Below are 72,089 nucleotides of genomic sequence, written 5' to 3'. Positions count from 1 at the left end.
CCACAACCAAAAATCAATTCTGACCTCCACCACTTAGTTATAATTTTGAACTTATTGACTGAATATGCTGCTGCTTTAAAAATTGCACAAACACTATACATATAACAGTAAAAACTACAGAAAGTAACCACAGATAAATATAAAGCTATCATAAAAATAACTCATGGTTATATCACCATTCTTAATTACACAACCATTCTTAACATGAGAAAGGGAGAGATTGATTTAAAGGTGCTTTTTAAAATATAGTTTTTTGTAAAAATATAAGAATGACAATAAAAATATAAATATTTTTTGGAAAAAAAATATTTTTTGAAATCGTAATTTACTTAATTTATTTGTTATCAGAATTTTCTCATTATCTTAGCTATGTTTTAAGACTATCTGCATATGATCTCATCAGATGACTTGATGAAATGAATGTAGTCACTTGATAACATATGTTACATTGCTTTCAATTTTTACTATTCCAAATAATGATTAAACAATTTTTAATATATTTGTACATATCATTTCTTTAGGATAATTCTTAGAAATGAAAGTACTACTTCAAAGCCTATAAATATTATTAAGGATTTTTATATATGTATTGCCTAACTTACCTTAAGAACAATTGCACTTATAATATTTTCTTGAAATAAAGTATTATTGTTCACTCCAACCAGTATTTTATCTGTGTGCACATATTTTACAGTTCTGATAATACAAAACATGACAATATTTTAAACATTTTCCTATTTTGTAAACTATTTTACAGTTTCTTATTAGTTAGTCTTTCCCATACTGTTGTATTTTTAGAGTTGGTGTTGCTCTAGAACATAAAGATACATTTCTTTTTTGGTATCAATAATAATTATAAAATGTCTTCTTTCACAGTAGAATTAAAAATAATTATATTATAAGACAATTTATTAATCCATTCATTCTATTTTCAGTGTTTCACACTGTTCTAAAGATTACTTGGTCTAGTAGGTTATCAATGTTATTTATGGATTTGTTTATGTTTGATTTTTTCTGATTATTGATCATATATTCTTACTTCTTTGCCTGCCTAGTAATTTTTGATTGTATGCTCTACATTTTGAACATTGCATTATTAGTTTCTGGATTGTGTTGTATTTCTTTAACTAGTATTATATAGTTTGTTTTGATATGCAATTGAGTTACAAGCATACCTCGCTTTACTGTGCTTTGCTTTATTGCACTTCACAGATATTGCATTTTTTACAAATCAGAGGTTTGTGGCACCCCTGCATTGTCAGATGACGGTTAGCATTTTTTATCAATAAAGCATTTTTAAATTAAGGTATGCACAGTTTTTCTTAGACATAATGCTATTGCACATTCAATAGACTACAGTATAATCTAAACACAACTATTATATGCACTGGGAAGCCAAAAAATTCTTGTGACTCACTTTATTAGGTGGTCTGGAACCAAACCCACAATATCTCTGAGGTATGCCTGTATTTGGAATCAGATCCTTTCAAGAGATGTTTTTCTACTTGGTTAAGGTAAAACCAGAGCACTCTTTAGTCAGGTGATAATTTATCTCCTTATATAAGGTGATATCCTTTTGAGAACTCTATCAGATATCCTGTATATTATATGATCTTTCAACTCTGGCTGGAGGGAACAAAAATTATACCCATCCCTGTATGAACTCAAGAAATTATTTGGTCTATTACTTTCTGGTGTTTTTTTTTTCTTTTTCTTCCAGCCTTGGCTAGTCACTTCTCAATCATGCATAATTAATAGTCAGTTTGAGACTTAGGGTGACAACTCTTCGGATCTCTAATGCATTCTCCCTCTCTCAATTCTCTCTCAAGTTCCCTCTCGCTTTCACTCTATCTATGCTCTGTGCATGTGTGTACGCGTGGCTCCCTTTACTCTAGTAGTCTGTCCCACAAATTATGGGCAACTTAGTCTATCCAAAGTGTAATCTATTTTTTTTCTCCATTCACTGAGACTTCTGAGGTTAGTTTGGCTTTCTGCTCTCTCTGTTGTTGCCTGGAAACTACCTCCAGAAAGTAAGCTGTTGCAATTATAGAGTTTATCTCATTTGTTTTCCATGTCTCAGGGTAACAGCAGTTATCCACTACCTGAAAACCATTGTTTCATATAGTTTTCTCATTTCCAATAGTTTAAAGTGGGAGGGTAAATCCAATTCCTGTTAATTATCATGGTCTGAAGTGAAAGTCTATATACTTTCTCCCCCCACCCCGCACTCTCTCTCTCTCTCTATATATACACACACACACACACACATAATACATATGTATATACATACATATTATATATAATAATATGTATTTACTTTCATAATTCCACTGAGAGATTATAAAATATCATGTGGTACTAAACTTGTTTCCAAGAGATATGGATGTGTTTATGGTTTGATTTTCATTCTTTGATTTTGTCTACTTATATAATCCAATAACATACCTATTACAGAGCAATGACATCAATCTTTATTACACTGAAGCAGGATTTTTGCTAATTTACCTTACTATACCTCTTGCTTTGATCTTTAGCAGAGGTAAAGCTAGAGAATCATTACTATCTGCTAAAATTACTAGATTTGGTTGATAGGACCATATTGGATCACAATCCTAATCATGCCACTTAACTAACTCTGGGATCTTAGGGAATCTGCATAACTCCTCTGAGCCTCAGTTTCTTCAGTTATAAAATGAGGGTGAAATACAAATACTCATTTTGAAATATTCACTTTGAAATCATGAATGAATTACACAAAATATAGTGTCTGGCATATAGATGACACAAAAATATATGAGACATAAAATCTGTGTGCTATAGAAAAGGATAGGAAAAAATAACATATAATAACAGTATGAAAAAGAGAAAATAACAGAATTTATATGTGAGAGGGCACTAATCATAAGTCCCTTCTTGGAAAATTTACTTGACCTTTATAAACCTCATTTTTCTTATTTTTATAATGAACTGGTTTAAGTTGTGCTTAATACCACATTTTAATAAACTAAGCTAACCAGTCACATATAAACCTCAAATTTTTGCTGTTTTTTACTTTTTTTCTAATTTTTTTTTTTTTATTAAGCACCAGCCAGGAATAGATTTTTGTGATCACTTGTTATCATAAAAAAGCCTATTGTATTATTGTATCTTTTATTTTAGAGAAAATAATTTCCTTTCTTTTTGGGTATTACCATGTAAAGATTCTATTAGTCAGCTTCATTTTGTCTCATAAATCATCTGTGAGGCATTTTTTGTGCTTATTTACCTCTGTAAATTTCCCTGAGCGGGGGTGCCCTTACTAGAACACTAGTCAATAAATTTCCCCCAATATTTCCAGCTTGGAAGCAAAGAGATCCTGGAGACTGGCTCTCTAACAGTTCAAAATAGAAATTAGTGAGGATGTATAAATTTATCTGAAGTTAATTTTTTTTTTTCACAGTGCTTAACCAGAGGAAATTGTAAAGTCACATGGGAGGCAGGGAAAAAACTATTAAAAACAAAGACTACTTACATTTTCGTTAAATCAAAATGTGGACACTACTTATGCAATGTGTATTGTTTTCTGATGATGTCTGTATGCTATTGAGAGGTAAAAGCTGATAATGAAACTGCTCACATATAAAACAAACCAAAAATGAGAAAAAAATCCTTTTATTTCAATACTCTTCACCATTCTGCAATTATTTTGTCACTCAGGAGACCATCCCCTGTCTTCCCTCAATTCTGCTATGTAACATACACTTGCCCTGTGTTCAATTTCCTCTCCACTAGCCTGGCCATGCAGGAGATAAGAATACTGATTTTAGGAGCAGGCAGAGGGAGGAGTGGTACTAGTCTTGCCTGTAGAGGCTGGAGCAATCCAAGAGTCAGTTACTAAAGTCAAACTGAAACCAAATACACCTGGGCCATTATGCATCATTTCAAAAGTGCTAGAGAGGACTGAGTTCTAGGTCCAAGGTGACATGTTAACAACTCAGGATAACCTAAAAAAGTTGGAATAAAGGTGAAAAAAAAATAATCCTGAGTACTAGGACAATTATCACAGATACTTTTAGCAAGCACTTTCAGTTTTTTAAATAAGTTGAATTTTAATAAAATGTTACCATTCCTTTTATTTCATCTGATATAATTCTAGTAAAAAAATTATATATTGGCATGCTGCAGCAGTGCAGACCAGCGGGAGCCCGGTCTGGTGCATCTTTGTGGGACAGTGTGTCTGGTGCTCGCCACCGCTGCCCACCCTGCCTGGGATGCGAGCATCCTCACCAGTGCAGGAAGCCAGAGGAGAAGCCGGAGCTTCTGTTTGGCTTTGACTAAAAAATAATTTAGCCTATATGTACTGCTTTAACCACTGGAAGAATGACAGATGACACAGATGTGCTTCGAGATGTGTGGTTTAGATGAATTCCAATTTGCTTCACCCTTTATCAGGATGAGATAAATGAACGGGAGGCAGAACCATATTATGCATTATCCAACTGGTTTGCTATTTGATCTTCTTGCATCAAGTTCAGCTCTTCCTTGGAACATCACAGTACATTTTAAGTCGTGTGGCTGACAGGGTCTTGGTGCTCCGGCTGGGTGTCAGGCCTGAGCCTTTGAGGTGGGAGAACCGAGTTCAGGACATTGGATCTCCAGACCTCCTGGCCCCTTGTAATATCAATTGGTGAGAGCTCTCCAGAGATCTCCATCTCAATGCTAAGACCCAGCTCCACTCAATGGCAAGCAAGCTCCAGTGCTGAAGCAACTAGCAAGACAGGAACACAATCTTACCCATTAGCAGAGAGGAAGCTGGAAATCATAATAATTTCACAGAGACCCCAAAACACACCACTGGACGTGGTCCTGTCCACCAGAAAGACAAGATCCAGCCACATTCACCAGAACACAGGCACCAGTCCCCTCCACCAAGAATCCTACACAACCCATTGAACCAACCTTACCCACTGTGGGCAGACACCGAAAACAATGGGAACTACGAACCTGCAGCCTGCGAAAAGGAGACCCCAAACACAGTAAGTTAAGCAAAATGAGAAGACAGAGAAATACACAACAGATGAAGGAGCAAGGTAAAAAACCACCAGACCAAACAAATGAAGAGGAAATAAGCAGCATAACTGAAAAAGAATTCAGAGTAATGATAGTAAAGATGATCCAAAATCTTGGAAATAGACTGGAGAAAATAAAAGACATATTTAACAAGGACCTAGAAGAACTAAAGAGCAAACAAACAACAATGAAGAACACAATAAATGAAATTAAAAATTCTCTAGAAGGAATCAATAGCAGAATAACTGAGGCAGAAGAACGGATAAGTGACCAGGAAGATAAATAGTGGAAATAACTACGGCAGAGAAGACTAAAGAAAAAAGAATGAAAAGAATTGAGGACACTCTCAGAGACCTCTGGGAAAACACTAAACACAACAGCATGTGAATTATAGGAGTCCCAGAAGAAGAAGAGAAAGAGGAAGGGACTGAGAAAATATTTTAAGAGATTATAGTTGAAAACTTCCCTAATATGGGAAAGGAAATAGTTAAGTCCAGGAAGCACAGAGAGTCCCATAGAGGATAAATGCAAGGAGAAACACGCCAAGACACATATTAATCACACTATCAAAAATTAAATACAAAGAAAAAGTATTAAGTCAGCATGGGAAAAGCAACAACTAACATACAAGGGAATTCCCATAAGGTTAAGAGCTGATCTTTCAGCAGAAACTCTGCAAGCCAGAAGGGAGTGGAAGGATATATTTAAAGTGAAAGGGAAAAACCTACAACCAAGATTACTCTACCCAGAAAGGATCTCACTCAGATTAGAGAGAGAAATTAAAACCTTCAAGGACAAGCAAAAGTTAAGAGAATACAGCACCACCAAACCAGCTTTACAACAAATGCTAAAGGAACTTCTCTAGGCAGGAAACACAAGAGAAGGAAAAGACCTAAAATAACAAACCCAAAACAATTAAGCAAATGGTAATAGGAACATACATATCGATAACTACCTAAAAGGTAAATGGATTAAATGCTCCAACCCAAAGACATAATCTGGCTGAATGGACACAAAAACAAGACCCATATATATGCTGTCTACAAGAGACCCAGTTCAGACCTAGGGACACATACAGACTGAAAGTGAGGGGATGGAAAAAGATATTCCATGCAAATGGAAATCAAAATAAAGCTGGAGTATCAAATCTCATATCAAACAAAATAGACATTAAAATAAAGACTATTACAAGAGACAAAGAAGGACACTACATAATGATCAAGGGATCAATCCAAGAAGATATTACAAGTGTAAATATTTATGCACCCAACATAGAAGCACCTCAATATATAAGGCAAATGATAACAGCCATAAAAGGGGAAATTGACAGTAACACAATAATAGTACGGTACTTTAACACCCCACTTTCACCAATGGAACGATAATCCAAAATGAAAATAAATAAGGAAACACAAGCATTAAATGATACATTAACAAGATGAACTTAATTGATATTTATAGGACATTCCATCCGAAAACAAAAGAATATACTTTCTTCTCAAGGGCTCATGGAACATTCTCCAGGATAGATCATATCTTGGGTCACAAATCAAGCCTTGGTAAATTTAAGAAAATTGAAATTGTATCAAGTATCTTTTCCGACCAGAAAGCTAAAAGACTAGGTATCAATTACAGGAAAAAAAATGGAAAAACTACAAACCCATGGAGCTAAACAGTACGATACTAAATAACCCAGAGATCACTGAAGAAATCAAAGAGGAAATCAAAACTTACCTAGAAACAAATGACAATGAACACAAGGGGACCAAAAACCTATGGGATGCAGCAAAAGCAGTTCTAAGAGGGAAGTTTATAGCAATACAATCCTAACTCAAGAAACAAGAAACATCTCAGATAAACAACCTAATATTACACCTAAAACAATCAGAGAAAGAAGAACAAAAGAACATCCCCAAAAGTTAGCAGAAGGAAAGAAATCATAAAGATGAGATAAGAAATAAATGAAAAAGAAATGAAGGAAATGATAGCAAACATCAGTAAAACTAAAAGCCGGTTCATTGAGAAGATAAACAAAATTGATAAACCATTAGCCACACTCATCAAGAAAAAAAGGGAAAAGACTCAAATCAATAGAATTAAAAATGAAAAAGGAGAATTAACAACTGACACTGCAGAAATACAAAGGATCATGAGAGATTACTACAAGCAACTATATGCCAATAAAATGGACAACCTGGCAGAAATGGACAAATTCTTAGAAAAGCACAACCTTCTGAGATTGAACCAGGAAGAAATGGAAAACATAAACAGACCAATCACAAGCACTGAAATTGAAACTGTGATTAAAAATCTTCCAACAGGGCTTCCCTGGTGGCGCAGTGGTTGAGAATCTGCCTGCTAATGCAGGGGACACGGGTTCGAGCCCTGGTCTGGGAAGATCCCACGTGCCACGGAGCAGCTGGGCCCGTGAGCCACAATTGCTGAGCCTGCGCGTCTGGAGCCTGTGCCCCGCGACGGGAGGGGCCGCGATAGAGAAAGGCCCGCGCACCGCGATGAAGAGCGGTCCCCGCACCGCGATGAAGAGTGGCCCCCGCTTGCCGCAACTGGAGAAAGCCCTCGCACGAACCGAGGACCCAACACAGCCAAAAATAATAAATAAATAAATAAATAAATAAATAAATAAGAAAATCCTTTAAAAAAAAAAAAAAAATCTTCCAACAAATGAGGGCTTCCCTGGTGGCGCAGTGGTTGAGAATCTGCCTGCTAATGCAGGGGACACGGGTTCGAGCCCTGGTCTGGGAGGATCCCACATGCCACGGAGCAGCTGGGCCCGTGAGCCACAATTGCTGAGCCTGCGCGTCTGGAGCCTGTGCCCCACAACGGGAGGGGCCGCGATAGAGAAAGGCCCGCGCACCGCGATGAAGAGCGGTCCCCGCACCGCGATGAAGAGTGGCCCCCGCTTGCCGCAACTGGAGAAAGCCCTCGCACGAACCGAAGACCCAATACAGACAAAAATAATAAATAAATAAATAAATAAATAAAAAAGAAAATCCTTTAAAAATCTTCCAACAAACGAAACCCTAGGACCAGATGGCTTCACAGGTGAATTCTGTCAAACATTTAGAGAAGAGCTAACACCTATCCTTCTCAAACTCTTAGAGAAGAGCTAACACCTATCCTTCTCAAACTCTTCTAAAATATAGCAGGGGGAGGAACACTCCCAAACTCATTCTACAAGGTCACCACCACCCTGACACCAAAACCAGAAAGAGATGTCACAAAAAAAGAAAACTACAGGCCAATAACATTGATGAACATAGATGCAAAAATCCTCAACAAAATACCGGCAAAAACAATCCAGCAGCACATTAAAAGGATCATGCACCGTGATCAAGTGGGGTTTATCCCATGAGTGCAAGGATTCTTCATTATGTGCAAATCAATCAACGTGATACACCATATTAACAAATTGAAGGATAAAAACCATATGATCATCCCAATAGATGCAGAAAAAGCTTTTGACAAAATTCAAAACCCATTAATGATAAAAAACTTCCAGAAAGTAGGCATAGAAGGAACTTACCTCAACAAAATAAAGGCCATATACGACAAACCCACAGCCAACATTGTTCTCAATGGTGAAAAACTGAATCCATTACCACTAAGATTACGAACAAGATAACATTGCCCACTCTCACCACTATTATTCAACATAGTTTTGGAAGTTTTAGCCACAGCAATCAGAGAAGAATAAGAAATAAAAGGAATCCAAATGGGAAAAGAAGAAGTAAAACTGTCACTGTTTGCAGATGACATGATACTATACATAAAGAATCCTAGAGATCTACCAGAAAACTTATAGAGCTAATCAATGAATTTGCTAAAATAGTAGGATACAAAATTAATGGACAGAAATCTCTTGCATTCCTCCACACTAATGATGAAAAATCTGAAAGAGAAATTAATGCAACACTCCCATTTTACAATGCAACAAAAAGAATAAAATACCTAGGAATAAACCTACCTAGGGGACCAAAGCCCTGGATGCAGAAAACTATCAGACACTGATGAAAGAAATTCAAGACAATACAAACAGATGGAGAGATATAACATGTTTTTGGATTGGAAGAATCAACATTGTGAAAATGACTATACTACCAAAAGCAGTCTACAGATTCAATGCAATCCCTATCAAACTACCAATGGCAATTTCAACAGAACTAGAACAAAAAATTTCACAATTTGTATGGAAACACAAAAGACCCAGAATAGCCAAAGCAAAATTCAGAAAGAAAAACAGAGCTGGGGGAATCAGACTCCCTGACTTCAGACTATACTACAAAGCTACAGTAATCAAGACAGTATGGTACTGGCAGAAAAACAGAAATATAGATCAATAGAACAGGATAGAAAGCACAGAGATAACACCATGCACATATGGTTCCCTTATCCTTGATAAAGGAGGCAAGAATATACAATGGAGAAAAGACAGCCTCTTCAATAAGTGGTGCTGGGAAAACTGGACAGCTATACATAAAAGAATGAATTTAGAAAATTCCCTAACACCATACACAAAAATAAACTCAAAATGGATTAAAGACCTAAATGTAAGGCCAGACATTATAAAATTCTTAGAGGAAAACATAGGCAGAACACTCTATGACATAAATCATAGCAAGATCCTTTTTGACCCACCTCCTAGAGAAATGGAAATAAAAACAAAAATTAACAAATGGCACCTAATGAAACTTAAAAGCTTTTGCACAGCAAAGGAAACCATAAACAAGATGAAAAGACAACCCTCAAAATATTTGCAAACGAAACAACTGACAAAGGATTAATGTCCAATATATACAAACAGCTCATGCAGCTCAATATCAAAAAACAAACAACCCAATCCAAAAATGGGTAGAAGACCTAAATAGACATTTCTCCAAAGAAGATATACCAATTGCCAACAAACATATGAAAGGATGCTCAACATCACTAATCATTAGAGAAGTGCAAATCAAAACTACAATGAGGTATCACCTCATACCAGTAAGAATAGCCATCATCAAAAAATCTACAAACAATAAATTCTGGAGAGGGCATGGAGAAAAGGGAACACCATTGCAGTGTTGGTGGGAATGTAAATTGATACACCCACTATGGAGAACAGTATGGAGGTTCCTTAAAAAACTAAAAATAGAACTACCATAGGACCCAGCAATCCCACTACTGGGCATATACCCTGAGAAAACCATAATTCAAAAAGAGTCATGTATCACAATGTTCATTGCAGCTCTATTTACAATAGCCAGGACATGGAAGCAACCTAAGTGTCCACTGACAGATGAATGGATAAAGAAGATGTGGCACATGTATACAATGGAATATTACTCAGCCATAAAAAGAAACGAAGTTGAGTTATTCATAGTGAGGCAGATGGACCTAGAGTCTGTCATACAGAGTTAAGTAAGTCAGAGAAAAACAAATACCGTATGCTAACACATATATATGTAATCTAAAAAAAAGAAAAAAATGGTTCTGAAGAACCTAGGGGCAGGACAGGAATAAAGACGCAGACGTACAGAATGGACTTGAGGACATGGGGAGGGGGAAGGGTAAGCTGGGACAAAGTGAGAGAGTGGCATGGACATATATACACTACCAAATGTAAAATACACAGCTAGTGGTAAGCAGTCGCATAGCACAAAGAGATCAGCTCGGTTCTTTGTGACCACCTAGAGGGGGGAATAGGGAGGGTGGGAGGGAAACGCAAGAGGGAGGGGATATGGGGATATATGTACATGTATAGCTGACTTATTTTGTTACACAGCAGAAACTAACATACCATTGTAAAGCAATTATACTACAGTAAAGATGTTTAAAAAAATTTTAAGGCAGTATTTTTATGTGGAAATATATAATTCTTTGCAATTTCACCCTTTTCAGTGTCTACATAGGACAAATTGAATTAGAAATGTGAAAAGATTTCTCCTGTCATCTCCATTATCCAGAATATATGTTAATGAAATTAAATCACATGCAAACACTTACAAATCAATAATAGAGGGAAAATACTCAGTGACAGAGAAATAACCCAGCTGAGAAATATACAAAGGATCTGAATGGACATTTCTTGAAAGAAGATTTACAAATGGCCAATAAGCATATGTAAACAATATTATTAGTCTTTAGGAAAATGCAAATCAAAAGCACAATAGGATACCACTTAATCCCCACTGGGATGGCTATAATAATAATAATAAAGACAAGTGATCACAACCATTGGTGAGGATGTGGAGAAATTTGTATCTTTTATACACTGTTGTTGGGAATGTAAAAAGGCACAGCCACTTATGGAAACAGTCTGTTCCTCAAAAAGTTAAAATGAGAGTAATCACATGACCCAGCAACTCCACTCCTAGGTTTATGATCTGGACAGCCTTAAGTTTCCCTTCAGCTTGACTAAAATTTAGGCAGGTTTCTTCCTGACTATAGCCCACTGACCTCCATTTTCTTAGAGCATTTACTTTAGAAAATGTTTAACTGCACAATTTTTCTCTGTTCTTTTGCAATGCAAACCTTCTACCAGCCCTAACCAGTTTTAGAATTCAGTAATATCTTTCTGAAAGATGTGGGAGCCATTCCTGTGAAATGTAATAATCTAAGAAGGTAGTTGCCCCTATATCCCAGTCCCTGTGGGACTGAAAGAGCTTTACTTTCTTTTTTTTTTTAATTTAAAATTTTATTTATTTATTTATTGATGGATAGTTGATGTACCATATGATGTAAGTTACAGGTATACAATATAGTACTTCACAATTTTTTGATTAAACTCCATTTATAGCTACTATAAAATACTGGCTATATTCCCTGTGTTGTACAATATATCCTTGTAGCTTATTTTATTTATTTTATTTTCTATTTATTTATTTTTTGAATTTTACTTTATCTTTTTATACAGCAGGATCTTATTAGTCATCCATTTTATACACATCAGGGTATACATGTCAATCCCAATCTCCCAATTCATCACACCACCCCCCCCCAAGTGCCGCCACTTTCCCTCCTTGCTGTGCATAGGTTTGTTCTCTACATCTGAGTCTCAATTTCTTCCCTGCAAACCAGTTCATCTGTACCATTTTTCTAGGTTCCAAATATATGCGTTAATATATGATATTTGTTTTTCTCTTTCTGACTTACTTCACTCTGTATGACAGTCTCTAGATTCATTCATGTCTCTACAAATGACCCAGTTTCGTTCCATTTTATGGCTGAGTAATATTCCATGTACCACATCTTCTTTATCCATGCGTCTGTCGATGGGCATTTAGGTTGCTTCCATGACCTGGCTATTGTAAACAGTGCTGCAGTGAACACTGGGGTGCGTGTGTCTTTTTGAATTATGGTTTTCTATGGGTATATGCCCAGCAGTGGGATTGCTGGGTCATATTGTAATTCTATTTTTAGTTTTTTAAGGAACTTCCATACTGTTCTCCATAGTGGCTGTATCAATTTACATTCCCACCAACAGTGAAAGAAGGTTCCCTTTTCTCCACATCCTCTCCAGCATTTGTTGTTTGAAGATTTTCTGATGATGCCCGTACTAACTGGTGTGAGGTGATACCTCATTGTAGTTTTGATTTGCATTTCTCTAATAATTAGTGATGTTGAGCAGCTTGTCATGTGCTTCTTGGCTATCTGTATGTCTTCTTTGGAGAAATGTCTATTTAGGTCTTCTGTCCATTTTTGGATTGGGTTTTTTTTTTTTTTTTTAATATTGAGCTGCATGAGCTGTTTATATATTTTGGAGATTAATCCTTTGCCCGTTGATTTGTTTGCAAATACTTTCTCCCATTCTGAGGGTTGTCTTTTCGTCTTGTTTGTAGTTTCCTTTGCTTTGAAAAGCTTTTAAGTTTCATTAATTCACATCTGTTTATTTTTGTTTTTATTTCCATTACTCGAGGAGGTGGATCAAAAAAGATCTTGCTGTGATTTATGTCAAGGAGTGTTCTTCCTATGTTTTCCTCTAAGAGTTTTATAGTGCCGGTCTTACATTTGGGTCTCTAATCCATTTTGAGTTTATTTTTGTGTATGGTGTTAGGGAGTGTTCTAATTTCATTCTTCTACATGTAGCTGTCCAGTTTTCCCACCAGCACTTATTGAAGAGACTGTCTTTTATCCATTGTATATCCTTGCCTCCTTTGTCATAGATTAGTTGAGGCATAGGTGTGTGGGGTTATCTCTGGGCTTTCTATCCTGTTCTATTGATCTATATTTCTGTTTTTGTGCCAGTACCATATTGTCTTGATTACTGTAGCTCTATAGTATAGTCTGAAGTCAGGTAGTCTGATTCCTCCAGGTCCGTTTTTTTCCCTCAAGACTGCTTTGGCTACTTGGGGTCTTTTGTGTCTCCATAAAAATTTTAAGACTTTTTGTTCTAGTTCTGTAAAAAATGTCATTGGTAATTTGATAGGGATTGCACTGAATCTGTAGATTGCTTTGGGTAGTATAGTCATTTTCACAATGTTGATTCTTCCAACCCAAGAACATGGTATATCTCTCCATCTGTTGGTATCATCTTTAATTTCTTTCAACAGTGTCTTATAGTTTTCTGCATACAGGTCTTTTGTCTCCCTAGGTAGGCTTATTCCTAGGTGTTTTATTCTTTTTGTTGTAATGGTAAATGGGAGTGTTTCCTTCATTTCTCTTTCAGATTTTTCATCATTAGTGTATAGGAATGCAAGAGATTTCTGTGCATTAATTTTGTATCCTGCAACTTGAGCAAATTCATTGATTAGCTCTAGTAGTTTTCTCGTGGCATCTTTAGGATTCTCTATGTATAGTATCATGTCATCTGCAAATAGTGACAGTTTTACTTCTTCTTTTTCAATTTGTATTCCGTTTATTTCTATTTCTTCTCTGATTGCCATGGCTAGGACTTCCAAAACTATGTTGAATAATAGTGGTGAGTGTGGAAATCCTTGTCTTCTTCCTGATCTTAGAGGAAATACTTTCAGTTTTTCACCATTGAGAATGATGTTTGCTGTGTTTTGCAGTATATGGCCTTTATTATGTTGAGGTAGGTTCCCTCTATGCCCTCTTTCTGGAGGGTTTTTATCATAAATGGGTGTTGAATTTTCTTGAAAGCTTTTTCTGCATCTATTGAGATGATCATATGGTTTTTATTCTTCAATTTGTTAATATGGTGTATCATATTGATTGATTTGCATATATTAAAGAATCCTTGCATCCTTGGGATAAATCCCACTTGATCATGGTGTATGATCCTTTTAATGTGTTGTTGGATTCTGTTTGCTAGTATTTTGTTGAGGACTTTTGCATCTATATTCATCAGGTATATTGGTCTGCAATTTTCTTTTTTTGTAGTATCTTTGTCTGGTTTTGGTATCAGGGTGATGGTGGCCTCATAGAATGAGTTTGGGAGTGTTCCTTCCTCTGCAATTTTGTGGAAGAGTTTGCGAAGGATGGGTGTTACCTCTTCTCTAAATGTTTGATAGAATTCACCTGTGAAGCCATCTGGTCCTGGACTTTTGTTTGTTGGAAGCCTTTTAATCACAGTTTCAATTTCATTACTTGTGATTGGTCTGTTCATATTTTCTATTTCTTCCTGGTTCAGTGTTGGAAGGTAATACCTTTCTAAGAATTTGTCCGTTTCTTCCAGGTTGTCCATTTTATTGGCATAGAGTTGCTTGTAGTAGTCTCTTAGCATGTTTTGTATCCTGTGGTGTCTGTTGTTAACTTCTCCTTTTTTATTTCTAATTTTATTGATTTGGGTCCTCTCCCTCTTTTTCTTGATGAGTCTAGCTAATAGTTTACCAATTTTGTTTATCTTCTCAAAGAACCAGCTTTTAGTTTTATTGATTTTTGCTATTGTTTTGTTTCTATTTCATTTATTTCTGCTCTGATCTTATGATTCCCTTCCTTCTGCTAACTTTGGGTTTTGTTTGTTTTTCTTTCTCTAGTTCCTTTAGGTGTAAGGTTAGATTATTTATTTATTTTTCTTGTTTCTTGAGGTAGGCTTGTATAGCTATAAACTTCCTTCTTAGAACTACTTTTGCTGCATCCCATAGGTTTTGGATGGTCGTGTTTTCATTGTCATTTGTCTCTACGTTTTTTTGATTTCCTCTTTGATTTCTTCAGTGATCTCTTGGTTATTTAGTAACATATTGTTTAGCTTCCATGTGTTTGTGTTTTTTACGTTTTCTTTCCCTGTAATTGATTTCTAATCTCATAGCATTGTGGTCAGAAAAGATGCTTGAAATGATTTCAATTTTCTTAAATTTACTGAGGCTTGATTTGTGACCCAAGATGTGGTCTATCCTGGAGAATGTTCCGTGCGCACTTGAGAAGAAAGTGTAATCTGCTGTTTTTGGATGGAATGTCCTATAAATATCAATTAAATCTATCTGGTCTATTGTGTCATTTAAAGCTTGTGTTTCCATATTAATTTTCTGTTTGCATGATCTGTCTATTGGTGTAAGTGAGGTGTTAAAGTCCTCCACTATTACTGTGTTACTGTCGATTTCCTCTTTTATAGCTGTTAGCAGTTGCAAAATGCATTGAGGTGCTCCTATGTTGCGTGCATATATATTTATAATTGTTATATCTTCTTCTTGGATTGATCCATTGATCATTATGTAGTGTCTTTCCTTGTCTCTTGTAACAATCTTTATTTTAAAGTCTATTTTATCTGATATGAGTATTGCTACTCCAGCTTTCTTTTGATTTCCATTTGCATGGAATATCTTTTTCTATCCCCTCACGTCAGTCTGTATGTGTCCCTCCGTCTGAAGTGGGTCTCTTGTAGACAGCATATATATGGGTCTTATTTTTGTATCCATTCAGCAAGCCTGTGTCTTTTGGTTGGAGCATTTAATCCATTAACGTTTAAGGTAATTATCGATATGTATGTTCCTATGACCATTTTCTTAATTGTTTTGGGTTTGTTTTTGTAGGTCCTTTTCTTCTCTTGTGTTTCCCAGTTAGAGAAGTTCCTTTAGCATTTGTTGTAGAGCTGGTTTGGTGGTGGTGAATTCTCTTAGGTTTTGCTTGTCTGTAAAGCTTTTGATTTTTCCTTTGAATCTGAATGAGATCCTTGCTGGGTACAGTAATCTTGGTTGTAGGTTCTTTCCTGTAATCACTTTAAGTATATCATGCCACTCCCTTCTGGCTTGTAGAGTTTTTGCTGAGAAATCAGCTGTTAACCTTATGGGAGTTCTCTTGTATGCTATTTGTCATTTCTCCCTTGCTGCTTTCAATAATTTTTCTTTGTCTTTAATTTTTTCCAATTTGATTACTATGTGTCTTGGCATATTTCTCATTGGGTTTATCCTGTATGGGACTCTCTACGCTTACTGGACTTGGGTGGCTATTTCCTTTGTCATGTTAGGGAAGTTTTCGGCTATAGTCTGTTCAAATAGTTTCTCTGGTCCTTTCTTTTTTTCTTCTTGTTCTGGGACCCCTATAATGAGAATATTGTTGTGTTTAATGTTGTTTCAGAGGTCTCTTAGGCTGTCTTCATTTCTTTTCATTCTTTTAGCTTTATTCTGTTCTGTGGCAGTGAATTCCACAATTTTGTCTTCCCAGTCACTTATCTGTTCTTCTGACTCAGTTATTCTGCTATTGATTCCTTCTAGTATAGTTTTCATTTCAGTTATTGTATTGTTCATCTCTGTTTGTTTGTTCTTTAATTCTTCTAGGTCTTTGTTAAACATTTCTTGCATCTTCTCGATCATTGCCTACATTCTTTTTCCCAGGTCCTGGATCATCTTCACTATCATTATTCTGAATTCTTTTTCTGGAAGGTTGCCTATCTCCACTTCATTTAGTTGTCTTTCTGGGGTTTTATCTTGTTCCTTCATCTGGTACATAGCCCTCTGCCTTTTCATCTTGTTTATCTTTCTGTGTTTTTTTTTTTTTTTCCCACAGGCTGCAGGATTGTAGTTCTTCTTGCTCCTACTGTCTGCCCTCTGGTGGATGAGGCTATCTAAGAGGCGTGTGCAAGTTTCCTGATGGGTGGGCCTGTTGGTGGGTAAAGCTGGCTGTTGCTTTGGTGGGCAGAGCTCAGTGAAACTTTAATCTGCTTGTCTGCTGATGGGTGGGGCTGGGTTCCCTCCCTGTTGGTTGTTTGGCCTGAGGCAACCTAACACTGGAGCCTACCCCAGCTCTTTGGTGGGTCTAATGGCGGACTCTGGGAGGGGTCATGCCAAGGACTACTTCCCAGAACTTCTGCTACCAGTGTCCTTGTCTTCATGGTGAGACACAGCCACCCCTTGCCTGTGCAGGAGACCCTCCAACACTAGCAAGTGGGTCTGGTTCAGTCTCCTATGGGGTCACTGCTTCTTCCCCTGGGTCCTGATGCACACACTACTTTGTGTGTGCCAAGAGAGGAGTCTCTGTTTCCCCCAGTCCTGTCGAAGTCCTGCAATCAAATCCCCCTAGCCTTCAAAGTCTGATTCTCTAGGAATTCCTCCTCCTGTTGCCGGACCCCCAGGTTGGGAAGCCTGATGTGGGGCTCAGAACCTTCATTCCAGTCGGTGGACTTCTGTTATATAAGTGTTCTCCAGTTTGTGAGTCACCCACCCAGCAGTTATGGGATTTGATTTTATTGTGATTGCTTCCCTCCTACCATCTCATTGTGGCTTCTCCTTTGTCTTTGGATGTGGGGTATCTTTTTTGGGGAGTTCCAGTGTCTTCCTATTGATGATTGTTCAGCAGTTAGTTGTGATTCTGGTGTTCTCACATGAGGGATTGAGAGCAGGTCCTTCTACTCTGCCATCTTGAACCAATATATCGAGCCTTACTTTCATAAGAGACAATTATGAAACACTAATGGCCTAATCACATTGACCAACCTCCCCAACAATGTCCTCCAGTACTTTTCCATTAGCTCACCCCCACATTTAAAAATCCTCTTGTCTTTTGTTTCAGCAGAATTGAATTGAGTCTCTCTTCTTTTTTGCAGTAGTCTTGAATAATATCTTCCTTTCCTGTTTAACTGCATTAGGTGCAATTTTTCTTTAACATACATATACAAGATAAATATTGATACAAAGATACATGCACGCAAATATTTACACACGAATGTTCACCGCATTTTTATTTATAGTAGTCAAAAATTTGAAACAATCAAAATGTCTATCAATTGATGAGTGGATAAATATATGTAATAAACCACAGAATGAAATTTTATTTGCCAATTAAAAAAAAATAAAAGAAGAAATATGTACCACAATATGGCTGATCTTGAAAATATGCTAAGTAAAAGAAGCCAGTTACAAAAGATCACATATTGTATGATCCTATTTATATGAACTATCCAGAATAGGCTGTGTCCAGAATAGAGAAAGTAGATTGTTGATGGCTTAAAGTTAGGGAGTTGAGAGGCAATGGAGAAGTGACAGCTAATGGGCACAAATTTTCTCTTAAGGGGAATGAAAATATTCAGAGGCCACTGCCTCTGAATTACTGCAAGTGCTCCAAGGTGATTGGCTAAAAACATCCCAATTAGAGTCAGCAAAACATCCCAATTAGAGTCAGCAAACATGTCTTTGACTCATCCTCCTTTATGCATGTGTGGCAGGTATCTTTTTATCTTCCAGCATGCTTTCATACTCATAGGTTTTTAGGCAGGGCTAGTACCAATGAAATAACCATTGATGTCAGTGTTCCTGAAGCACCAAGTGATGTCTGTTCTGAACTCATGGGTTACAGAGTCCCAGGAAAAATCACTCCAGATTTCCTTCCTGCCCTGGCAGCCAATTTCCAGAACAATTAAGTATACAGAGTGCTAATTTTTATGAAACTTTCAAATGAAGCCAATACAAAAAAAATAGCCATTATAGAAAATGTTTTTGAGGGAAAAGAAATAAACTCCACTGGGTTTTAAAATCCCTCTCCCAATTCTCCCCTGGCAAACTCTAACACTTGCATCAGTAATGGTTGCTGTGAAACACTCGACGGCTGAAATGATCTTGAGGTGGTTGGTGTGAATGATACATGATTAAAAGGGTCAGGATTAGCAGTATATTTTCAGGCTTAGTGTGTACAAGGTAGATGGCCCTCTGGTCTCATCAGCATTTTTTCAATTCTAAGTGTTCTACATAACTTGCTGATTATTAAATTTGGAAGGAAGCAATACTAAACTGTCCCCTTTGCTGTTTACCCATTCAGTGTCAACATAGGTATATGCAGCAATAAAGTGGACATATATCCTCTACACTTTCCTTATCATTCATTAGGGTGTGCCTTAGGTCATTACATTTATATGACAATTACACACTAGATACCACAGGAAAGAGTGGCTCTAAGTGTTCTCTTTCTAAGGCTTTTATCCACTTTGAATGAAGGCAGGTATGCTTATTATTAACATCTTTACCAATAAATCAGGACTGTATCTACCAGCTACCCAGACCCAATTTTAAGATCCCAAATAAGAACTGTGAATGATATATTAGGTTCTAATAACTTCCCTAACCTATTCTTGCAAGTAATAGAGGGATTCTCTAGTCAGGGTGTTTCCCTAGTAGCAGTCCTGGATAAGACCTGCTACATAATTCTTTCAGATCTTGTAAGAGAGGAGGAGCTTGTGATTTCTGTTCCAAGTGACTAGGAAACATGCACGGGGCTGGAATAAGCCTTCAAAGTCACCAGCTCTTAAGAGTGTAGTTAGACTACTTCATAATATCACTGCTTCGGCATCCATTTTGAGTGGCCAAGAGGCCTGCAGGGGCCTTGAATTGACACAGTCCCCTCCCTTGAGCACATAACATAGAGTCACAAGTAAACGTCAGTTCCTGATTTGATTCCCCCTACAGCCCTTGTGATAAGCACTGTCCCCTGCCTTCCAGGGCCTTCCCCTTGTGCTCCTCTTAGATAAGACTACCGTGAAGCTCAGCAAAGCCCCACTTTTCTGGTTTGAATGGACCAATCAGGCCTTAGCCTGGGGAACCTCAAAGCACTCCACCCATGAACCCTAATAAAGGCATGTGCTCTATGTCCTGCCAAAGTCTCTCAGTCTGCACCCTGCTTTGACCTCCCTGTGTGGTCCCTGGAGGCATGCAGTGTACCTCCTCCTGCTGCTGTGGATGTGTAACAAACTTCTGTATTTCACTTCCTTGGTGATCTTTTGTTGAAACTTGGTTCACCATCTGACATCCTGGGGTCTACTTAACAAATATTAATTTAACAAAGTCATGACACCAGCTGTGAGGACATGCACTAAAAATGTAGGGTGCTTGGGGTCTGGATAAACATTGTGTTTAACTTGAGGAACCTTAGACCTGTTAAATTAGAATTTTAGTAAACATACTTTTATAATTTAAAGGACTAAATAGTTGCTTCTATTAGGTACCCATGCTTTAGCATAACTAAGGTATTGTCTCCTTTCCTGGCTTATTAGAGAGAAGGGATTTTGTTTGCTTATGCTGTTTATTCTCATGGAGAGTTGTTATTGATCTGTTTGTTAAATTCTGCCTCCAATCATGCATGAAAAACATAAAATAGAAAAATGTATTCCCCATTAAAATTTGGCATCTTACACATGAATTGAGGGATCAAGATAATGATTCAGATTATGAAAGTAATGGGTATCATACGAATCGTTGACACAGTTAACAGTATGCTGCTACTTAGGGTTCAAATGGTTTCTATTTCCAAAGGGCTTGTATTGATTGTCACAGTGATGAAAACTAAGAAAACACTTTCAACTTCTGTTAATATTAAGCCTTACCTTTATTGTCTCAGCTATGTTTTTTTATTAAAACAGTACTCTAACTCAAGTTCTGAATAAAAGTAACATAAATATTTCTATATTTTTCTTGTTAAAACTTTTTAAAGAAATAAATCTCATTACTTTTCTGAATGAAAATCATATATGTACCTTTTTTTGAAAACTAAATCAGATAATACATAAGAATATGAAGACAAGTGAACAGTCACTAAATCACTTTACCCAGAGTTAAAAGCTGCAACCACTTAAAAAATATCTTTCAATAATTCTTACATGTACACAAAAATACTTTAACAGCATTTTCTTAATTTAAAAAAGAATTGAAACAGTGTTCTGTCTGGTCATTATAGATTAGCAGGTACTGAACTAATTCTACTGCCAAAAATTATTATGAAAGCTGAAGAATTCAATGACTCTTGATGCAACTAAATCTACAGCCCAAAATCTTCCAAAAAAAGAGAGGAAGGCAGGAAGGTAGAAAGGAAAGAAGGAAGGAAGGAGAGAAGAACTTTCCATCCCCAGATGGCTTCACTGATAAATTCTTCCACATATTAAAGGGAAAAATAATATCAGTATTACACACATTTATCCAAAAAATGAAAATGTGAGCTCACTTTCTAACTCATTTTATAGGGCTAGCCCAACTCTAACATCAAAAGTCACAAGAAAACTACAAGAAAGAAATGTTACAGACCAATATATCATGAACCTAAAAATATAGGGATATACAAACATGATAAAACCATTACCAAATAGTTTTTTTTTTCCAAAAATGCAAGGTTGGCTAACCATTTGTGGATCAGCAAGGATAAAAATCATGATCATCTTAATAAAGGAATAAAGTTCTTTAATAAATTTCAATATTCATTTATTTAAAAAACAAAATAAAAAGTATTTTAAGCTAACTAAGAATAGAAAGAATCTTCCATAATCTGAGCTATTTACAAAAAAGTCTACAACTAACATCATACTGGGGAACTACTGAGTGCTTTTCTCCTGCCTTGGGTAGGAAGCAAATATGTCCATGATTACCGTTCTATACAACATTTTACTAGAGGTATTAACCAGTGCAATAAAGAAAGAAGAGCTAAGTGGTTTAAAAATTAAAAAGGAAGAAGTGACACCATCGCTATTTTCAGAATGACCTTATTACTTATTTTAAAATTTCAGATGGATCAATAAACATTTATAATTAATAGGTGAATTTGGTAAAGTTAATGTGCACAAAATTGATAAACCAAAAAATTTTATCTACATATACTAGCCAACAAACAAGTGGCAAATTATATAAATATTACCTTTTAAAATTACATCTAGAAGCATAAAATATCTAGGACTCATCTAAGTAAAACTGAGCGAGATATCCACACTGAAAACTCTAAGATATTGCTAAGGAAAATTAAAAACTTAAATAGATGCTCATGAATGGGAAGACTCAGTATTAGCATTTCAACGTCCCCTAAATTGATCTGACTATAGATTGAATTCAGTACCACTCAATATTCAATGATCAAGCAAAATATTGAAGATACAAGAAATATAGAATAGCCAAAGCAGTCTTAAAGAAGGTAAAACTGGAATACTTATTAAAGACATACTATAAATCCACAATAATTAAGATAATGTGATATAGGTACATGTGTATACAAAAGGACTACTGAAAATATTGGTGATCCCAGAAACAGACCCACAGATACATAGTCACCTAATCTATACAACGACTGCTGTGCAGTTGAGAGCAAGTTAGGTGTTAGTCTTTTCAGTAAATGGTGTTGGAACCACTGAATATCAGCATAGCATAGAAAAAAAAAATTATTACTTGCTCTCACTATTCAAAAAATTTACTCAAGAAGGAAATTAAGTATTTAAGGTAAAATAATAAAGATTCAAAAGAAAACATGAGTGTAATATCTTCAAGAACTTGAGAAAGAAAGGTTTCTTAAGCAGGATATGAAAAACATTAAAGGAATGCTTAAGGAAAAAAAATAACATTTTAGAACTTCATTAAAAAGACATCTTTAAAACAGCGCAAATGGAAACCACAGAGTGGAAAAACACAGTTGCAATTCACATATATGACATAGTAGTCATAACCAGAATATATAAGAAACTACAAGTTAATTTTTTAAAAGATAAAACCTGGCCAAAAGCCTTGAATAGGAACTTCATCAATGAGAATACCCAAACAGCCAAAGAGCATATACATTTGGTCAGAATTATTAATTCTGACCAAATGAAAAATGCAAATTTAAACAACATTGAGACCACTAAACACCCATTAAAATGACAAAATAAAAACACTGAAAATTCCTGTGTTAGTGAAGATGTACAGCATTTCAAGCTGGCATATGTTACTGATGTAGTGTAAACTGGTAAAACAGTTTTAGAAAACTCATCGTCAGTATCCAAAAAAACTAAATATACATTTACCTCATAATTCAACAAATCCACTCTTAGTTATATACCTAAAAGAAATAAGTGCATATGGCTAAAAAGTCTTTTTCAAGAATTTTTATTCAATCTTTATTCATAGTATTCAAAAACTGAAAATATCTGTCAACAGTGGAATGAGTGAAAAAATTGAGTAAATGTATATTAAACTGCAATAAAAATAGTACACTGATACATACAACATGGTTTAATTTTACAGACATTATATTGCACAATAAATATTGATAGAAATCAGAATAAATGGTAAGTCTTTGGATGGTTTACTGTGATGTGACACAAAGGAGCCTTCTTTGGGTGCTGGAAATAATCTTTTCTGATATGGTGGTTACACTGGTATAAATATTTGTAAAACTTATTGAGTTGTAAACATTATGTTAGTGTACCTTATTGTTTGTATGTTATACCTTAATAACAAATTAAGAAATAATTTGTAGTATATATATGCTATTTTTAATTAATAGGCATTATTTATAAAATTACAGATATTATGTGTTTTATCTTGTATTATTGAGATTGTTTTTTCAGTTTGCCCTTTATTCCTTGATATCCTTTGTAGTATTTTTTGACAGCTTTGTTGAGATGGAATTCACATAATACAGAACTCACCCATTAGAAGTGTATTTTTTAGTATATTCACAGTGTTGTGAATTCAATATCTTTTAGTATATTCACAGGGTTGTGCAACTATCACCCAATCAAATTATGGAAGATGATCATCTCTCTAAAAGAGATCCCATAGCAGTTAGCTATCGATTCCTCACCCCAACCCTCACCACCCAACTCTAAGCAACCACTAATCAACTTTTTGTCTCTAAAGATTTGCCTATTTTAGACATTTCATGTAATGGAATCTTAGAACATTTTGTCTTTTGTGACTAGCTTCTTTAATTTAGCATAATATTTTCAGGGTCAGTCATGTTGTAGCATGTATCATTACTTCATTTCTTTTTTTATTGTTGAATTATATCCCACTTTATGGATATATCAGATTTTATTTATCCTTTCATTAGTTGGCAGGCATTTGGGTTGCTTCAACTTTTTGACTATTATGAGAAATGCTGCTAAAAACAGGTGTTTTGTTTTGTGTGCAAGTTTGTGTGTGGACGTGTGTTTTCCTTTCTCTTGAGTGGGCACATAGGGGTGGAATATCTAGCTCATATGGTAAACTCTAAGTTTAACTTTTGAAGCAACTTCCAAAGTGTTTTCCAGAGTGGCTGCACCACCTTACATCCCCACGAACTATGTATAAGGATTCCAACCTATCTACTGTCTCATCAACACTTGTTATTGTCCATCTTTTTTTATTATTGGGTACGATGTAGTATTTCATTGTAGTTTTGCATTTTTTAACATATAGAAGTATACTTTTGTAGCAACTTCATATATATTTCTGAAAGTAAACTTTCTTTCCAAAATTTTTTTGTTTAAATTCTATTGCAATGGTATGGGTATGCTCTTCCTCCAAAATTTTTAATTATACTGACATCTTTAAATTTAATTCAATTTTCTTTGCCTTGCATTTAACTTTGATGCTGATATTGAAATGCTGGTGCATTTTTTTGGCTACTTCATTCACTTCAGATATGCCATTATGTTTTACATTTCAAACTCTCTGATTTATCTTATTTTGCATTGGTTTCGAACAACATAATTTGACCTTTTATTTTCTGTTCCCTTATTTTATATTTTCTGTTTCTAATACTGCTTTTTACTTTTGTAATTGTTGTAACATATGGTGATTTCTTGACCTGCTCTCTTAGCAGCCCCACCCCGCCACCTCTCCTAGATTTATAGAGTTTGCTTCTAAAACTACTATGATGATTATAATATTTTCATATAAATTTCATGTTCAAATGTATCAACTTCAGAATAAAAAGAATTATACAGCAACTAAAGCTCCATTTTATATATATGTATATAAATATTCCAGATATAAATACATTTATATAAATATGTATCAATTTATATTTAGTTTTGCCTCCACTTACTAAAGATAAAGGCTTTTTTGCTGTAAATTCTGAAATTTTTGCTACTGTATTAAATAAAATTATAATTATATGATAGTATGCATGTTTTAAGGACAAGTACTATAATAACTTACCAAAAATATTATAATTTTATATTTATCTATGTATAGTCACTGCCTGTCTTTAAAATAAAAACTGTCCCATTTAAGTATACAAATTTCATTTCATATCTAAATTGAATATGTCTTACGGGTATTTTACTCTTTTAAATTATTGTCAGGAGTTATATATGTGGGGTATACATTCTGAGCGCTTGCACCTAGGAAAATCTCTTTGTTGAAATTATTCATGCGAGCATACTTTTAGAATGCTTGTATATTTGCACTTTGTTGGCTTTTACCTGTGAACACTAAGATTGAGTATATGTTCTTGGATCAAACATTTTTACACTAATTCTTTCTAAATATTTTCCTTTAGCCTTGGAATCTAAAACTACTATAGAAACACTTGTGACAATCTTATCATTATTTGTTTTTTGTCATCAAAACTTAGATGTTCCTTCTCTTTAAATATCTGATGAGTATTTTCTCCAAGTTTTAAATTAAAAAAAAAAAAACAGGTTTGTTGTTTACCTTAACTTTTTAATATTAGATGATTTTTTCAATACAGAAACCCAGATTTTTATTTACTACATGTTTTCTATTACAACTTATCCTACTTGTTTTTTTTTTTTTTTAACTTTTTATATTATATTGGAGTATAGTTGATTAACAATGTTGTGTTAGTTTCAGGTATACAGCAAAGTGATTCAGTTATACGGTTATACTATTCTTTTTCAAATTATTTTCCCATTTAGGTTGTTACATAATATTGAGCAGAGTTCCCTGCGTTCTACAGCAGGTCTTTGTTGGTTATCCATTTTAAATACAGCAGTGTGTACATGTCAATCCCAAACTCCCTATCTATCCCTTCCTCCCACCATTCCCCTCTGGTAACCATAAATTCCTTCTCTAAGTCTGTGAGTCTGTTTCTGTTTTGTAAATAAGTTCATTTGTATCATTTTTCTTTTAAGATTCCCAATATAAGTGATATCACACGATATTTCTCTTTCTGTCTGACTTACTTCACTCAGTATGACAATCTCTAGGTTCATCCATGTTGCTGCAAATGACATTATTTCATTCTTTTTAATGGCTGAGTAATAGGTCATTGTATATATGTACTACATCTTCTTTATCCATTCCTCTGTTGATGGACATTTAGGTTGCTTACATGTTTTGGCTACTGTAAACAGTGCTGCAATGAACATTGGGGTGCATGTATCCTTTCGGACCATGTTTTTCTCCAAATACATGCCCAGGAATGGGATTGCAGGATCAGATGGTAGCTCTATTTTTAGTTTTTTAAGGAACCTCCATACTGTTTTCCACAGTGGCTGTACCAATTTACATTCCTACTAACAGTGTAGGAGGGTTCCCTTCTGTCCACACCCTCTCCAGCATTTATTGTTTGCGGATTTTTTGATGATGGCAATTCTGACGGGTGTGAGGTGGTATCTCATTGTCGTTTTGATTTGCATTTCTCTAATAATTAGTGATGATGAACATCTTTTCAGGTGCCTCTTGGCCATCTGTGTGTCTTCTTTGGAAAAATGTCTATTTAGGTCTTCTGCCCAGTTTTTTGGATTGGGTTGTTTATTTAGGAACACTAGGCTAGCTCTTCTTTGCATCTATTCTCTTATCTATTATCTTACTGAAAATATTTTTTCCCCTCATTAGGTGTAAAATTTACAATGACTCAAACAATTAAAAATTGCAAAATCTATTGCTCCTGTGATGTGTTCATTTTTTAACCTTCTTTTGCTTTCAACCCTTAACTCTTTTTTCTTAGAAATATTGATCATTTTAGAAAATAAGTTCTTATACTTACTTTGCACACAGAAAAGTCTTTTATTTTAAATAAAGCTTATAGTTAAATGATCTATCATTTGTGTTCAAATAGCAATGTCTTTGATAGATATATCCATCAATATAAACTAATTGAGTAAACTATGGTACTTTGAAACAAAGAGTAAAAATACTGTAAAACTGTGAGGAAGACACCTCAATATAAATATAAATCTATTACAGGGGAAAAAACGTGCAGAACAGTACTTTTAGCATGTTATCATAATGTAGAAGTTTGCAGATATCACTGTGTGTGTGTGTGTGTGTGTGTGTGTGTGTATACCAATATTTTGAAAAGGAAAACTGAAACAGTAAGTCCAAAACTTATTTAAAAGGAAAGTTCATTAGTGCAAAAGAGAATAGAATGGAAAAAAAAACAGAAATTAGACTTTTCTTAATAAACTATCCCCTAATAAACTTGTTTTATAGTGTTGAATTTAGAGCTAAATAAAGTTTATTTTAAATAATAATATTGTAAAAGTAAATCACAAAGAAACAAAAATAACTTCCTAGAAATTGAATTGCCATCAATCTGAAACAGTTATCAATTTAGAGGCATAAAAACGTGAAGAATTATTTCAAATGACACTAAAACACATATTTTAACTTCACATTCCTGGTGAGATATGTACAAAGGATTTTTTTAAATGTTTAATAAAATCCCAAACTACATTCAGTAGTCTTTCAGTTAACGGTAATAATACTATATATATTTTGTCACGATTATGTGTTTATTTTTGGATAAAGCAATTAAGTATTTAATTCACTAAGTTAGGACCAAGATACTTTTCAGCATAAAAAATATATACAAGTGTATAGGTTAAGCAAAAAGTATGTAATCCTAAATAAAAGTTGAAAATACCAGTATGAACTAAAATTTTATTTTTCCTCTTTCTAATTAATGTATATTTCCTAACTCAGTCAACTGAAATATTTTGGTAAAAATCAGTATCCCTAGAATCTGTAGTGTGATCTCTGAATCTACTTCCCATAAAAGTAATTAAGATTCCTTAGAGTAAAAGTCAATTTTAGTTCTAGTGAAAGGTACTGGGTAAGCCTGGGACATTGGGATTTGACATAAAGTACAGAGTTTATTGAATACTACTGAGGTCATGTCAAAAGGAAACAAGAACCAAGTCCCACCAAGATGCTCATATACGAGGCTCCTGAACTCTCCTCCTCCCATGGACTCAGGAAATGTAGCTACACACTGAACAATTATCTCTGAAAGAAATCCAGGAATTAACTGTCTCCCATCCATCAACTGAATGAGAGAATATCCACATGGAAACAGGTAGAAAAGACTGAGATACACCCTTGCTATAGACCTCACCCCCAGCACAATGCCATACCATCTGCAGGGAACTCCCAACTCCCAGTATCTCTCTCAGGAGTGAGGGGTTTGGATCCTATGGTGACTATAGCTTATAACAGTGCATTGTATATTTTGAAATTTGCTACGAAAGTAGATCTTAAATGCTCTCACACACACAGAAATCAAACCAAAACAAAACAAAATGGTAAATATGTGAGGTGATATATGTATTAATCAACTTTAAGGAGGAAATCTTTTCACAATGTATATGTGTAGCAAATCATCATGTTGCACACTTTAAGTATGTTACAATTTTATCTGTCAATTTAAACTCAATAAAGCTGGAAAAAATACAGACGCCAACCTGAAAGGTCTTTCAGTGGTCAGAGTTGAACATCAAAAGAATAATGACAATAATAGACCAAAATACTTCAATATGAGCAAGCAAATATGCTTGTTCATAATGATACTAAAATATATGTATTAGTCAACTGTGGAGGTTTCTAAAGCACCATACATTAACATTTTTTCTGAAATTAAAAAATAATGGAAAACAGGTATTTAATTATCCCTCTTTTTCCAGACAAACTGCACTCCTTTAAAGCATTCTACTATTTGATGAAGAAAAGTCTTTTCTTTTTTCTTGTCGGATAATTACAACGAACAGATATAGAAGGAGTAATAAAATTTAAAAAAATCACAATTTGTAACCACTAATAAATAATAAATCTAGGCAAGGATTATCAATGGATACTAAAACCATTATGTGAAAGGTTAATGAAAAACTTTATAATGGATGGATGAGTCTGAAATCAACTGAACCTACTTATTTATCTTAATTTCACAGTCATAAGGATAAGCAGACTTTATGAATTTCCTGATTTGATGCAAAATGGAATACATCACCTATAAACAAACAGCTACACCCCCACCAAATGAATCTGAATCTAATCAAGCCTCTTGTTTTATCATTTGAAAAAATGAGGAAGCAATTAGGATATTCTATAGTTCAAGTGGACCCAGTTTAAAATAGGCGTTTTTAAAAAAATTGAAGTATAGTTGATTTAATATTATATTAATTTCAGGTATACAAATAGTGATTCAATTTTTTTATAGATTATACTCCATTTAAAGTTATTACAAAATAATGGCTACATTTCCCTGTGCTATACAATATTTCCTTGTTGCTTATTTATTTTATACACTGTAGTTTATATCTCTTAATTCCCAACCCCTATCTTGTCCCTCCCTACTTCCCTTTCCTTATAACCATTTGTTCTCTGTATCTGTGAGTCTGTTTCTGTTTTGTTATATTTATTTGCTTGTCTTAGTTTTTTAGATACCACATATAAGTGAAAACAGAGTATTTGTCCTTCTCTGTTTGACTTATTTCACTAAGCATAATACCCTCTAGGTCCGTTTACACTGTTGCACATGCAGAATCTTATTCTTTGTTATGGCTGAGTAACGTTTCATATACATATATATAGATAGATATAGATATATGAAATATATATATAGATATATGAAATATATATAGAGAGAGATGTAGATATATGAAATACATATATATATAACATCTTCTTTATCCATTCATCTGTTGATGGAAACTTAGGTTGCTTCCATATCTTGGTTATTGTAAATAATGCCACTAAGAATATTGGGGTGCACGTATCTTTTCAAAGTAGTGTTTTCATTTTCTTCAGATATATACCCAGCAGTTGAACTGATGAATCATATGGTAGTTCTATTTTTAGTTTTGAAGAAACTCCTACTGTTTTCCATAGTGGCTGCACCAATTTACTTTCCCACCAACAGTGAACGAAGGTTCCCTTTTCCCCACACCCTTGCCAATATTTGCTATATGTAGAATTTTGATGATAGCCATTCTGACAGGTGTGAGGTGGTATCTCATTGTGGTTTTGATTTGCATTTCTCTGATTATTAGCGATGGCGAGCATCTTTTAATGTGCCTGTTGGCATGTATATCTTCTTTGGGAAAATGTCTACTTAGGTCTTTTGCCCATTTTTTTAATCAGGTTGTTCACTTTTTTGATATTGAGTCATATGAGCTGTTTATATATTTTGTATATTAACCGATAGGTCATATCATTTGCAAATATTTTCTCCCATTCAGTAGGCTGCCTTCTCGTTTTGTCAATGGTTTCCTTTGCTGTGCAAAAGCTTTTAAGTTTAATAAGGTCCCATTTGTTTATTTTTGCTTTTGATTCTTTTGCCTTAGGACACAGATCTAAAAATATATTGCTAAAATTTATTTCAAAGAGTGTCCTGCCTATGTCCTAAACTAAAAAAATTTAAAAGATATGTCAAGTAGATGTATTTGTGGATTTTGTGTGCATCTCAATTTCTACAACCTAAGGATAAAAATAGAATTTGAGATAGTCGGATGAATTTTAACATGGGCTGAGTATTAGATATTTTTAATAGACCTTTATTGGAGTATAATTGCTTTACAATACTGTGTTAGTCTCTTTTGTACAACAAAGTGAATCTGCCATATGCATGCATATATTCCCATACCCCGTCCCTCTTGGGCTTCCCTCCCACCCTCCCTATCCCTCCCCTCTAGGTCATCGCAAAGCACCGAGCTGATCTCCCTGTGCTATGCTGCTGCTTCCCACTAGCTATCTATTTTACATTTGGTAGTGTATATATGTCGACGCTACTCTCCAGCTTCCCCCTCTCCCACAGTGTCCTCAAGTCTATTCTCTACGTCTACGTCTTTATTCCTGCCCTGCCACTAGGTTCATCAGTACCTTTTTTTTTTTTTTTAGATTTCATATATATGCGTTAGCATAAGGTATTTGTTTTTCTCTTTCTGACTTACTTCACTTTGTATGACAGACTCTAGGTCCATCCACCTCACTACAAATAACTATTTCGTTTCTTTTTATGGCTAATATTCCATTGTGTCTATGTGCCGCATCTTCTTTATCCATTCATCTGTCAATGGACATTTAGCTTGCTTCCATGTCCTGGCTATTGTAAGCAGTGCTGCAATGAACACTGTGGTACATGTCTTTTTTTGAATTATGGTTTTCTCAGGGTATGTGTCCAGTAGTGGGATTGCTGGGTCATATGATAGTTCTATTTTTAGTTTTTTAAAGAACCTCCATACTGTTCTCCATAATGGTTGTACCAATTTACATTCCCATCAGCAGTGCAGGAGGGTTCCCTTTTCACCAAACCCTTTCCAGCATTTATTGTTTCTAGATTTTTTGATAATGGCCATTCTGACCGGTGTGAGGTGATGCCTCATTGTAGTTTTGATTTGCATTTCACTAATAATTAGTGATGCTGAGAATCTTTTCATGTGCCTCTTGGCCATTTGTATGTCTTCTTTGGTGAAATGTCTATTTAGGTCTTCTGCCCATTTTTTAATTGGATTGTTTGTTTTTTTTTGATATTGAACTCCGTGAGCTGTTTGTATATTTTGGAGATTAATCTTTTGTCCATGGTTCACTTGCAAATATTTTCTCCCATTCTTAGGGGTGTCTTTTCATCTTGTTTATGGTTTCCTTTTCTGTGCAAAAGCTTTTAAATCTCATTAGGTCCCATTTGTTTATTTTTGTTTTTATTTTCATTACTCTAGGAGGTGGATCAATAAAGATCTTGCTGTGGTTTATGTCAAAGAGTGTTTTTCCTCTAAGAGTTTTATAGTGTCTGGTCTTACATTTAGGTCTTTAATCCACTTTGAGTTTATTTTTGTGTATCATGTTAGAGAGTGTTCTAATTTCATTCTTTTACATGCAGCTGTCCAGTTTTCCCAGCACCACCTATCGAAGAGGCTGTCTTTTCTCCACTGTATGTTTTTGCCTCCTTTGTCGTAAATTAGGTGACCATGTGTGTGTGGGTTTATCTCTGGGCTTTCTATCCTGTTTCACTGATCTATGTTTCTGTTTTTGTGCCAGGACCCTGTCTTGGTTACTGTAGCTTTGTGGTATAGTTTGAAGTCAGGGAGCCTGATTCCTCTAGCTCCGTTTTTCTTTCTCAAGATTGCTTTTGCTATTCGGCGTGTTTTTGTGTTTCCATACGAATTGTAAAGTTTTTTGTTCTAATTCTGTGAAGAATGTCATTGGTAGTTTGATAGGGATTGCACTTAATCTGTAGATTACTTTGGGTAGTATAGTCATTTTCACAATATTGATTCTTCCAATCCAAGAACATGGTATATCTCTCCATCTGTTGGTATCATCTTTAATTTCTTTCAACAGTGTTTTATAGTTTTCTGAGTACAAGTCTTTTGCCTCCTTAGGTCGGTTTATTCTTAGGTATTTTATTCTTTTTGTTGCGATGGTAAATGGGATTGTTTCCTTAATTTTTCTTTCTGATTTTTCGTTGTTAGTGTATAGGAATGCCAGAGATTTCTGTGCATAAATTTTGTATCCTGAAACCTTTCCAAATTCATTGATTAGTTCTGCTAGTTTTCTGGTGGTATCTTTACATTTTTCTATGTACAGTATCATCTGCAAACAGTGACAGTTTTACTTCTTTTCCAATTTGTATTCCATTTATTTCTTTTTCTTCTCTGATTGCCATGGTTGGACTTCCAAAACTATGTTGAATAGGAGTGGTGAGAGTGGACCTCCTTATCTTGTTCCTGATCTTAGTGGAAATGCTTTCAGTTTTTCACCACTGAGTATGATGTTTGCTGTGGGTTTGTCATAGATGGCCTTTATTATGTTGAGGTAGGTTCCCTCTATGCCCATTTTCTAGAGAGTTATTTTTTATCATAAATCGGTGAATTTTTTCAAAAGCTTTTTCTGCATCTATTGAGTTGATCATATGGTTTTTATTCTTCAATTTGTTAAAATGATGTACCACATTGATTGATTTGCGTATATTGAAGAATCCTTGCATTCCTGGAATAAACCCCACTTGATCATGGTGTATGATCCTTTTAATATGTTGTTGGATTCTGTTTGCTAGTATTTTGTTCAGGATTTTTGCATCTATGTTCATCAGCGATATTGGTCTATAATTTTCTTTTTTTGTGATATCTTTATTGGTTTTGGTATCAGGGTGACGGTGGCCTCATAGAATGCGTGTGGGATTGTTCCTCCCTCTACAATTTTTTGGAAGAGTTTGAAAAGGATCAGTGTTAGCTCTTCTCTAAATGTTTGACGGAATTCGCCTGTGAAGCCATCTGGTCCTGGATTTCTGTTTGTTGGAAGATTTTTAATCACAGTTTCAATTTCATTACTTGCGATAGGTCTGTATTAGATATCATTAAAAGATTATTATTAATTTGGTTAAGTGTGATAAAGTGATTTTGGTTATGCTGTAAAATACTCTTATCTGTTTATTATATATATGGAAATATTTATGGGTGAAATGATGATACCTAAGATTTGTCTTTTAATACTTCAACAACACCACCACAAATAAAAGCAGTAGGGGAGATATGGGTAAAAGAAGATTGGCAACATGGCATTAATTCTTGAAGGTTGATATAGAAATGTGGATATTCTTTATACTATTCTTTTTTCCTATGTTTGACAATTTTCATTAAAAATTGAGGCCATTTTTTAGATTTAGCATTTATTCTCAAGTTATTTTGAGAAAGAAAAGCAATCATCTTTTTCTTTATCTTTCTTTTATCAATCTTTTTTTATCTTTATTTTAATGAATTCTGAAAATGAGAATTTTGTTTTCAATTTGTTTTCATTCTTAGAGGATTTAATTAATTACAGCCTTAAGTTCCTTTCAAAAATATTGGGTCTAGTTTGTATGAGATAAATTCAACTGAAAACTTAAAGATTTCCCTAGTGTGTGTGAGAGATAATGAGGGGAAGCGAGGGAGAGGGAGAAGGGGAGAGGGGAAGAGAGGGAGGAAGGGAGGACGAGAGAGAGAAATAGAGACTGAGATTATTATAGATTTTTTATTATATAATCAGTATATGCTACACAATGGAAATTATTCATGGGGAAATTTGCACTGGGAAGTACATTTAAGAAAATAGCAAAAGGTCTATAAAAGAAATTGAATAATTAATTAACATATTTACCCTTTCTGGGTGATAGGGTGAAAATAAACAAACCAACCCACATGATGAGAGTAACCAAGGATTAGCTTTATAAATCCACAATTAATGTTTTCTGTCTCTACTGACTTCATTTAGTTCCTTAAGTAACATACTAGATTTTCTCAGATTTCAAGAACACTTACTACCATGGAGCAATTACTGATGTGTTAAGTGTACATGTAGAAGAATCAAGTCAGCATCTTAACGGTAAAATTGTGTGTAGTGTAACATAGTAATATTACAGAGACATGTATTTTTTTTTTCGTGGAAGTATTTTAAGGGAACAGATATGTTGGACACTAGACATTTAAAATAGTCAAAAAAAATCAAAGCAAAGAGCAGAATACAAGCAATTGGCTTTTTATGCTTTCTTTAAAGAAAAAAAAATCATGAGAACTAGTATTTAAATAAACTCAGGCCGTGCTGTACCTTAGGCAAAATTCTTAGATTGAAGCTCCCCATACCAAAGTCTAGTTTATAGCCCTGCAATAATTGATTCAGTTTTCTTAGAAGACTTACATACTCTCTGCCTCAGTTTCCCCTCATGTAAAAGGTGATAATCCCTGCACGTGAAATTCAAATATCAAGTGACAAACCAGAAAATTATTTGAGGTTTTATGATAAAGTTATTCTGCAAACTTCCAATTATTTATAAATCATTTGAAAATGGTTTGTACTAATACTTAAAACACTAAACTTCTAAAAGCATGAATCATAAATGCAAAACAATTTCATTTATTCATGTTTTGGGTTTAGTTATATTACTCCATCACTTAGTCAGCAGTACTCATTATGTTAATTTAAGAATAATTAAATATATTATTTGTATATGATATATGCCAAATGCTGAATGAAAATTTAAGTAATCTGTATTTTTCTTCCTTAGTTTTTAGAGATTTATGGCAAACAGACTTACCATGGCTGAAACACTCACCAAATATTGTTTATATTAAAAAATCAAATAAGAAAACTTAATGAACACGTGTTGTTGTTGTTTTTTTTTTGACATCTTTATTGGAGTATAATTGCTTTACAATGGTGTGTTAGTTTCTGCTTTATAACAAAGTGAATCAGCTATACATATACATATATCCGCATATCTCCTCCCTCTTGAATCTCCCTCCCACCCTCCCTATCCCACATGGACATATATACACTACCAAATGAACACATGGTTTTAATAAGATATTTGAGATATACATTACTGAACTTCACTATAAAGTTTCACCTAGTGAGATATTAATGAGCTCTCCACTGTAATGGTCCCTGCCTGTCAATCTGAGCATCTTGTAGAACTGACACATATATACACGCATCTATACATATACATACATACATATATATATATATATATATACACATATATATATATACATATATATATATACAGTACAATATATATCTTGTACTCTGAGAGACTTTGGAAAAGACACTAAGATTTAAAATATCAGACTTAAGCAATTACTATCTACAAGGCTTGGTAATTCATTTAACTTCTTTGAACCTCCCTCATTTTCCTTATTGATGTAACGACAATTGAAATTGATGAAATGGAGATTTGCTGAACCTACTTCACAGTGTTGTTGTGAAGGTCTTTGAAGTCTATGTGAAAGTCCTTAAAAAAGCATTACACTTTATATATTGCAAAGGATGGTTATTGCATTTTCCATTATAATTTGGCAGAACTATACTGGAGAATTTATTGTGAAAGTATATTAAATGTATATTACTATAATAATGATATTTTTACTTTTTATGGGAATCCTGTGACTAGTTTCCTGGGATGAGTATCATAGAGAGGCCACGATATATTTACTAAACACATCATACTCTAGCACAATGGATAATGACATTGTATGTTTGCTTAAAGATCCTTCATTTTTCATGCCCCAAAAAAACTAATTGAAAATTATCAGAAGAAGCTACCTCACAATTTAATTAAATAAATATATAAAATAACTACTGAATCAATGCTTGTAGATAAATATCTACTGGCTAGGAAAGAATATATGTGGACTCTGTCGACATTTTATTTCTCTGAGAAACATGTCCCAAGTTTAGAAAAATGTTAGGAAATAATCAGTTATTTTTCATAAATGACATTCCAGGTTTATTTCTTTGAGCATATAATAATTATTATGCATTATATTATAATTTTACTTAATAATTATTATTTAACATATAGTCATAATTATAAAAACAATAAAAATACCAATATATGTGACAGGCCAAAAAATATGTGTATTAAGTATTGTTCATTTATCCTCATAATCTGCATTATTATTTTGTGGTTTTCTTTTTCTTTTCTTTCTCTCTCTCTCTCTTACGTGAGTTAAATAACCCACCTAAGGTCACAGCTATTAAGTAAAGAAGCTAAAAAACACACCTAAGAAATTTGACTTTGCAGCTTAGGTTCTTTCAATTACATACTCTATAACAGAGAGACAAATAGTTGGATAGATCAAGAGATTCACAGATGATTGATAGATCATACATACACACATACATACATGCATAGAAAAAGTAAAAATATCACAGAAGTTATATCAAACACTACATCCTATAATTAAATATAAATGCTAAATTTTATAAGATTTTAATAGAAAAAGATATCAACAGGAAGTTGAGAATTAATTGCTGAAATTAAAAAACAAGTTTTGTTAAATCATTCTTGCAATTTAAAGATAAACACAAATTAGTTTGGTCCATTTTATTATTATGCTGTTATGTATGACTTAATAATACATCATGTATAATTTTCCTATCTTTATGAGATTAGTTCATAATGCTTGCGTGTGTGAATCTACCCATATGCGCACATTCTTTGGTGGGTTTTACCAGTATCAGTACAATATCATAACCTATATCACATAAATTTCTATCCCTACTATATACTTGCTAGTCACTATTTATCAGGCCTAACATTAAAAATTTTATTTCATATTCATTTTTCATTCCCCCCCCCCCCACACCGAGTTAGGTATTATTAGCACTAATTAGCACTATTATACAATTAGGAAAATTTATTTGAGTAAAAAACTGGAAAAATTATAATTAAAATCTATGTATGAATGTCAAACCTAAGCTTGTATGAAACAAGCTATATCCTTTCCTATGTTTCAGCTTTCCATCTTACCATGCTCTAGAACAGTCTATATGAGAGTCATCTTATCCTTCAAAGTGCAAAAAAGAACCACCAGCTAATATATACTATTTTCATGTCTTCCATGGGTCTTTTTCCCGGTCTAGTTTTGTACTTATTTTTGAAATGATTTGTCTAATTTACAATGCTCATAATATACATTCCACCAAATATTATTTTCTATTAATTTCTAAATTTGTCAATTTAACACTGGAAGGTTCAAAGTTGATTTTTCCTTTTATACATAGCTGTGAAAAGCACATCATGATTCTTCGCACCCATGCTGGACACAGATCTCTAGATATCTACACCTGTACTTTTTTCATACCCTAGAACGATAAGCATTGCCTCAGTTCTGGGATACTGAATAATTTCCAAGAATTTATAATTCCTCACCTTTTCATTTGACCCATGATTATGAACAGAGTTCATTGTAGATACAGGTGAAAGGGCTTATGAAAATGTAGTGATTTCCATAGGCCCAGTGCTCTTTGCTACATTGGAGGTTATAAAGTACATTTCAGTTTTAATTTGACCAGATGTCTGAGTCCATGTCTAAGCTGCCCTTTTTCCTTCATGTTAGAGGACATAGTGGATTTCTTGATGCAGTCCTCTGTATTTGAGTTATTCAAAGAGATTTTACAATTGGCCTCTTGTGATGCTGGTTTGTGATTCATCATCTTTGACCTGCATTCATTCCTCTTCTGATAACCCAAATGTCCTGGTAACTCTCATTTATGAAATCTTTCTCTCTGTACCGAAACATGTTTGTCCTCCAATGCTCCAAGGATCAAAGCTTTGCCTATGACACTGTCTCTTCTGCCTTTTGAATATACAGACAAGTAGAACGAACTAGAAATGACTTGTGCATAGTCTGCGTTTTTCCTATATCCTATTTAATTATGATCTCTGAATTTTTCTGTGGCCTCTGTTTCCCCCCAGCAACATACCAAACCCACCCTGTTTAATTGGTGAGCTGTGAAAGATTCAGTCACTTGGGAAATACAACAGCCTCTGCCCTTGAGTACTGCAAGTCACTGTAGGATCTGGGTGAATATTATTACTGGGCTAGGAATTTACAAATTATTTCCCTTTTGTACAGCCAAATCTTATTGGTTTAATATTTCTTTAATCCCTCTACTCAAAATAAGGATTTATTTATCTGCAATTTGCCTCACTACATATGCATCATATTTTAGTAGGAAAACATATTTCACCCACATTGATTTATTCTTTACAAAGCAAGATTCTTTTACTTTAATTAAGTTTTATTCTTCTGGTTATGCAATTTTCTTTGGTATTTTCATTGACTTCTAAGGCATTTTTTCCAGAAGGATAAGGTATAATCATCTTTCTTTATTATGGTAAAGTTTACATATAGTAAAATGCACAGGTCTTAGGTATGGAATTGAGAAGTTTTGATAAATATACACACCAATGTGAACATCACCCTAATAAGGATATAGAATATTTCTACGACCATGGAACATTCATGTACGCTTCACTCCAGTTAATTATCACCTCCCATAGGCAACCAATGTCTTGATTTTTTTCCCTTATAAATAGTATTTGCCTATATCATACAGAGTGGGCATGCTTTTACTTCGTTCACTCAACATGGTTTTGAGATTCATCCATGTTGTTGTATCAGTAGTTCATTCTTCTAATTGCTGAGTAGAATTCCATTTTATGAATATATCCTGAATCCATTTCTGTGCTAATTTTAATTATTTAATCTGGATCTGTTCTCCTTCTTACCGTATACATACACTATAAGGTAGTGGTTAATACACTAACTCTGCAGTGGTCTTACGATCTTATGACATAATTATCTTATTTTGATCATGTCTTATGTTTTTGAGTGTAAGGCTGGAGCCTGATTCTTTATTGTTATCCCCAAATACACAGCATATTATCTTGGTCATGGTAAAAATACAATAAATATTTGCTAAATGAATGACAGTCTCCGTTGTTTTCCTTTCTTAAAAAAAATTTAAAAAAGCAGTCATTTGTAGCTGCTTTAAAGTGACAAATTGTCTTAGCCGTCTTAGATTTGATCACAACCACTAAACTATGCCCTTGACTAAGATGTAAAGAGGAATAGTTTAAGGGCACTAATGTGTTTAATTATGGGGAAATAACACACCTTTAAATCATTTACTAACCAAAGCCATTTCACATCTTTGTCTTGAATTTCATAAAGAGTTTTAAGTTAATGGCCTTCAATTCCTATTACCTCTTCACCAATTTGATCTTACTGAAAGTATGAGACTTTATCATTTCTCTGGAGACTCTCAGTTAAAAGTGAAAATCCTCAGACTGTTTGTAGATATTTATTTTGGTTAAATAATCAAATTTATTAATTTTAATTAATTAATTTCATTTTCTTGCTACAGAAGTTTCTGAAATCCAAATTCTTGGCATTATACCTGGACTCTCTCCCTTGTTGAAGCTACCAATGCATTTCTGGGTTTTAGTTCAACATAAAAAGAATGGTATTTACAAAATACAGATGAAACAGTATTAATAGACTCTTCTACATTCATCTTGGGGTGTGGCTACAGTTACTGTTTCTTGAACCTAATCTCAGTGTTTATTGATATTAATTCCCAGCCACCAACAATCCTCCTTTCCTGTCAACAATATCTGCAGCAATATCTGCTTCAAGTGTTCTCCAACTTTATCCTACCCCTTACTTTCTCTGTGAAACTTCACCTGACTGTCACAGTTCACTGTGGCTGCATTTCCTTTTCTGAATTCCTTGTACTAACTAACGCCGTGTTGTTACGATGCACTTCATTAGTTATAAGGTACAAGTTTTGTTTTATTTTTTTCACATTTAAATGGTTCTGAATTTGGAGTGGAGTGTGTCATGTAATTGAGGATATCTCACAATCTCTGTTGGCTTGGAAGAATATCCAAGGTACAAAGAATATCTTGACTCACAGAAATCAAATGTTTATGGGGAAGGGTTAGATGAGATGGTGTATCAGACATTTTCTTTACTGGATGAATAATAGTAAATAGTTTAACCACTTAATTATTAAATGTCTGTATTACCAGTAATAATTTACTGAACTTCTATATACCTGGAACTTCTAAGTATGTAAAAAGATTATTTCATAAGGATAGAAGTGCCAAATAAGCATAGGGATGCATTTGTGTCTCCAGATAAGTATTGCTCAATTATTGGTCTTATATTACAATTTCACAAGATAAGTATTTGTACTTACTAGATAAGTGTTTGAAATGACTTTAATCATCCCATAGTCAGAGAATGTTCATCACGGGATCAATTCTTACAGATTCAAAATCCCGTAAAGGAATATTTCCATTTTATATTGCTTGTTGCATGAAATAAACAGAACTTGAGCTCATCCAGAAGACTCCTATTTTTAATCAGTCATCAGTTAGTACACTGTTGGTTAGAGACCTGAGACACTGATAAAGGTGGTTATGAAGCCATGTTGAGAAACATTGTTTTTAGCTTTTCACTGTTCAACAACTGTTATCATTTCTGCATGTGACATTTACAGCAAAGTGCAGAGAGGAATCCCTTTTCCCTCCATGGATCTGTGCTTTATATGCATAATTCTTTTTAAACACATTATAATGTGTGGCATTGTTACAATTTGACATTGTTAAACCTTCTGCCTCAGTTAATACTTTTTAAAGTCTGAGTAGGTCTGCTGTACTATTCCAAATAGATTTGCTTTTTTATATCAACAGCATTGTGAAATTTCAATAATCATTCTCCATTTAATCCACTTAAGTGTTTCCAGTATTTACTCAGATTTTTCCTTAAAAATTTTTTTATGGGGACTCAGTGGCAAAATAAATGAAGCAAATGGTTTTACTGCTTTAAAATGTGCGTGTATCACAAATACAGTATTTGGAGAAAATTCATTCAAGTATGATCTCTGAAGAATAATGTGGTAAAATCTGTTCGTTCATTCAACAAACATTTAATGAGCACCTACAACTTGCTAGATCTAAGCACTAGGGATATCACAGTGAACAAGATGAAAAAAGTCATTCTCAGAAGGCTTACACTGTGTAAACAGAGGATATATGATGGGCAAGGAAAGAAATAACCACAATGATTTCAGATAGTCATGATTACTATGAGGAAAATGAAAGAAAGCAATGAGCTAGAGTAGCAGGGAGAGTGGTAAGAGAGCTGTGGGCTACCATTTCTCTCTTGAACAATGCTAGTTTACGTGCAGCAAATCTTAGCTCTTTGGTTAGTATTCTGGTGTCAGTTTGGAATTTTTCTGTGGCTATATTCTATTGTTTCCACTGTGAGTTTAATTACCCTTGGAGCAAAGCCCAAGATTAAAATAATAGGGTTTTATATGGATATCTTTTCTACATGTAGGATGTAAGATTCGATGATAAGTAAAATAAAGAGAAAGGAAAACCTGGTTGTTCTATAAAATATGAATAAGGTCATATAATAAAACTTACGAAGTCTACATTATTTTAATATATGACTTGTTTATTTTTATAGTTTAGGGTAAAATTGATCATGTTAAGTTGAAGCCTAAAGAAGTTAATTAACTTGCTCTAGCTCACATATATTCTAAGTAAACAAACAAACCAACAAATAAAAACAGATTGTAACTCAGGGATTTGTAACTCTACAGTGTAAATAGTTTCTTCTCTATCCTCTATCTTCCCAGTTACAAAGAAAATAAGGAGAGGATTGCTGGACAAGGCCCAATAAACAAAACTTGCTTAGGGGAAGCAATAGTTGGAAGTAAGAAAGTCAATGGGAGAAATGGAGCAAATTCAAGTGGAAAGTCTAAGTATTGGGCACCCAAGGCTGTCTAAAGCATCTATAAAGGGAGGTCCAAGAAATGCAAAGTCAGGCACATGGGACTTCTTTCTGATTCAGTCATTTCTTCTGGACTCATTATGTATTTACCCTGATGAGACAGAAAGCAAGTTCAGAAAGAAGAGTAGACACAGCTAGACCATGTGCTACACCAAATCCTATATAGCTGTATGTGGAGAGGAGGATGACACAAATAAAAGACCAAACTCAGAAACATATACCTGAAAAACCTTCCAGAAATACAAAGAAGAAACCACATAGTGAGTTTCTGCTGGGAGTATTTCCTGACTCTTTTTTTTAAAAAAATTGTTATCTATCTGGCTATCTGTTATGGACTATTTGTGTCCCAGACAAAATTCCTGTGTTGAATCCTAAACCGCAATGTGATGCTAATGGAAGGTGGGGCCTTTGGGAGGTAACTAGGTCATGAGGGAGGAGCCCTCATGAATGGGATTAGTGCCCTTATAAGAAGGGACAGGAGAGCTTACTTCCTCTGTCTGTTATCCCACCATGTGGGTATACAACCAGATGGCTGTTTGCAAACCAGGAAGTGCCCTTACCAGACACCAGATCTGCTGGCACCTTTATCTTGGACTTCCTAGCCTTCAGAATCACAGGAAATAAATTTCTGTTGTTTAAGTCACCCATTCTATGGTATCTTGTTACAGCAGCTTGAAGTGACTAAGACATCACCTGAAAAAATCTAAAAATATTTAATGTAGATGGTTAATGTTTCAAACATATCACTGCAAGATGTGTGTAGATGAATTATTAGATCTTTTTCTTTCTCTTTTCCTGTTTTCCCCCTCTTTGGTGAGATGATGATGATGATGATGATAATGATGATGGTAAAATACATCCAAAAGAAGGGTAAGAAAATGATAATAACATATAAAATAAAACCCATCTTTTAAAAAATATTATAAAAATAGAAAAGAAAAACACAATTTGGATACAATTAGACATGTGCAATTAGTAAAATTCAAGAAAGCACAGACCCTATGAATCAAGAGATGAACAAATGGATTATATTAAAAGAGGTCATATGGGACCTGGCAGAAATAAGGAAATAATCTAAGGATAAAAACACATAAATTATAAATTTGAAAGCTGTAATATAATCAGTAACAACAGAAAAGTAAATGGATAATAGAGATAAAGAACACATTTGAGAATTTCTGAAAAGGTTGAATTTAAAATGCAGAACTACAGGTGATAATGTAAGTGAATAAATATGGAGGACAGAAAAGGTATATGAAACATGATGATGGCTTGATGATTGACAGTTTATAAATATGTCTTTCTTTGGTTGAAGAAAATTTATATGCATAGATTGTAATGGACCTCACATTAAAATTTTAAGAAGAGGAAAGAAATACTACTTAAGCATAGCTTGGTAAACTTAAAATTTTAAGAAACAAGAAAAAATTCCTAAAAATATAAGAAAGGGAACATTAAACAGAAATGAATAAAAAATCATATCAAAGATTTGCAAGCACAGAAAGAGAAATCAGCCTGGTTTCACCTTTTTCCATTTCTTATGTCTAAATTCCTTAGGACACTGACACAAAGTCAATAGAGAAGTTTTATGATAGGGATGGTCAAAGATTATGACGCAATAGTGCCTTGCTCAGTCAAGATATTAATGTAGCTATACACTGGTAGAAAAAATTATCAGATTTATAAAGACCAATAAAATAAACTTTGAATTTTAGTCCAGAAGAAAAAAAGTGAAGCTATGATCGAACCATGAAGAGTCAAAATAAAGATCTTTAGACCTTCAGGTTTGGAAAAATGTGACTGACAGACAGCACTGACCATTGAAACCTGTAAACAGAATTAATTCTAAATACATGGAAATAAGGTTGTAAAGTAGAATGCAAATTTCATTAATAATTCTTAAAATAGAGTATACAGAAAAATGTCAAATGATTTAATCATGAACCTGAGGCCTCAATAACTTACAAATTTAAATGATAATTTTAAAAAATGATAATTGACAATGTCAGAGGCAGAAGCAAATAAACTCAAGCTCAAAGAGCTCCATTTTAAAAACCTTTTTTATCTCACATGAGAGAAATTTAATATACACAAAGTTTTGAAAGTTTTAGTTATTACACAGAAGTTCTCATGTTTCAAGTGTCCTATACTTTCTATGTTTTTTGAAACTTTATGGAAAATATTTAAAAGCATAGCTCATTTAGAAGAAGAATTAAAATTTACAGAAAAGAGAAAAGAGATTTTATCTGGAAGGTGGACTAACACTTGAAAATTCTCTCAGTACAAATGCAAAATACTTTGGATAAAATACAACATAAAATATTTTAAATAGTTTACCTTACAAAAAATAATAAATTAACATTTACAAGTAAAACACAAAGACTTGTGCATATACATACAGCAACTTTATTCATAATAGCCCAAACTGGAAACAATCCAAATGTCTATGAACACATGAATAGATGGTTGAACTGTGGCATATTCACACAACTATTACCCAGCAACTAAAAGGAATGAACCGCTGACACATGCACCAATATGAACGAATCTCCAAAATATTTTATTGGGTAAAAGAAAACAGTCATAAAATAACATATATATGATTTAACTTACATGAAAGATACAAAACAGGCAAAACTAAGCTATGGGGATGAGCATAAGAACACTGGTTCCCTGGTGACAGGGATATGGACTAGAAAGGGACTTGAGAAAATTTATCAGGGTAATAAAACTGTTTCATATTGTAATTGAGGTGTTGGTTATACCTCTTTGAATTGTACACTTAAGGTCTGTGCATTTAATGGTGTGTAAATACTATCTCAAAAAGAAAAATTCCTTGGGTATAGCTAAAGTGAAATAAAATCATAATAATTTCATACTTTCCACAATGACAATTTTAAAACTTCTGTGTAGAAATTTGTTTCCATCCCTCCCACACATTCTCTCATTTGATGACCTTGACTCTTATTTTCTCCTACAGAAAAAGTAGAAACCATCAGTCAGAATTCTATCAACTACACCATAACTGACTGGTTGATGTAACTTCATATATCTGAATCCTTGCTAGCTGCTCCTTGTCCCTTCTCTTCTCTAATATATATATTCAAATATAATATTGATTTATTCCCTTCTTGCCCTTTACAGTAAACTTATATCAGTGATTATACCTTATTTTTTCCATGTTTAATCTCATCCTTTTCATCTTTTGCCCATGTTAATTTACAAAACCCAACCTTTTCCAACAGCAACAACAAAATCTAAACAAAATTATTTTAGACTTCTCATTCATCTCCCATTATAGTCCTAACTCTGTCCCCTTAAACTATGTTTAAACTATTTCTCTTAACTATGTCTCTGTTTCCATTTCCTCATATTTTGTCAATTTTAATGCCAAATCATTCTATCAACCTAATTATCACTAAGGTTTCCTTCTGAACTTCATGTTGCTATGTACAATAATAATATTTAGATTTTATCTTGAAATTTACATTGAAGAGTATAAATTTTGACACTGTTGACTATTTGTTCCATCATAAAACCCTCTCTTCCCTTGATTTTTTTGGACATATAACTTAAGTGTTCATCCTTCTTACTTTGTCCTTCCTTTCAAGCTCAGTCGTCACCATCAGCCATAGAAATGTTGAAACTCTTTAAGGCATGTTCTAGGTCCTTTCTTTTGTTTACTTTCTACTTTCCCCCTAACTACTTTCATCTATGCCATGGCTAGATATTGAGGTAGTAAGTATATTACTAACACTCTAAAATAAGACTAGAGTCAGGGTGTTTAAAAAAACAACATTAAAAGACAAAACAATTAAAAACAGGGGCAATAATAAGTAGGATTCTAAGACGGGGAAACAATGAGCTGGAGAAAAAAAGAAGGCAAAGAAAACTGGCAATCACTTGTGTGATGTTTAGTCAGTATTATGCCTACAGTGATAGTGGTGGTAGTGAATTTCAACTTGTCTTAAAGGGATAGGCTAATCACTTGATAGTTGCCACCATTGAACTGGGGTGAGTTTTTGTTTGATGGTGCAGTTAAAATATAAAATATGTCCACCATTTAATAAAGTTATACTTAGTGACTTGTTATAGTTGTAACAACTGTAGCAATACAATACTGTTTTTATAGTTTGAGCTACAAACTTTTGTCCATTTTATAAACTGATTTTTATCTTCTTAGGCAACTAATTATCAGTCAGTACTCATACATTCAACTATTCTTTCAGTATTCTGGTTTGCTTCTTGCTTTGCAAGGAGATTAAAATCCATATCAATGGGAATGACTAAAGACTGGGAAGTAGATCCCTTGAGCTTTTTATACATTCTATACACCAGAGACTGCCCTTTCCTTGGCAAATATTTCTGCAGCTGGTTATTTTTTAAAAAAGCAAATCTGATCATCTAAATCCTCTCCTTAATTTTTAATGGTGCCATATTGCCTGTATATTAAAATTAAAAGTATGTATTGCAATCTCATACTGTAGCTCCAGAGTCAGACCCTTTTGCCAAAAATTCGTATTTCCTCTTAGCCCAGCAAATGTGTATCTCAGATAGGAAGGCTTCCCTATCTGGGCATATGGAGTTGATTGTGAATTAAATATCTCCTTTATACTCTGCATTACAATTTGCCTATATATGTGTCCTCTTTTGGGTTCTCCAAAGTAATGACTATTCAGACTTCCACCACCAAATACTAATTTTGCCTTACTTGAGGGTAAACTCCCTAGGGTATGAATCCTCTTTGTATCCTCAGAGCTGAGCTCAGTGCCCAGTGTACATTAAATATATAGTGAATGATTAAATAATTGAAAGATAAATGAATGAGTAAATAAAATAAATTTACTCCAGATCACCTGACCGGCTTACATAAAGTCATATGGCAAACAAACATTAAACATAAGTCACTTGCAAATACAAATTCATTCTGCTTTATTAGTATTTTGTTACATTCACTGATTCATCATGTCTGTTAATGAAAAATCAATCATAAAGCGTTGCCAATTTTAAAATTCCTAAAATGAATCTCTGTGATTCTGGAAGAGAAAGACAGATACCCTTGACAAGCTTCTCTGTCCACTAGTGGGATTATTGCCGCTGCCTTTTAACATGGAATGGAAGTGGGAAGCTATATTGTTAGTGTAGAGCTTTCAAATATGGTAAATATAGTATGTGTGCCAGTGTTAAGTGCCAGTTTTAATGTTTTCTTTGAACCAAAATAACAATGAATTTGGGAGGAAAAATCTTGTCTCTGAAATGGGACATATCTTTAGATTTGAGGCAGCATAATTAAGATTTTTTTACCATATTGTGTTACATAAGGAAATAGTTTATCTTATATGTAACCAAGGCATAGCATGGCTCATACATACACAATAATAAAAAGAAACACTTGTGTTAATAAAAAAAAGCTGAATCAAATTAATTTATAATTTGTTTTTAAATATTACTTTTTAATTTACTCTATGTCAACTTTATTATACTTGGTCATATGTAATGGATATTATACCTTTCTAAAAGTCAATTTTTGTTGATACCTCACACAACAGTGTATGATAGCTTAGTTATATATTCAGCAAATATTTGTCAAGAGAGAAAGGTAGTAGGTATGCAAAGGTTAAAGGGTAGACGTATCCCTTTTTTCATGCAATTTACAAACTAGTAATTACTGACACAATGGAAAAATTGAGTTTGCATGTATTTTTTTTCTTAGCTTAGTTTTCATACCTTAACTTAGTTATCATACATTTCATTTTAATAAGTAAATAAAGTACTGCTCTCATGACTAAATGAGGGAGCCATCTTAAAATTTTACTGGCCTTTGATTTCCCAAATTCTTAAAATTTTGTTTCCTAAACATAGTAATTTCAATAAGGTTTATATAGTTTGATCAAGCAACACCTCATAACATATTTTAAAGCCTCTTGGTCAGCATGTTTATGTCACTATTTTGGCTGTTTGGCATCTAGAAAACGTATACTATACGAAACAGAGGATAAAACTGTGCCCTGAGAAAGCCAGAGAAAGTATTGATAGTTCAGTGCCACTGCTTCGAGATCTGCAATCTTTGTTAAACACAATTTTAGACAACTGAAATATCTTAGAATTTCAGAACAAATAATCAGGCATTTTTCAAAAGCATTTAATTGTTATTTTAACCTGTAATTCAAAGGAGATCAGAGATAGTATCTTGGCTAACTTCATCATTCTTGTAAGTCAGCCTCCTAATTAAAAGTTTTAGACTCAAAGGCCTCATGCTAACTTTGTTAATGTTGGTTATGAAACATTATTTCCTCTTTTGCTAAATAATCAGGGAAATTGACAGTTTCATTAGTCTCCACTCTGCTTCATCTGTATTGTTTTGAAAGCATATAAAATAGCTTTTTATAGAGCTTGAAAGTCAAGGAAACATAAGCTAATCTACACACACACACACACACACACACACACACACACACAAAGATAGGAACAACCTAGTGTTGGAACAAGAAGTTCAACATGCTTAATTTAAAATGTCTCTTTAGATTATTATCAATACAAAACAGAAGTCTAGCACTACATAAATACACTGCTTTTTAAGAATTATTTACATAAAATTTATTATTATATATACACACCCCCTTTATAAGTATACACACATACACAGCGTGTATGAAGAGATGAGTTAAGTTTATTGTATTTATTGCATATTACTAATGGTTTCAAATCTACAGTAACCTGCTTTTCATACTAAATCCAAAGATTATGAGATATACCTATATCAGATATCAGGTGCACAATTTGTAAACAGGATGTGCATTGTTGTTCTATAGTCATTTGAGCATTTTAACATTCATGCTTGCTTAGTCCCTTTCCTCTAAGTGAAATAAAGACCTTTAAAATTTTACCAGGAAGTATCAGCTTAATAATCAGATCCTCTATGAAACCATCCATGATTATTCCCAACAGAAATGGACCTCCCATGCACTCATTTGTAACTTTTTGTGTTGACAAATTCATTTTTTTTCAGTCAATCAATTTATCTTAAAGCATTTATTTAGTCAGTCTATTAGTCATCTTACTCAAAAATATTTATAGAAGCACTTATACACGACGATAGGGCTACTAAAATGAATAAAACACAATCTCCACTCCCATGAAGCAGGCTGTTTTGAGGAGGAGACAGACATACAAACAAATATATTCAAGGTGTGATATGTTCCCTAATGTTGGTAGTTGAGAAAAGGCTTTAGTGAGGAATTAACTTGTGAACTAAGTTGTGAGGACAGCTGTGACTTCTCCAAGTGCATGAGTTGGGGTGCTCTCTCATAGAAATGAACCCTATGGTGTATTTCTGGAATAGTATGTTGCTAGTTTAGGCTGGAGTGTGATGGAGGAAGAGCTGATGCTGGAGAGGTGTGCAGGGGACAGATCAAAGAGAGCCTCGTGGACTTTACTGAGAATCTTAGTCTGTGCAAAACTAAATAAACACACATTTTCACCCCTTCTCCTCCATTTCTTATCTTGGCTAATGGAATATCCAACTATCTCTTCATTTGGAACAGAAAGCTGAGAAAGATCCAAGATCACTGTCTTTCTCATATCATGACATTCAGGTGGGTCCTACCTCTTAAACATCACCTCTCACTGACTCCAACTTTACTCTCCTCAACTAGACTCTCATCATCTCTTTCCTGGATTATTGTAATAATCCCATGTGTGTTTTATCTGCCTAGAATTCCATTTCCCTATCCATTCAGTATGGTACTCCAAAAAAAAATACTTAACAAAACATTAGGTTTTAATAATGTCACTGGCCTGCTGAACTGAACTTACTACTTCGTTTGCATGTGAAATGCTTTTTTTTTTCTTTTCTAATGCATTGTCACTTCCTGGAGGACAAATGTGATTAGTCATCCTTGTGTTCCCAAGAGCTGCTATAATGTGACAATAATTAGTGGTAAAATTTAATACATACTTGTTAAGTGAATAAATAAGCATTCTCAAATTTTATCAAAGCCTCCAGATAGTCTTTCTTAAACAACAAAAAAACCTTTAAAAAAGGTCAATTTCAATCTTTACTTTGCTCTTCTACCCCAGCTCATATGTTAATTTCAATCTCTGTGTTCATCTTCACTTTTTTTCACATATTTTCTGCTCCAAAGCAAACAAACAAACAAAAACCAATTAATCAAATTTCTTGTACCTTATTAGTCTACTATTTGGTCTGTATAAATATCAATGTTCTGAATAATTAAGTACACTGTCCTGGGATTGGCTGTGAAATGCTTTGTAATTGCATACACTATTCCATACCATGTATGAAGTATAGTTTTCCTGGCAACCAGCGACCATTAATCATTCGTTGATGCTGAGTGGAAATATAAAGCCAACATTTGATAACTTTTTCTCTCATTTACTATTTTTATAACCCTATCTTCTAATTTTTCATTAAAATTCTATAGAATGATTAACTTGACGTGTATATGCTATGTGACTGATATCAAGGCACTTCATGAAGTGCTGCTGATGGTACAAATTATTTTTTAGGTACAAGTTATTTTAGAAGTTTAACCTCATTCAGGAAGAGAACCTATGTACAATCAAAAATTAAAAATTACATACATGATACCATGCAGATTTTATGTGAGAACTAATGACCAACATAAGGAATGATATATTTGCAGTGAGATTACTTGGAGAGGAGATCCTGGTGGAATACCAAATCATCTATTTTGTATTTAAAAGAAGATTCAGCTTTGTCATTGCTGAAAATTTGTCAGATAAACATCTAAAAGAGCATCATACCTACAAAACACACACACATGCACATACATACTAAAGAAATCTCTGTAGCAGGAAAACAACTTGGACTTTAAGAGGGATGAAAGACTCCTAATGAATGCCAAATTATTTATAGATGGTTCATCTTCCTTTCTGCTCTAGGACATATGAACACTGTGGAGCATGAATGAGGCAGAAACAGTACTATGTGTTCACCATATCTCATTTCATATTCCTCTTTCCTGTGCTCATGGAAAACTATACTTTTCATACCCTTTGGTTGTAAGCATGGCTATTTGAATAGTTCTGAATAAAGAAACGTGTGCAGGGTCACTTCCAGCCTCCTGCACACTTATCCAGTCAATCTTTTCCTCTATGTTAGTTGCCTAGGCAACTAATATCGTATTGAAATTGTTGAGACTCAGAGACTCTGTTTCAACTTATCTCGAATAACTGCTTGGAACACAACTCCCCTGAAGGGCTGCCTACCAACAATACATTTTATGAGAGCAAGAGATTAACTTTTTTTATTATGTAACACCAAGAGATTTGAGGTTCTCTTTTTCTTTCTTCCTTCCTTCCCTCCTTCCTTCCTTCCCTTTTTTCTCTTTCTTTTCTTCTTTCTATTGCAGGATAGCAAAAGGTTTGCTTCACCTAATAAAAAAGTAATATATTGGGTTAGCCAAAAAGTTCATTCAGGTTTTTCGTAATATCTTACTGAAAAACCCGAACGAACTTTTTGGCCAGTCCAATACTACATTTCACTGTGACTTCCCTTTTCTTATTCTGAATCTATTATATTGGTAGAATTTGTCCCTTCTCTGTGCTAGAAGTCTCTCCACCAAAAACGAGCCTTCTGCACTGTAGAAATAAAGCATTTTGAAATTGTAAAATTTTGTCTGAATTAGACATTAGTTTTGACTTTGGTGTTAATACTCTCAGGTTGCTTGCTTTCTGTACACAATAGCACATTCCTTACAGACACTTTTCTCTACACCTTTTTTTTTTACATTGAATATATGTGAGGAATCACTGTGTATATCTTTTTCCATCTTCCAGCTATTTAGCAACACTGGAAATAACTATATCTGCCAGTTTATTATATAGGTAAATTTAACAAATTACGAAGCCAAGCCAACGTAATTTTTTTGCGTGTGTGCAGATTTATAGGCAAAAGCAGACATCTGCCACACCACCATCATGCCATCAGGTTGATGACTGGCATTCTTGTTGTTGGGATAAATTAAATGTTATAATTAATGGTATTTACTATGATTTTAGCTTGAAACTATTAAATCCTCAAAGGAAAATAACAGCACACATTTAATGGGACACTTAGGGCATCCAACTTATTATTAGCAACCTCACAAAATCACCTTTATAATAAAAACCGAAATGATTATTCATGTTTTTCTACCTTCTTAACTTTTACAGTCTGTAATGATATAAAAGTATAAACTCATCCTATCCCATTACCACTTACCCTCCCCACAATCCCAGGCAAAGGAAATGTTATAATGTTTCTCCAAACTTGAAATAACATCAAAATTCAAATAATCAGAGAATTTTGTACTAAGATAAGTTAAAATTTCTGCCAGGAAGCCTAAAAAAAACCAATTTTTGGATTGTTTTCAGCCAAGGATGTTATGTGTGCGTTCATGTGCATATTTTTGTACGTATTTTAATGAATACATACTTTAAAATCAATAATTGATTTGTGGAAATTTAAGTGCTAGTATCCAAGCAAAAGTGATACCTGTCACAATTCTTCTTGGTCAGGATGAGAGGAAGAAGGGAAATAGTACTTCAGACACACACAAGATTTAATATGGTCTGCATCTGACAGGGGTCAGCCTGGGGAAGTAGGGAACTTTGATCAATAAAGACATGATTCAGATGAGTATCTTAACTATTTTGAATGAACATTTCCTGAATCTCTACAATGTAAAGGCCATTTCTACAAAATTCTGGTGTCACAAACACATAAAATTACTCTATGGTCCCTTTTCTTTTAAGTTAAATGACTGCTTTGTTTTGGAAAACATAATAAATTTGCATTAAAAAAGGAATTTATTATAAAAATTTAAGTAATACAGAAAAGCACAAATGCAAAAAGGAAAATATGAAGGAGACCTTCAAGATGGCAGAAGAGTAAGAGGTGGAGATCACCTTCCTCCCCACAAATACATCAGAAATACATCTACATGTGGAACAACTCCTACAGAACACCTACTAAATGCTGGCAGAAGACCTCAGACTTCCCAAAAGGCAAGAAACTCCCCATGTACCTGGGTAGGGCAAAAGAAAAAAGAAAAAACAGAGACAAAAGAATAGGGACGGGACCTGCACCAGTGGGAGGGAGCTGTGAAGGAAGAAAAGTTTCCACACACTAGGAAGCTCCTTCACTGGTGGAGACGGGGGGTGGTGGGGGGGAAGCTTTGGAGCCATGGAGGAGAGCGCAGCAACAGGAGTGCAGAGGGCAAAGCAGAGAGATTCACGCACAGAGGATTGGTGCCGACCAGCACTCACCAGCCCGAGAGGCTTGTCTGCTCACCCGCTGGGGAGGGTGGGGGCTGGGAGCTGAGGCTTGGGCTTCGGAGGTTAGATCCCAGGGAGAGGACTGGAGTTGGCTGCGTGAACACAGACTGAAGGGGGCTAGTGCACCACAGCTAACTGGGAGGGAGTCCATGAAAAAGTCTGGAACTGCCAAAGAGGCAAGAGACCATTGTTTCTGGGTGTGCAAGGAGAGGAGATTCAGAGTACCACTTAAACAAGCTCCAGAGACGGATGCAAGCCACGGCTATCAACGTGGACACCAGAGACAGGCATGAAATGCTAAGGCTGCTTCTGCAGCCACCAAGAAGACTGTGCAAGCACAGGTCACTATCCACACCTCCCCTCCTGGGAGCCTGTGCAGCCCGCCACTGCCAGGGTCCTGTGATCCAGGGACAACTTCCCCAGGAGAACACACGGCGCGCCTCTGGCTGCTGCAATGTCATGCTGGCCTCTGCCGCCACAGGCTCGCCCCGCATTCCGTACCCCTCCCTCCCCCAGCCTGAGTGAGCCAGAGCCCCCTAATCATCAGCTCCTTTAACCCCGTCCTGTCTGATCAAAGAAGAGACGTCCCCAGGCAACCTACAAGCAGAGGAGGGGCCAAATCCAAAGCTGAACCCCAGGAGCTGCGTGAACAAAGAAGAGAAAGGGAAATCTCTCCCAGCAGCCTCAGGAGCAGCAGATTAAATCTCCAAAATCAACTTGATGTACCCTGCATCTGTGGAATACCTGAATAGATAACGGATCATCCCAAAATTGAGGTGGTGGAATTTGGGAGCCACAATATATATATATTTTTCCTTTTTCTCTTTTTGTGAGTGTGTATGTGTATCCTCCTTTGTGTGATTTTGTCTGTATAGCTTTGCTTTTACCATTTGTCCTAGGGTTCTGTCTGTTACTTTTTTCTTTTTTTTTTTTTAGTATAGTTTTTAGACCTTGTTATCATTGGTGGATTTGTTTTTTGGCTTGGTTGCTCTCTTCTTTCTTTCTTTCTTTTTGTATTACTTTTTAATTTTTTTAACTTTTAATTCTTATTTTTTATTTTAATAACTTGATTTTATTTTATTTACTTATTTCCTTTCTTTCTTTCTTTTTTTCCTCCCTTTTCTTCTGAGCCGTGTGGCTGACTGGGTGTTGGTGCTCTGGCCAGGTGTCAGGCCTGAGCCTCTGATGTGGGAGAGCTAAGTTCAGGACATTGGTACACCAGACACGTCCCGGCTCCACGTAATATCAAACGGTGAAAGCCCTCCCAGAGATTTCCATCTCAACGCCAAGACCCAGCTCCACTCAACGACCAGCAAGCTACAGTGCTGGACATCGTATGCCAAACAACTAGCAAGACAGGAACACAACACCACCCATTAGCAGAGAGGCTGACTAAAATCATACTAAGGTCACAGACACCCCAAAACACACCACCAGACACAGACATGCCCAGCAGAAAGACAAGATCCAGCCTCATCCACCAGAACACAGGCACTAGTCTCCTCCACCAGGAAGCCTACACAACCCACTGAACCAACCTTAGCCACTGGGGGCAGGCACCAAAATCAACGGGAACTACGAACCTGCAGCCTGCGAAAAGGAGACCCCAAACACAGTAAGTTAAGCAAAATGAGAAGACAGAGAAAAACACAGCAGCTGAAGGAGCAAGGTAAACACCCACCAGACCAAACAAATGAAGACGAAATACGTAGTCTACATGAAAAAGAACTCAGAGTAATGATAGTAAAGATGATCCAAAATCTTGGAAATAGAATGGAGAAAATACAAGACACATTTAACAAGGACCTAGGAGACCTAAAGAGCAAACAAACAATGATGAACAGCACAATAAATGAAATTAAAAATTCTCTAGAAGGAATCAAAAGCAGAATAACTGAGGCAGAAGAATGGATAAGTGACCTGGAAGATAAAATAGCAGAAATAACTACTGCAGAGCAGAATAAAGAAAAAAGAATGAGAAGCATTGAGGAGTGTCTCAGAGACCTCTGGGACAACATTAAATGCACCAACATTCGAATTATATGGGTTCCAGAAGAAGAAGAGAAAAAGAAAGGGACTGAGAAAACAATTGAAGAGATTATAGTTGAAAACTTCCCTAACATGGGAAAGGAAACAGTTAATCAAGTCCAGGAAGCACAGAGAGTCCCATACAGGAAAAGCCCAAGGAGAAACACGCCAAGAGACATATTAATCAAACGATCAAAAATTAAATACAAAGAAAAAATATTAAAAGCAGCAAGGGAAAAGCAACAAATAACATACAAGGGAATCAACATAAGGTTAACAGTTGATCTCTCAGCAGGAACTCTGCAAGCCAGAAGGGAGTGGCAGGACAAAGTTAAAGTGAGGAAAGGGAAAAACCTTCAACCAAGATTACTCTACCCAGCAAGGATCTCATTCACATTTGATGGAGAAATTAAAACCTTTACCGACAAGCAAAAGCTAAAAGGATTCAGAACCACCAAACCAGCTTTACAACAAATGCTAAAGGAACTCCTCTAGGCAGGAGACACAAGAGACGGAAAAGACCTACAATAACAAACCCAAAACAATTAAGAAAATGGTAATAGGAACATACATGTTGATAACTACTTTAAATGTAAATGGATTAAATGCTCCAACCAAAAGACATAGACTGGCTGAATGGATACAAAAACAAGACCCGTATATATGCTGTCTACAAGAGACCCACTTCAGACCTAGGGACACATACAGACTGTAAGTGAGGGGATGGAACAAGATATTCCATGCAAATGGAAATCAAAAGAAAGCTGGAGTAGCAATTCTCATATCAGACAAAATAGACTTTAGAATGAAGACTATTACAAGAGACAAAGAAGGACACTACATAATGAACAAGGGATCAATGCAAGAAGAAGATATAACAGTTGTAAATATCTATGCACCCAACATAGGAGCACCCCAATATACAAGGCAAATGATAACAGCGATAAAGGGGGAAATTAACAGTAACACAATAATAGTAGGGGACTTTAACACCTCACTTTCACTAATGGACAGATCATCCAAAATGAAAATAAATAAGGAAACACAAGCATTAAATGATACATTAACAAGATGGACTTAATCGATATTTATAGGACATTCAATCCAAAAACCACAGAATACACTTTCTTCTCACGTGCTCATGGAACATTCTCCAGGATAGATCATACCTTGGGTCACAAATCAAGCCTTGGTAAATTTAAGAAAATTGAAATCACATCAAGCATCTTTTCCAACCACAACGCTATGAGACTAGATATCAATTACAGGAAAAAATCAGTAAAAAATACAAATACATGGAGGCTGAACAATACACTACTTAATAACTGAGAGATCACTGAAGAAATCAAAGAGGAAATCAAAAAATACCTACAAATTAATGACAATGAAAACATGATGACACAAAACCTATGGGATGCAGCAAAAGCAGTTCTAAGAGGGAAGTTTATAGCAATACAATCCTAGCTCAAGAAACAAGAGGAATCTCAAATAAGCAACCTAACCTTACACCTAAAGCAATTAGAGAAAGAAGAACAAAAACCCCCAACTTTAGCAGAAGGAAAGAAATCATAAAGACCAGATCAGAAATAAATGTAAAAGAAATGAAGGAAAGCATAGCAAAGATCAATAAAACTAAAAGCTTGTTCTTTGAGAAGATAAAAAAAAATTGATAAACCATTAGCCAGACTCATCAAGAAAAAAAGGGAGAAGACTGAAATCAATAGAATTAGAAATGAAAAGGAAGTAACAACTGACACTGCAGAAATACAAAGGATCATGAGAGATTATTATAAGCAACTATACGCCAATAAAATGGACAACCTGGAAGAAGTGGACAAATTGTTAGAAAAGTACAACCTTCCGAGACTGAACCAGGAAGAAATAGAAAACAGAAACAGACCAATCACAAGCACTGAAATTGAGACTGTGATTAAAAATCTTCCAACAAACAAAAGCCCAGGACCAGATGGCTTCACAGGTGAATTCTATCAAACATTTAGAGAACAGCTAACACCTATCCTTCTCAAACTCTTCCCAAATATAGCAGATGAAGGAACACTCCCAAACTCATTCTATGAGGCCACCATCACCCTGATACCAAAACCAGACAAAGATGTCACAAAGAAAGAAAACTACAGGCCAATATCATCTGATGAACATAGATGCAAAAATCCGCAACAAAATACTAGCAAACAGAATCCAACAGCACATTAAAAGGATCATAAACCATGATCAAGTGGGGTTTACCCCAGGAATGCAAGGATTCTTAAATATATGCAAATCAATCAATGTGATAAACCATAGTAACAAACTGAAGGAGAAAAACCATATGATCATCTCAATAGATGAAGAAAAATCTTTTGACAAAATTCAATACCCATTTATGATAAAAACCCTCCAGAAAGTAGGCATAGCGGGAACTTACCTCAACCCAATAAAGGCCATATATGACAAACCTACAGCCAACATTATTCTCATGGTGAAAATGTGAAACCATTTCCACTAAGATCAGGAACAAGACAAGGTTGCCCACTCTCACCACTATTATTCAACATAGTTTTGGAAGTTTTAGCCACAGCAATCAGAGAAGAAAAAGAAATAAAAGAAATCCAAATCAGAAAAGAAGTAAAGCTATCACTTTTTGCAGGTGACATGATACTATACATAGAGAATCCTAAAGATTCTACCAGAAAACTACTAGAGCTAATAAATGAATTTGGTAAAGTAGCAGGATACAAATTAATGCACAGAAATCTCTTGCATTCCTATACACTAATGATGAAAGAGAAATTAAGGAAACACCCCCATTTACCATTGCATCAAAAAGAGTAAAATACCTAGCAATAAACCTATCTAAGGAGACAAAAGACTTGTATGCAGAAAACTATAAGACACTGATGAAAGAAATTAAAGATGATACAAATAGATGGAGAGATATACCATGTTCTTGGATAGGAAGAATCAACATTGTGAAAATGACTATACTACCCAAAGCAATCTACAGATTCAATGCAATCCCTATGAAACTACCAATGGCACTTTTCACAGTACTAGGACAAAAAATTTCACAATTTGTATGGAAACACAAAAGACCCCGAATAGACAGTAATCTTGAGAAAGAAAAACGGAGCTGGAAGAATCAGGCTCCCTGGCTTCAGACTATACTACAAAGCTACAGTAATGAAGACCGTATGGTACTGGCACAAAAACAGAAATACAGATCAATGGAACAGAATAGAAAGCCCAGAGATAAACCCACGCACCTATGGTCAACTAATCTATGACAAAGGTGGCAAGAATATACAATGGAGAAAAGATCTCTTCAATAAGTGGTGCTGGGAAAACTGGACAGCTACATGTAAAAGAATGAAATTAGAACCCCCCTAAAACCATACACAAAAATAAACTCAAAATGGATTAAAGATCTAAATGCAAAGCCAGACACTGTCAAATCTTAGAGGAAAACATAGGCAGAACACTCTATGACATAAATCACAGCAAGATCCTTTTTGACCCACCTCCTAGTGAAATGGAAATAAAAACAGAAATAAACAAATGGGACCTAATGAAACTTGAAAAGCTTTTGCACAGCAAAGGAAACCATATGCATGACGAAAAGACAACCCTCAGAATGGGAGAAAATATTTGCAAATGAAGCAAGTGACAAAGGATTAATATCCAAAATTTACAAGCAGCTCATGCAGCTCAATATCAAAAAAACAAACAACCCAATCCAAAAATAGGCAGAAGATCTAAATAGACATTTCTCCAAAGAAGATATACAGATTGCCTACAAACACATGAAAGAATGCTCAACACCACTAATCATTAGAGAAATGCAAATCAAAACTACAATGAGGTATCACCTCACACCAGTCAGAATGGCCACCATCAAAAAATCTACAAACAATAAATGCTAGAGAGGGTGTGGAGTAAAGGGAACCCTCTTGCCCTGTTGGTTGGAATGTAAATTGATACAACCACTATGAAGAACAGTATGGAGGTTCCTTAAAAAAGTAAAAATAGAACTACCATATGACCCAGCAATCCCACTACTGGGCACATACCCTGAGAAAACCATAATCCAAAAAGTGTCATGTACCACAATGTTCATTGTAGCTCTATTTACAATAGCCAGGACATGGAAGCCACCTAAGTGTCCATTGACAGATGAATGGATAAAGAAGATGTGGCACATATAGACAATAGAATATTACTCAGCCATAGAAAGAAACAAAGTTGATTTATTTTTAGTGAGGTGGATGGCCCTAGAGTCTGTTATATAGAGTGAAGTAAGTCAGAAAGAGAAAAACGAATACCATATGCTAACACATATATATGGAATGTAAAAAAAAAAAAAAAAAAAAAGTGGTTCTGAAGATCCTAGGGGCAGGACAGGAATAAAGACGCAGACGTAGAGAATGGACTTTAGGATATGGGGAGGAGAAGGGTAAGCTGGGACAAAGTGAGAGAGTGGCATGGATTTATATATACTACCAAATGTAAAATAGTTAGTGGGAAGCAGCCACATAGCACAGAGAGATCTGCTCCGTGCTTTGTGACCACCTAGAGGGGTGGGATAGGGAGGGTGGGAGGGAGATGCAAGAGCGAGGAGATAGGCCGATATATGTATATGTATAGCTGATTCACTTTATTATAAAGCAGAAACTAATACACCATTGTAAAGCAATTATACTCCAATAAAGATGTTAAAAAAAAGGGAAATATAAAATCACCCCGAATTCCATCTTTTGATGAACCTCATTCTAGACATGTCTTTCTCTGTCTCACTATATAAATAAATTTAATGAGAGACAGAGAATATTTTCATAGACATTACATCATGCGAAGTATGTTATTTTTAATGAAGCAAAAATTTGACTCAATGAATTAGTGTAAGATTTCACACCTAGGAGAAATCTATAATGTTAATAAGGAGTAAAGGATTACTTTTTTCAATTTTTAGAGGACTGAGTCAATTCTTCAACTGTATATTTCAAATTTAGAGAAATACATAGTGCTTTTCTGCTTCCCTCACCTGTCAATTTTTGTTAGTTATGTTATTATTTATATATTTTCAAAGTTTATAAAATTCTTATTCTGTTTTACAACCTTCATTTCCAGAGATGTTTGGTATTAATTCCATTTTTAAATGGATTTAGTGTTCTCAGCCAGTCCTTGTATGATACGTTTTCCATTTCAGATTTATTTTGTTTTGCTTCATCACTTAGTTGAATGGAGTTATTTATCAAATATGCTTTTTTTTTTTTATCCTTCAAAAATGGCCCATAAGTGCTGTATACCCTGAGTTTCCGCATGCCTGAAACTGTCATTCTGCATTGTTTTGTCCTGTTTTACTGAAGGACAATTTGGTTATGTGCAAAATCTTGGCTCAGGTTTTAATTTTCCCTCAGAACTTTGTAGCTATTGCACCATTATATTTTGGCATTTAATGTTGCTGTGGAAAAAGTCTAAGGCCAGACTAAATTTTTATTTTTCCTCAATAGATGCCTTGTTTTTTTGTGCCCTATTACCTGAATAATATTTTCTTTGTATTTGAAGTTCAATAATTTAATCATGTATCATTGCCAATTGTTCTATACTCATTTATTTTCTGAAATATTCCCTATTGTATTTCAAATTTTACCTTTATTTCTTCTAATTATATTCCACTGTTGTTTTTGGGTTTCTACTTCAAGGAGAAACATTATGCTAGGTCAATACTGTCTGATATCTCAAATTATCACCTTCATTTTTGTTGCTTTGCTCTCATTTTCAGTATGATTTTATCAAACCTTTCTTAATGTTCATAATTTTATTTTAAGCTACCCCTTTGTTTTTTCTTGATGTTTCTAAATTATTCATTGGCTCTATAGTGGATTGTACTTTTTATACTTTATGTTCCTAACTCTGTAATAACCATTTTTACAATATTTTAATATTATCTCAACTTTGAGTTTTGTTTTTAGTGATACATAATGTTTACTAAGTTTTCAAGAGTTGGGGAATATATTTTCTTTCCAGGGCTATAGTCCAATCCAAGGAAGGTTCACTGTGTTTCTTTTTAAAATTAGGTATCTATTTTTTCTTGTAATATGTGTGCAGACTTGTCATGTTCTTTTCTTTCTTTTCTTTTTTTAACCCTTCCCGTTGTTCTTTTAAAAAATTTAATATGTAATTTTATAAATGTCTGGACCGACATATATAAATAAATTTGATTACATGGCACAATTATAAATGCTGATTTTGGAATACTGAAATTGATCAACATTATGGATTGACAATGAGCCCATAATGTAGCATAATAGATCTTTCTTTCTTTCTATCTATCTATCTATCTATCTTCTATCTATCTATCTATCTATCTATCTATCTATCTATCTATCTATCTATCTATCTATCATCTATCTATCTTTCTTCTGTATGTAGCTCCTGGAAGGATCTAACGTTTTTTAAATTAAATTTTTTTAACCTTTTGACCCCCTTCACCCATTTCTCCCACCTTACACCCCCGTCTCTGGCAACCACCAATATGTTTTATGAGCTTCGGTTTTTTGTTTGGTTGGTTGGTTAGGTTTATTTTTAGATTCCATATATAAGAGAAATCATATGGTATTTGTCTTTCCACGTCTGACTTATTTCACTTAACCACTTAGCGTAATGCCTTTCAGGTCCATCTATGTTGTCACAAATGACAAGATTTAATTCTTTTTCATGGCTGAATCATATTCTAACATATATATTATACACACACACACACACATTCATTTATGCACACTTAGTTTGTTTCTATATTTTAGTTATTGTAAGTAATGCTGCAATGAACATGAGACTGCTTATAACTTTTTGAATGTTTTTGTTTTCTTTGAATAAGTGCCCAGAAATGGAATAGGTGGATCATACAGTAGTTGTATTTCTAATTTTTTTTTTTGGAAACTCCATACTGTTTTCCATAGTGTCGGCACCAATTTACATTTCCACCAATAGTGCACGAAGATTCCCTTTTCTCCACATCCTTGTCAACACTTGTTATTTCTTATCTTTTTGACAACAGCCATCCAAACAGGTGTGAGGTGGTATCTCATTGCAGTTTTTATTTGCATTTCCCTGTTCATTAATGGTGTTGAGCTCTTTTACGTTCCTGCTGGCCATATTTATGTTTTCCTTAGAAAAATGTCTATTCAGATCTTCTGCCCATTATTTTAAATTGGTTTGTTTTGTTTTTTGATACTGAGTTGCATGAGTTCTTTATTTTGGGTATTAATCCCTTACCTGATATATCATTTGCAAAGCTCTTCCATTCAGTAGGTTACCTTTTTATTTTGCTGATAGTTTACTTTGCTGTGTAGAAGCTTTTTAGTTTGATGTAGTCCCACTCATTTATTTTTGTTTTTGTTGCTTTTGCTTTTGGTGTTGGATTCAAAACATCATTGCCAAGACCTATGTCAAGGGGCTTACCACCTATATTTTCTTCTAGGAATTTTATGGTTTCAGGTCTTAGATTCAAGTCTTTAATTCATTTTGAGTTAATTTTTGCATAAGTGCCCAGTTTCATCCTTTTACATGTGACTGTCTAGATTTCCCAACATAATTTATTGAAGAGATTGTCTTTTCCCCATTGTATATTCTTGGCTCTTTTTTCCTAAATTAATTGACCATATATGTGTCGGTTTATTTCTGGGCTATTTTGTTCTGTTGATCTATGTGTTGGTTTTTATGCCAATACCATACTGTTGTAATTACTATAGTTTTGTAATAGAGTTTGAAATCAGGGAGCACGATTTCTCCAGGTTTGTTCTTTCTCAAGATCTCTTTGCCTGTTAGGGGTCTTTTCTGGTTCCATATAAACTTTAGGATGATTTGTTCTGCTTCTGTGAAAAATTCCATTAAAATGTTGACAGGGAATACATTAAACTTGTATATTGGTTTGGGTAGTATGAACATTTTAACAATATTAATTCTTCCAACCCATGAGCATTTATTTGTATCTTCCTCAATTTCTTTCCTTAATGTCTTGTATTTTTCAGTATACAGGTCTTTTACCTTCTTGGTTAAATTTATTCCTAGGTATTTTATTCTTTTTGATGTAACTTTAAATGGGATTGTTTTCTGACAGTTTGTCTCTCTGATAGTTCATTACTTCTGTATAGAAATGCAAAAGATCTTTGTATATTGATTTTGTATCCTGCAACATTGCTGAATTTGTTTATAAAGTCTAACAGTTTTTTGATGGTGTCTTTATGGTTTCCTATATATAATGTCATCATGTCATTTGCAAATAGTGATGGTTTTACTTCTTCCTTTCCAATTTGAATGCAGTTATTTCTTTCTTGACTAATTATTCTGGCTAGGACTTCCAATACTATGTTAAATAACCGTGGCAAGGCTGGGCATCCTTATCTTCTTCCTGATATAGAAGAAAAGTTTTCAGCTTTTCACCATTGAGTATGATGTTAGCTGTGGGTCTGTCATGTATGGCCTTATTATGTTGAGGTAAGTTCACTCTATACCTGCTTTGTTGAGAGTTTTAATCATAAATGGATGTTGAATTTTGTCAAAAGCTTGTTCTCTATCTACTGAGATAGGCCATATGCTTTTTATCCTTTGTTTTGTTAATGTCATGTATCACACTGACTGATTTGCAGATGTTGAACCAGCCTTGTACCCCTGGAATAAATCCCAATTGATCGTGGTGTATGATCCTTTTAATGTATTATTGAATTTTGTTTGCTAATATTTTGTTGAAGATTTTTGAATCTATGTTCATCAGGAATATTGGTCTGTAATTTTATTTTCTTGTGGCATCCTTGTCTGGTTTTGGTACCAGAGTATCAGAGTAATATCATGCCCTTTTATTTACTCTTAATAATGCTTAATGTTTGTAATTCCGTTTATATTTTCTCATTGCATAGGATAAGTTAAATTTCCTTTATTTGTTTTTCTAGTATGATCTAGGGTGTTCATTTATTTTTCTTTACGCTGTGGCTTGACGACTTGAGACTTTTGTTTTATCTTTCATCTCTGTGGCCTAAAGATAAATTGAAAGGTCAGAGAGAGAACTGTTCTCCTGACACCAAATGTAGTCTTTGTTGGAGTAGCTATGTTTGATCCTCTCTTTTGATCCTTTTTTCCTAGTGATGTTTGGGCAGTCTGATTTCATGCAGGAAAGTCTCATGAATTCAGATGGTTCCTCCATTTCAGTAAAATCCTGGATCCTAACTTTCTATTAGGAAAAATCAGTCCCTGCAATTGGCATCCTTCATTCCACCTATCTCTTCCCAGCAGAGCTTTCAGTCATACTTCTCACTGTACATACCATCTCCTGCTAGTAAGAAAAGAGGAAAGATAAATAGAATACCTCCTTCCACTTCTGTCCAAATCAGGGTGTGTGAGAGGCTTCTCGAAATTTATATTCACCCATAAATAATACTTCTGAGGTAGGCTGAGGATAAAGCCACACTATGACAAAATTTTCTGCCTCCTTCCTTGATTGTTCCTTCTTGAATTTGTCATCATGAGACTATACCACTTTCTTTGTTTGGTTGCTTTTGGTGAATGGTGTATTTGTCTATTTGAGTAGACTTTGACTTTGTCATTGTTACAAAGATACCTCTACTTTTTTGTCTCTTTGTCTTTTATGGGCCTATCTAACACTAGCTATTGATACGTTCTGTTTATAAGCAGTGTGAGAGAGAAGAGAAAATGAAAACATAGGCATGACTAAGACCTGCTCCTAAGCACACTCCTCTCCCAATTCAAGGTAAAAAAAATAGCTCAGATGGTAAGATGTAAAGAAAAAATGAAGAGGGGGGAAAATTTGGGGTAAATACACTGGAATTTTCTGTATTGTTTTAATTATAAGGAATTGCTGACCTATCTATTAGAATTAAGAATGATTTGGGACTTCCTTGAGGGTCCAGTGGTTAAGATTCTGCAATCCCACTGAAGGGGGCACGGATTCAATCCCTGGTCGGGGAACTAAGATCCTGCATGCTGCGTGTGGCACAGCCAAGAAAAAAGATTTGTTAGCAAGAACAGAGGATACAAGAATAAGAACCAAAGGATTATATGTTCTAGGATGAATAGCTGGGGTATAAAAACAAAATTTATGTGAAAGTTTTAATTTTGCATTCTTTTAAAGGGGACTGATACGCCATAAAAACTCAAGACCTCACTAAAATAGGTAGATAGAATTTAAGAGAAACTATAGCCATACGAAAATATGTAGCCAATTTATTAGATGGACTGAACTTTGAGTGTATAAACAGAACATATCTTTCTCTTACATTGTGTTCAAATATATTCAAATATGCTTTGATAGAGATGTTCCATGCCCTTAGAATATGCCACAGATTTATAGGCACTTTAATAAAAGGCAAGTTAAATTTTGATATTCAAAACTCTATTTTAATATTAAAAGTTTCTGACTTGCTTAAATCAAAACTTCAATTGCACATCCAGTTCAAAGATTCTCTTCTCCCCTAGCTTAGCCTTGACACATTGCTTGGGGATCTTTCAGTGGAGAAGATGAATGTGTTCTCTTTTTTCACTCTTTGTCCACCTTCTTTTTTATTCTCCTGACTCTTCTAGGACTTGGTCAGGGGAAGGAGGAATTGTGACTATTGCTTAGGGCCTTACCATGGCAGTCCACTCCACATTCCTTACTGCTAAGATCCTCTAAATCCTGTAACCACTCTTTTGAGCATATTCTCATGAAGATTATCTAACATATTTTTCTTATCTGAAATCTTCTTTTTCCAAGGGAACTCACATGTCTTTTCCATGCCAGACATAGGGAGTGCAGGCTGCTGCTGTTGTTTTCTCTTCGGTGGGCCTTGCTACCATAAGCTGTACCAGTTGGCTCCCTATCTTCTAAAGTTTTAGATAGAAATAGGCACCAGTCTCTCTGTTTACATGCCTTTAACTCCATGTGACACATTTCATGTACTCCCCAAAACTCTTCTGGTGTGTTCCTCTTGATTATATGTGGACAACTACAGCTTGTAAAGCATAGATCTGGGGAGTACAATGGCCCTCCTTCTTTCAAATACTCCTGATTCATCAACTTGTCTTGGAAAGGGAAAAAGGCACACCTTCTCCTTAAAAGGAAGAACAAATGTTATGGCACTCTCCATTATATTGACTTTATTAAGGACTCACCCACTAATAACCTTTCATCTTCTGGAAGGGTTAGTTTGGCCAAAATTTAGTGAGTCCTAAAAAGATATATTCAGCAGCCCCCTTTAAAGTGGGGAGAATTTATATTTACCACAGAGTTTTGGTAAATAAATCATCAATGTTTTTGACTTTAAAATTCTGTACTTCAACAATAATAAGTGCATGTGTAACTCATTTTACTATTGTGCTCTATTGTGCTTCTCAAATATTGCATTTTTTATAAATTGAAGGCTTGTGGCAACTGTGTTGTCAGATGATGGTTAGCATTTTTTAGCAATAAAGTATTTTTAATTAAGATATGTATATCGTTTTTCAGACATAATATTATTGCACACTTAATACAATATAGCATAAACACAACTTTTATATACACTGGGAAACCAACCAATTTGTGTGACTTGCTTTATTTGCAATGTTCACTTTGTTGTGGTGGTCTGGAGCAGAACCTGCAGTATCTATGATGTAGGCCTGCAGAGTCGCCCCTAAGTATCAAGGGGGTTGATTCCAGGACTCCTCCAATGAATACCAAAAATTCTCGATGCTCAAGTCTCTTATATAAAATGGTGTAGTTCAGTGGGCTCTCTATATCTGCAGGCCCTCCAATCTGCAGTTGGTTGAATCTGCAGCTGCAAAACTTGCAGATATAGAGGGCTGACTTTAAAATCATATCTGACATCTTCTAATACTTACTTTATCTCTCATGGCACTTTCACAAAATTAAGAAATAACTTGTCCAGGTTTTTTTTTTCCTTTCTTTTTTTTTTTTTTTCAATTACTAAAAAGTTTCCAAATAAGGAATGAAAAACATATGCCCTAATGTTGCTGAACAATTTTAACTTAAGGTTTAATTTTTAATATTTTTTAAAGAAATTAAACAAACATTTCCCCAATCAATCTACATAAAAGTCCTTTTGAGGTAGTCAAAATAAATGTTATTTTTTCCTTTTAAAGGTGATGGTGCAGTAACTCGACGTTATGTAACTTGCTCAAGAGTTGCAGAGCTAGTAAGTGTTACGATCATGAATTCGGACTTCAGTCTTCCAATATTTTTCATTTCCTTTTAACAATCTTTCTCAATATAATGTAGAGAATGTTATATGTTATTATTGATTTTAGTTTTTGAACATAACATGACATGTTTTATGATTGCATGATTAATATGCTGTTCTACTTCAAGAGTTAAGCCTATACTCCTGTCCCTTAGGGCTCAGTTTCTTTCCACAAGAGAAGGTAGGCAGTAGCCAAGATAATTAAAATGATTTTAAGCACCAAAAAAATCGTTTACGTTTGTAGGAGAATCATGGGTTTTTCTAATGAGATGATTGTTTCACCAGGAGAGAAGTATGACATGGATCAAAGCCTCCAATAGGTAAATGTTTATTAGAAAATATGAACAGATACCAAAATAATTTTACCACTATTTATATCTACTTAAGCACTACTGAGCTGTTCCTTAAACATGTAAGAGAACTCACACATCTGCCAAGTTTTGTTGTTGACAGTACTGATAGTAAACTTCCATTCCTTTTCCTTATATTTTCATGTGGAAGGACATCACTTAGTATACTATCCTGGGCTTCCTTTCCCTGGGAGAAGGAATGACTTATTTGATTGGTGACTTAGCAAAAGGGCATGGGCATGTTTAGATGAGCTTTTGCTTTTTCCCTCTTTAGGGACACAGACATTTGAGTCTTCTGCCATGAGGCGAGGTCTCTGTCTTTAAAATTCGTGTGAATCATAAAGGGAGCTGTAGAGATTTGAGGTAAATTCTATTAACTTTAGTATTAGGTTTTGGTCCATTGGTCTACAAACCTTGAAAAATAAGCATAAGTGGAATTTGTGATGCACAAATCTCACTTAAAGTTTAAGGCATTTGTTGTATGCAAGTATAATTATTTTTACCTTGACAGTTTGCTGCACCTTGTCGAGCAACTTAAAGCTTGAGGTGACATGATATTTTGTCTCTCTTGTTCCTCTGTAGCTCATGGCAGCTTTGTCCACTGGGGAGTGTCTGTATATTATATATATATAAAATATATGTAAGCCTTAGCCAAACACCAGACAAAGTCTGAGCACATAGGTAGATGGCAGGGGGCATGTGACACAGCTAGGTGAGCTTCACAATCACAACAGTCATCGGGTACAAGATACAACAGTGCATCCTTGAGCTACACGTGCAGAATGGCCTGGAATTACAGGTAAAACTGAGACTCACTAAGGCATAATGGGTAGAATTTTTTCCCCTTTCTTCAGCTGAGTCTGTAAGCAGCTACTTTAAATGGAATATCAGTAAAATACTGACATGTGTCTGGTTGCCTGGGATGTTCCCTGTTTATGCTGCTGGCCTCCTGTTCCACACTATTAAACGTATATTTGCTGGATGGTAAATTAGGCAGTCACTCTACCTGATGAACTCGAACATGTGAGCTTTAAATTATTAATGAGAAGTCTAGGTAGGTAGTTATCAATAGGCTCGCCCCAACTGTACTCCTTTTGATGTAATTGCAACTGTATTTAGAACTCAAATAAGGAACTATACAAGGAGAGGGTAATCACTTGGATTCATGTGGCTAATCCACAGGATCTCTATAATTAATATTCTATAATTGCAATTTTCACATACATAAAAATAGAGATGATAGTAAAATAAACTATCTGGGACTCAGTTTCCACAATTCTTGTTTCATCTGTCCCACTCCACCAACAGGACCTTTTTCTCTTTTCTGGAGTATTTATTATAAAAGCAACTCCTAGGCGTCCAATCATGTTAACTGTAAATGTATTAGTAAGTATATCTAGCACATAAGGATTTTTAAAATTTAACAAACATACTATAAACACAAACAGTATTAATTAATCACAATTATGTATTTTAATAAATAAATTGTTAATTATTTATTATTTAATTACACTATTATTAAGTATTAATAAAATTTTTCTGGTAACATCAAATATAAAGTTTAGATCCAACTTAGCTCGATTTTCTTTAACAAAAGTCTGTATAGGTTTATTTGTTTTAGTAAGGGTCCAACAAAGGTATTACATTGAATTCAGTTGATATTCTCTGAGATTTCTTCTCATATAGAGTGTTTCTCTCTCCCCATATTTTGCTCTATTTGTGTTCTCCATATGTCATCCCTCTGGTATAATTTTCCACATTCTATAAAATGTGCTATTATCTAACATGGTTCTATTTCTCCTGAATATCTCATAAAATTTGGGGAGGTAAATCTAGACACAGGTTTAGGTTCAGGTACAAAACCTTTTAATAAATATATATGGTTCTGAGTATTTTCTACTGTATACTCTTCGTGAAGTATAGATTTAACCATTTGTTCAAGTGCTGTCAGCCTGAAATTCATTCATTTTAAAGTTCCGATCATCTTGGACTTAATGCATTAGCAAACATTGATCATGACTGCCTTGATCCACTGTATTTCATTTGAGTTGTTTAATTCATTCCCATGGAATTTATTAGCTCTGATTCTTATGTAAAGGAGAGTTTTCTCTCACAAGCTCTTTGATTAGTCTAAAAAAGTAGTCCTTAAAAGAAAGGCAAGACAAATGCTTGCTTCTTTCCTTATATTTACCTTAAGTGAGAACATGGGTAGCCTGCTTTACACTGGTTAAAAAGAAAGAGGAAGGCTACTTTGATTGTGGGGTTATTCAACTCAGCAGTGAGGGTAATGAGGAATTTAGGATGAATGTTTTTGGCTAAATCAGAATTCACTGATCTTGTATCATTCACTTTAGGAAAATTCACAGCACAAAATTTATAGTTATATAAGAAAAAAATATTTCAGAAAAGAAATAAAAGAACAAGGAACAATTGTAGTCAAATCCAATGAACAAAACTAGTTGTAAATACAATAAAGAAGGGAAAGCATAAGAAACAGATTGGCATGTTAAAAACTCATCAGAGTTTGCTGAAGGTAATCAGACAGCCCCCCAGAAATATGGAAGAGAAGGACTATTTTTCTTTGGACTACACATTTTTCCTAGAAAGGAGCCATGGCAAGAGCCATGGTAGCCCATGATTGAAAATGTCACAAGAGATTGCAAAAACTGAGTCCCTAAACAGAACCACACTCAATGCAGCACTAGGCAGCAAAGAACTCAGAATTCAAAGCATCAAAGCAAAAGCAAAATTAGAATTTTGAATATTCAAGAAAGGTTTCTAAAATAAGAGCCTGTGATGGGGTTTTCCCCTATTGAAAATATAAAATTTATAAAAAGGCGCATACATAATATACGCATACACACACACACACACACACACACACACACACACAGCCTCAAATATCACTGAGAAAAGAGAAAGTGATCCATAGTGTCAAAATTGTCATCTGGATGGGCTGTTTCTCTGGGTTGATAACATGATAACTGGGTCTCCACTGGTACCCTTACTCTTTTCACTTGCTGGCTAGGAGAAAGCCAGAAGAAGCAAGAAGCATGGTTTCAGGGTAAACATGGTAGGAATCCAAGGCAGTGACAGCTAGAGCTGTCAGTCAACTATGTTTCTAACAAGAGCAGATTTGAGTAGTGGCTTTCCATGGACTCCAAAAAATGGAAGCTTAGACTATTTATTTTTAGTCTTTCCTGATTTTCAAATATAAGCATTTAATGCTCTATTTTTTTTCTCTAAAGACTGTTTTAGCTGCATCTCACAAATTTCAACATGTTGTGCTTTCATTTTCATCCAATTCAAAATGTTTTTTCCTTTTTTGATATCTTCTGTGACTCATAAGTTACTTAAAAGTGTATTGTCTGTCTTGGTAAATACTTCTTGTGTATTTGAAATGAATATATATTCTATAAATGTCATTTAGGTTAAGTTGATCTGCAGTGGTGTTCAAATGTTACATATCTTATTGATTTTCTGACTTTTGTTCTATCAATTACTGAGGGGAGATTTGGGTGTAATTTTGAGTGAATGTGAGAGAAGGTGGGGTTTAGGGTATGTTTTAGTCTGCATGGACTGCTATATCAAATATCACTGATTGGCTGTTTTAAGCTAGGAAAGTGTTAGATTTGGTGGGGAAAACTTATGAAATCTTTCCTATGTAGTGTTAAAGAAGAATTATTCATGACACTTGTTAAAGACAGTAAGGAAGACTTTATTGAA

The sequence above is a fragment of the Balaenoptera acutorostrata genome, chromosome 12, assembly GCF_949987535.1.
Source record: "Balaenoptera acutorostrata chromosome 12, mBalAcu1.1, whole genome shotgun sequence".
NCBI classification, from domain to species: Eukaryota; Metazoa; Chordata; class Mammalia; order Artiodactyla; family Balaenopteridae; genus Balaenoptera; species Balaenoptera acutorostrata.
Note: the sequence above shows the minus strand (reverse complement) of the source record.